At 34.6% G+C, this 58882-nt stretch overlaps 9 protein-coding genes across 12 annotated transcripts; 4 read left to right on the top strand and 5 right to left on the bottom strand.

Annotated features, from left to right (window-relative positions):
* Window positions 1-2051: 2051 nt before the first annotated feature.
* LOC123885442 (KH domain-containing protein At2g38610-like) lies at window positions 2052-6558 on the bottom strand. The gene is made up of 7 exons (XM_045934727.1): window positions 5938-6558; window positions 5753-5841; window positions 5250-5401; window positions 3749-3865; window positions 3497-3613; window positions 3197-3340; window positions 2052-2628 (listed from the first exon to the last, which is right to left on the bottom strand). Exons 1-7 carry the CDS (start codon window positions 6030-6032, stop codon window positions 2482-2484), a joined length of 861 nt encoding a protein of 286 aa, XP_045790683.1. The 5' UTR covers window positions 6033-6558; the 3' UTR covers window positions 2052-2481.
* A 3143-nt stretch (window positions 6559-9701) lies between these two features.
* LOC123885443 (NADH dehydrogenase [ubiquinone] 1 alpha subcomplex subunit 1) lies at window positions 9702-10759 on the top strand. 2 transcript variants are annotated; one of them, XM_045934730.1, is made up of 3 exons: window positions 9702-9875; window positions 9964-10069; window positions 10538-10759. In XM_045934730.1, the coding sequence occupies exons 1-2, from the start codon at window positions 9768-9770 to the stop codon at window positions 10045-10047; spliced, it is 192 nt and encodes a 63-aa protein (XP_045790686.1). In that variant the 5' UTR covers window positions 9702-9767; the 3' UTR covers window positions 10048-10069; window positions 10538-10759. The 2 variants fall into 2 exon arrangements, with proteins under 2 accessions (XP_045790686.1, XP_045790684.1); XM_045934728.1 differs by having other exon boundaries at window positions 9703-9875; window positions 9964-10065.
* Window positions 10760-12014: 1255 nt separating this feature from the next.
* LOC123885440 lies at window positions 12015-13961 on the bottom strand. The gene is made up of 2 exons (XM_045934725.1): window positions 13730-13961; window positions 12015-13620 (listed from the first exon to the last, which is right to left on the bottom strand). The coding sequence occupies exon 2, from the start codon at window positions 13285-13287 to the stop codon at window positions 12307-12309; it is 981 nt and encodes a 326-aa protein (XP_045790681.1). The 5' UTR covers window positions 13288-13620; window positions 13730-13961; the 3' UTR covers window positions 12015-12306.
* Window positions 13962-15411: 1450 nt separating this feature from the next.
* On the bottom strand, window positions 15412-17762 carry LOC123885439. Its single transcript, XM_045934724.1, has 5 exons — window positions 17255-17762; window positions 16948-17154; window positions 16687-16842; window positions 16148-16318; window positions 15412-16047 (listed from the first exon to the last, which is right to left on the bottom strand). The coding sequence occupies exons 1-5, from the start codon at window positions 17531-17533 to the stop codon at window positions 15676-15678; spliced, it is 1185 nt and encodes a 394-aa protein (XP_045790680.1). The 5' UTR covers window positions 17534-17762; the 3' UTR covers window positions 15412-15675.
* A 600-nt stretch (window positions 17763-18362) lies between these two features.
* LOC123886957 lies at window positions 18363-20981 on the bottom strand. Its single transcript, XM_045936221.1, is given in 10 exon segments — window positions 18363-19058; window positions 19159-19277; window positions 19484-19751; window positions 19825-19893; window positions 20000-20134; window positions 20260-20305; window positions 20409-20484; window positions 20598-20640; window positions 20733-20871; window positions 20968-20981. Coding segments are annotated over 10 exon segments (1605 nt in total).
* Window positions 20982-22947: 1966 nt separating this feature from the next.
* Window positions 22948-24251, top strand: LOC123885493 (unknown protein 1-like). Of its 2 annotated transcripts, none has more exons than XM_045934777.1 (2): window positions 22948-23106; window positions 23393-24251. In XM_045934777.1, exon 2 carries the CDS (start codon window positions 23401-23403, stop codon window positions 24004-24006), a length of 606 nt encoding a protein of 201 aa, XP_045790733.1. In that variant the 5' UTR covers window positions 22948-23106; window positions 23393-23400; the 3' UTR covers window positions 24007-24251. The 2 variants fall into 2 exon arrangements, with proteins under 2 accessions (XP_045790733.1, XP_045790732.1); XM_045934776.1 differs by having other exon boundaries at window positions 22953-23106; window positions 23388-24251.
* A 2445-nt stretch (window positions 24252-26696) lies between these two features.
* On the bottom strand, window positions 26697-28250 carry LOC123885494. The gene is made up of 2 exons (XM_045934778.1): window positions 27912-28250; window positions 26697-27478 (listed from the first exon to the last, which is right to left on the bottom strand). The coding sequence occupies exon 2, from the start codon at window positions 27449-27451 to the stop codon at window positions 26873-26875; it is 579 nt and encodes a 192-aa protein (XP_045790734.1). The 5' UTR covers window positions 27452-27478; window positions 27912-28250; the 3' UTR covers window positions 26697-26872.
* A 1284-nt stretch (window positions 28251-29534) lies between these two features.
* Window positions 29535-48549, top strand: LOC123883002. 2 transcript variants are annotated; one of them, XM_045931682.1, is made up of 15 exons: window positions 29535-29978; window positions 30086-30213; window positions 30324-30456; window positions 30586-30742; window positions 30822-30900; window positions 38812-38852; window positions 39263-39379; window positions 40873-40953; window positions 46056-46118; window positions 46191-46242; window positions 47095-47169; window positions 47260-47307; window positions 47534-47569; window positions 47659-47733; window positions 48155-48549. In XM_045931682.1, exons 1-15 carry the CDS (start codon window positions 29813-29815, stop codon window positions 48209-48211), a joined length of 1308 nt encoding a protein of 435 aa, XP_045787638.1. In that variant the 5' UTR covers window positions 29535-29812; the 3' UTR covers window positions 48212-48549. The 2 variants fall into 2 exon arrangements, with proteins under 2 accessions (XP_045787638.1, XP_045787639.1); XM_045931683.1 differs by lacking the exon at window positions 40873-40953 and having other exon boundaries at window positions 29603-29978.
* A 7810-nt stretch (window positions 48550-56359) lies between these two features.
* On the top strand, window positions 56360-57542 carry LOC123886956 (serine/threonine-protein phosphatase PP1-like). The gene is made up of 3 exons (XM_045936220.1): window positions 56360-56528; window positions 56716-57275; window positions 57381-57542. The coding sequence occupies exons 1-3, from the start codon at window positions 56360-56362 to the stop codon at window positions 57540-57542; spliced, it is 891 nt and encodes a 296-aa protein (XP_045792176.1).
* The last annotated feature ends 1340 nt before the right edge of the window (window positions 57543-58882 follow it).

Raw genomic sequence — 58882 nt, 5'->3', positions numbered from 1 at the left:
ACGTTTTGATGTGCTGGCCTTGATTCTCTCCCACTTCTTGCTCCACATCAGTTGCATTCTTTCCCTATAAATACACATCAGTTCTCACAATTATTTTTCACGTTAAAAAAACTGCTACTCACTCTTCTCTCTCACTCAATATTCTTACTTCTAAAATTATTTCCTTGTTGTTTCAGAGAAAGTGGTTTACCACTTCGAATTGATATTTGCATATCAATCTAGACTGGTTCGTAGTAACCATCGGAGGTGTTTTTCTGGCCGTTTTCTACAGTGCAGTAGTTAACGGTATTTCGCTTGAATTGGCTGTTTTATACTGGGGACTTCACGGTTGATAGTCTACCTTGCACAATTTGGGTAGTGCCGTGAAACGTCTTAAAGAGAGCGTATCGAACCGCGACTCGGCCGATAAATTCACAGTTGCTATTATTTTCAAAAACGATTTTCAAAACCGAAAATAACACCCCCTAACAAATTCGCCATAGTAAATGGTTTGTCTATGGAGCACAAACACGCCAAAGGCAATTCCAATCACCTTCCACCCTATGACACGAAAATACAGAGTTGTGCTTCATGTACCGCTTGTAACCAGACCGTAGTGAATAATTTCCATGTCACTCATCTTGCCATACAATCTGATCCTCATTCACTTCCTCCAACAATGGTACTTTCAAAATAGTATTTGTGACACCAGCTGGAAAAAGAGAAGATATGTTATGCGCATCTCATCGTTTTTCCTCTAGTAACAACAAATTATTAACATTGAGGTTATACATACTTTATTCTTGTGGTAAAATAATTTACAGGTTCATTGGTCTGTCTTTAACGTTTCAATATGGGTCCAATTGGTAATAATATGGTAGTATTATTTTTTGGTAACATAATATGGTAGCATAGCATGACATGAAAAGGAGAAAACTAAAGTTACTCCAAAAGAAAACGAAAAAGAGATATACGAAGGTTGATGAATAATCATCCATCAGTTGTTAACATAATAAAAAAGGAGTGTGTTCCATCATATACCACTTCTGCACTTCATTCCACTCAATTTTTAATAATCCAAGTGATCGAGTTGACCAGAAGAATGCGACTTCGCCGGCGTTTGCGGTGGTTGAGAGCGTTGAGACCCCTGTTGAAGCGGAGGGGGGTTGTGTACCTGCAGGCACTCCGACGCTCAAGTCAGTTTGTGTTTGTGAAGGTTTTCTTAGCTAAATAATGCGTACCTTGCAAATGAAGTGGAGTCACATATATATATAGCCCCCAGCGCAGGGCCAAGACCCTTGATGGCATTAATGGCCATCAAGTGGCTGCCGGAAAACGGCTTGGAGGCCTTGATGTGCAGTAAATGCCCATCATTCCAGTTTACGGCCGTTACGATACGTAAGAGTATCAGACCGTTGGAAGGTCGAGCACGTCTTGCGGGCTCTTCATGGTAGGCTTGCTCAAGACGTATTTGTTCGACACCCTCTGATGCTCGAGCGTCTATGCTCGGCCCAGAACACCAAGCAATAGAACTACATTTTGTACAACTTCATTCCATCATATTCTATCATTTTATGCAAACTCCATTCCATCACATTCTATCAATTCCATCACATTTTATCATTCCAAACATGGCAGAGGCGATGAAAATCCTACATGTGACACCCTTTAATGCTTAAGACTGATCTGACGGTCAAGAAAGGTTGTGAAAGTCACCGAGCCTTTGGTGCCACAAAGTCAGGCAATCCAGATCCCCCCACCTAGGTTCTGGCATTACTATGTGCTATATAGGAGTACTATGTTTAACAAATACACAGAGTTAAAAAAAGACAGAAAGTTGTTTTGATGGTATTCGACCACAGTGCATAACATGGTGCCCTATTATTCGCACAAAATTCTCCATCAATAAATATAAAATAAAAAACAAGTCCTAACTACGTCCATTTGATACGGCATAAATCTAACACAATTAGCTCCAGAAAATAACAAGTATTATGATCTATTCAAATGCCACATCACATGCACTGCATTATGCCTTTGGGGAAGGAACAGATATGCTTGTGACAAACAAGTAAAAAGAATCTTTACTTTAATAATAATAACCAGTGAGACTTGACATGTCACATGCCCACAAAACTTGGTCGACTTAGACCTTAAACTTCACCCATCACTTGTATATTACACGCTTCTACGCAAGTTATTGACACAAGAATAAATCCAATAGATGTATTAAGCTTATATTGAAAACACTGATCTGAACAAGCCTATTCTTAATACCCAACATAATTATTATTTTATCATTTCTTTTTAAAAATCTTTCCACCGTCGCTCCCTGTTGTTTAAGAAGAAAAATGTAGGATAAAAGGGAATGAAAAACCACCAGCCAGCAATAATTGTTAGCCTATTCTTTCATAGTTGCATTCATTGAGATGTACTGCAAGATATTCTCAGCAATCAATTGCTGGAAAACAAAATGCCAATCTACGACGACAAGGATGCCTTTCATCTACCAGTTTTTGCTCGCTTCATTCCACTAGAGTTAAATGGAGATACACTACCGCTTGGCCCAGGACTCTCTTCTCTCAAATTTGAATTCAGCAATGCCAACTCCCGCAACTGCTGCCTCTTGATGAAGTCCTCTGACTCATCCTGCATATCAGAAGTTGACATCCCAGAGAAAGTAAATATAAAAGACTTTTCACAACAAAATGATTGCGCCACGGAAGTCTCGGTGTTCTTGATTTCAACAATAACATGGTTGTGTTGTGTCAGGGAAGATATTGTTATACGGTACATACTATTAGTATATACTAGTGAGCTCAAGAAAATTGCACAAAAAAAATTAAATTAATATCTACTGCAAATTTGATGTGCTGGCTAAGGTGATTTTAACAAAATTTTCACAACCAAACCAAGGGAAAACGGACAACCTTTTATGAGAAAATAAAACGAGTAATATCCTCAAACCATTAATAGTCACTTAAAATATATGCTGGGAACTTTTGTTCCTAACTTCAATGAATCAAATGATATTACTCCAATCCAGAGAATAAAGCAATGAACATTTGTCTCTTCACATTTGCTTAGGAATTATAAAGCTTTTAAATATGTCCACACATTCCTGGATCAGTATCTCAATACGTCTTAAAACAAAGTGAAGCAGAATAATAGCCACCTCACACAACCTAACGCATAGAGAAGGAGTGAAGGAACTTACCACGGGTTTTAGCAATTCTTCTATAATTTCCTGAGCTTGCCTAAGCCTCATGTCAACAATATTAGCAGGTAAATCAGCCTCAATCAATATGTGGAGTGGCTCATTGAGATGCTCGTATCCTGGTCGTCCTCTCAATTTCTCTTCCTAAGGATCGAAAGGACAACAATCTCAGTTGTTAAACAAAAAATATAAATAATCAGATCAATAGAAAGAAGTATCACTTTATTACACATTTTGCGGTACTAAACCTGAAAAATTATATCGATAAAAAAATGGAAATCATATCAAGATCTATATTACCTTGTCTGGATCCTTTATTGATCCCTTTCCTCTAATAAACACCCTGCAACCTGTAGTAGCTTCTACCCGTTTCAAAGAATTGCCTCTAGGTCCCAGAAGTCTTCCAACAAAATTGAACTAATGCAATAAACAGCAATATAGTTAAATTAATTCTAGTTGATTGAACCTTTATTTTTAAAAAAGAAAATAGACAGTTGTCTGGATCAAGTAAATAATTTTTCCTTGTGAACTAGAATTGACATATGAGCTTACATTAGGGAATGTATCAACTGGAATTTCCAAGCGCAAAATCCTTTTAACAGTGTATGAGCTAGGACTTGCAGGCGCGCCTTGCCAGTCCATTGTCATTCCAGGCGTTCCACATAATCTCTGCTTTGCAAAATAAAGTAATGTTATCTTAGATGTATAAAAGCTCATAAAGTGTAAAAAAACATAAGCTGAAAAACAAAGATAACTAATCAAGTTAAGAAAAAAAAGGAAAAGAACTATGGAACAAACCAGTAAAGTTAAGAAGTTTGATATGAAGTGAGGCGAATAGATCAACATACTAATGGAACAAAGTTTTCTTCCTATCATATGGTTGCTTTGATGACTGACAAATTGGTTAGTCAAAACTCAAAACTACTATTACATGTACCCCGTCTTTGCATTTACAGTCCTTGCCCATTAGCAGTTTCTATTTTCTTTAGGATTCTTCCAAATCTTAAAAATTTTACTTCTCTCAAATTTCCCAAGATTATGAATCTTTTGAACCTTAATATCTTCTAGGTTTTCTTAACAACAATATCTCCTCTTCTACAACAGATAATAGGATTTAGACATAATATTCTACTATAGTCTTCTTTTTTTTGACTAAACTACTAGTGTTCTTAAATCTTATGCAAGTCCTATTTCCAATTTCTTGCTCAATTTCCAAACAAAAACAAAAAAATTTCTTGATAACTGCTTTGGCAATCCCACTGCCCCCTTTAAGGTGAAGCCCTCCATTTAGATGGAAGTATCTTCTAGGATAAATAGATAATATTTGTCATATGTTTGCAGAGAACGCAAATCTCTCTCTCTCTCTCTCTCTCTCTCTCTCTCTCTCTCTCTCTCATTTCTCCTAAGGTTAGCATTACGCATTCCCTGATTTTAGGACAAATTCTTACCTTTTGATTTATCCAAGGAATTGGCATTTCTCTAATTATAAATTTGTAACATCTAAATTGTGAACATTTTCCTGGCCATATATACTAACATTACTACCTACTACTGTGAGTGGAATACTTGAATGAAGCCTCAATGTAGTCCCTGAAGCATCATTCTCTCCAAAGTAAATAGAAATAATTAGTCCTAAAGCATACAAAATCCTTCAAATTAGACCCAAAGTATATGAAAATTTGTCCGCTCAGTCCCTAACTTCTTAACAGCAGTGACTAAACTGACAGATTCATATACTTTAGAGGATATATTGGAGAGAGAGTGATACTTCAGGGACTAGATTGAGAGTTTATTCTTGAACGCTTCTTACATCACAATCCAGTACAATAGGCAATAAATTGAAAACTTCTGACATCACAATCCAGACCATTAGACTAACTGTAGGTAAAAAAAATCTTAATATTGTCAAATTATAGCATACATTACATAGCAGTCACTTAGCAGTGGTTAACTAGATAAAGTAGCAAAAACACAAATGATACTAAAACTATGACAAGATTAAGTTGGGGGTATAAAGTTCAGATGTAAAGATAAACAATTGAGTAGAAGTCACCTCCTGTTGAAGACTATTCCATCCACCCAACCCTGTCCCAGTGACATTTGACATGAGGTTGGAAGAAGCCATAGGGCTGGGGCTTCTATGCCGCAGTCTGTCAAAGTCACCAAAACCTTGATTGGATAACATCCCAGAAACTCTTAATATTTCTGCACACAGAAAATTAGCGTGATGAGAAACCTGGATGTATTATTGACATTTTAGCTTAAAACCAACCGAAATAGTTGTAGTCTGACATTTTGAACAAAGTTGAGAGAATTTGAGTAAAGGTCCCTTTTCAAGGATCCTCTTCAAGATATATAATGCATTGAGATTGTTGTAACCCTAACCCCATAGATAGATGATGAAATTGTGAATTAACAGAAAAGTAGGAAGCATAGCATGATATTAAAAAATGTAGTTGATGTTAGGAAGGTACATTATGGAAAAGGAAGGAGGATCTTGAGATGCAAAAGTGAGGATGAAATGGATCGATGGTAGATCGAAAGAAAGAAAGAAACCTTGATTCAAGAGACGACTGGAGTTGGGAAGGACTTTGATGAAGGGTCCAAGTTTCTGATACTCGGCGAGCAACTCCGACAGATACTGACTGAAAACCAAAAAAAAAACAATATGAATGAAACAGAAAACAGAATTGGAAGAAGAAGAAGTAGTAAGTAAGTAAGTAAGTAAGTAAAGTAAGTACCTCATGTCCATGTCTGAAGATGGGTTGGGTCTAATCTGAGGAGAAGCAGCTCTAACGGGGGAGAAGTTTGGATTATACAGCCCTCCTCCTGACATGATTGATGATTGATTAATTCGACCGAGTCTACACTACCAACCTAGCTGCTAGCTAGGTTTAATTCTCTCTTATTGATTCCTTCTTCTTTTCTTCTACTACTACTACTACTACCGGTACTAGTACTAGTACTACCAACGAAATTAAAACGGTAATTATTTTTCATTTTTACATCATTAATCAACAACATAAATGGAATAAAATCCGTTTTTTTTTTTGTCAACAGGACAGGCTGCCTCCTTGTAAAAAAGTAATAGTAGTAAGTAGAAGACAATTATTGACTGACTGGATGAGAAACGGCAACTAAATTAAAGCGGTGAATTGCAGAGAGAAGATTATGACAGTGGGAGGGAGTAAAGAACAAGATTTGACCCAACCAACCACACAGGGCATCAAACTACTACTACTACCAGAGAGAGAGAGAGAGAGAGGGGGCAATTATTATTATTTTTAATTTTTTTAATTTTCTTGTTTTTGTATGGTGGGTGAGCGGCGTGACTGTCAGCGAACTTGGAGAGACTGTGAAGCAGCTGGAAACACGTGTCGTCCATGCACACAATCTACAACTTTTGCGCTAACTAATCATTACTCCTCCATCCCAAAATGAGTGACTCATCTTATTTTGACTTTATTTTTCTACTAATAAAAAACTATATGCACTATTTTCAAAATATCATATTTTTATAATTTTTACTATTATACAATTAAAAATATTAATCGTCAAAGTTATGCATTGACATGCGTGACGCAGTCAACTGGTCCACCGATTGTGGAACGGACGGAGTAGTCATTAGGTTATTCATTTTATTTTTTTAATTTAGTTTTATATAACCAAAATAACTAGACCCTTACCCGTGCGATGCACGGGTGTGATGCGATTGTTTTTATTTTACAATTACATAAAATTGAAACATTAAATATTATCAAAATAATAATAATAAAATAGAAAATCTGAGATTCAAAAGATTTATTTTTTAAGAAAAAGTGATGTGGCATTGTAAGTGAGTGGTTAAATGAAGAAATATTATTGGTTTAAGGATTATGGTTTACTTTACATGAGTAACAAAATAACTATCTAAAATTTATATATACAGGAGTAATATGATATATCTCCGCACAACATATAAATCTATTTAAAACACACAAAGGATTGGATGAAAAGAGATGTGGCAAAATCTAAGTCATACAATTGGCATATAAATAGTGACAAAATTAGAAAAACTCAAATAAAACAAATAAAATTAAAGGGTACATACCTTTTAAAAATATTCCAAAGGGACATATGTGAATAGCACCAACCTCACAGTTCAGTTATTTTGAGTAAGAGATGATGACCCAAAACCTAAAATAAAAAATTATAAAAATAAGTATATCAATAAAAAAAATGAATAAATAAAAAAGTAAAGGAAAGGAAAGTAAAACAACTATTACATAATTCAATTAAAAATAAAGTATATATTATTTAATTTGTAACATAATAGAATATGAATACACATATACAGTAGCACTTAACTAAACCTATAAATGGATGTGCAACACAAAAGTTGATTGTATAATCTGCAACGAACAAAAAAATGTCAAATTCTCTTAATTTTATTTGTTATGCAAAAAGTTAATTTTTGCAAAAAATAAAATAACTACAACAAATCATGGTTTTAGAAAATAACATAAGTATTTATACCTGATGCACAAAAGATGAAGAAGCAAGATAATGGAAAGAGAAATTGCACATATAAGATATGAAAAAAATCTATTCTCACGTTCAACCAAAAAAACAAATGGTAATATTGTTAAGCACATGATTGAGCATCAGGGGATGAAAATATTTGTTTCTAACATTCGTAACGGTTAGTTAGGAAAATATGAATAAGATACAAATTAAAACAATTGTATCATATATATTAAAATATTGGTAGAAGAGTCAAAGGTATGAAAATTGAATTGTGACTTAAGAGATGAAAAAATATTACCAGGAGTTACAAAGTTAATTAGTGTGTATTTTTGTATTCTCCTTATTATAATATAGTAAGCAAAAGTTATTATATTTGCCAAAAGAAGTAAAGGGTAAGTAAAGGCTTGAGTGGGTGTATATTAAAAAGCCATAAGTATATAAATGTAGAATATGAAAAGTATAGAGATGACAATAATAATAATAATAATAATAATAATAATAATAATAATAATAATAATAATATAAGTAGAAATGATGTGGTATTGTAGAGTGATTTAATTAGATTTAAATAGATGATGTGTCTAAATGAAACAATTTGATTGGTCTAAGTGGATTAGGGTTAGGAAAACTATTTAGGAATTATATATATAGATTACATCAAACGAACGATCTGCACCACTAATCCTTTTTGTATGACCAAACCGATCATTTTGAAAACTATATCCATAGACTTTGAAGAGACAATATTATTATGCATGATCATTTGAATTCTTTTATAAATTATTTATTATTTATAAAAAAAATGATTAGTTAGGTATTAGTGTGTTACAATTACAATTACAATTGCAGCAGGAGCAAGCAAGAATGAAGGATTTGTGTTTTTTAACAACAACAAGACAAAGCTAACGATCGAGAGCCCAATTGGAAACAAACGATTATGATGTTTGCCAGCGCGCTCTTAGCTGGACCCACACAACACAACCATTTACTCTTGCATCATGAATTTATCGAGTAACGGTCATTTTAGTCCCTGAAAGTGTCACTCGCTGTCAAGTAAATCTCTGAATGAACGAAAATTAAAAACAACTCCCTGGACATTGATTCTGTTAGTCAGTTTAGTCCAAAACGCTAAACATCTATTAATCATTTGTTTACTTTTTCAATGTCCATTTGGATTTTATTTTAATAAATATTAATTTTAAAAACAAAGACTTAAATGTAGTTTTGGCCCCCAAGTTTCAATTGCTTGATTTTGGACCCCTAAATAGGAACACAATGAGCCACTTCCCTCATGATCTCAACTACCTAGCTTACTATTTTCATCATATTCTTCTATATATAGGCCAAATATCCATAAACAAAGGAGAATCTACATACATACTTACTCTCTAACTTAGATCTAGAACACTATCTTGCTAAGCGCATACCCCCTCAAATTCTTGCAGGAACACAATCTCAGTTGATGAAGTTTCTCCGGATAAATTAAGTTTTGGTGAATCCACATAATAAATTTAGTTTTTCTTTACTTAAAAAACAAGAGAAATAACTCTATATATTTGTTTATTACAATTTTTCTTTATTGATAAACAAAAAAAAATATTATTGAAAATTCACACATACAAGTAAAGTGATCGGGTTTGTAATCCAATCACATTATCCATAATTATTGACATTTTTACCGATTAAAGTTAAAATTTGTCTGTTGCGATATTTTTTCAAAATAAATTTATTGTTTAAAGAAAGATGACTTTGTATTCCCAAAGTTTAAAAGAGTTAGAGAGGGAACAATCTATTCCTTATCTTATCAAAAAAATAAGAAGAGAGGGAACAATCTTTTGTGAAAAAGAAATGTGGGGTTTGAAGTAAAAATATTTTGGCAGTTGTGGGGGTATATGGAGTAAATACATTAGTATTATTTAGGGCGGATGAATAGTGTATAGGCCCAATGAATTGTTAGAGCTGGGCTTAAATGGAAAAGTAGTGAGCGGATTATATCTACTTTATTATTCATTCATTCATCGAAGAAGAAGAAGAAGATACATACGAAAGAAAGAAAGAAAGAAAGATGGCGTTGCATTGGTTGGAAGCTGTTCTTCCTCTCGGAATCATTGCCGGAATGCTCTGTGTTATGGGAAACGCTCAGTATTACATCCACAGAGCTGCTCACGGCCGAGTATGTTTTCATTTTTATCTCTCTTATTCTAAACTAATTTATTAATTAATTAATTATTAATCGAAGAGATCTTGATTTGTCGTCTCAGCCTAAGCATATCGGCAACGACTTGTGGGACGTCGCCATGGAACGAAGGGACAAGAAGCTCGTCGATCAAGCTGCTTCCAATTAATTAATCAATCAATCACAGGCAGGTATCCATCCCCCTTTCTCGATCTGATCTGCTCACACCCTAGCAGCTTTTAATTAGGGCGGATTCTAAGATTAATAAGATAGACATACTATTCTCCCTCTTTGCCTCACGGACGACGGGGCATAGATTCGAGATATGCAATTTTGGTTCCCTATTTTACCTCTTAATTTCACAAATTAATTACTCTAGGTTATAGATACACAAGTTAGAGAGGGATCCTTTCAAAATTTTCAGACATAGTGCCTCCTTATTTGCAAGACCTTTTCAATTTTTCTTTTGCTGTAATTGCTTGTTCAAAAGAATGAATTTGCAATTTTGATAACTAAAAGGACAATATTAGGATATTTTCTTCATGCTCATAGAAGCATGTCTCTTAGCTTTATTTTGCACTTGTGCTCCAGGTTTGAATTTTCTTTATGTATGAAATTATCAATAAATAAGATCATGATTTTTATATTTCCAAATGTAGGTTGTTTTATTGGCTTGCTTGTGAAGGGAATAAATTGCTTATATGATGCTCTCTTGCTGTTCCAAGGAAGCAGAGTAGATTGCTAAAATTAAATTTCCATGTGTTTTCTTGTATGAAATTTGATGTAAGCATTATAATATACATATTGTTTTCTTTGAGTTGAACATGGTGAAATAGACTCGTGATCTCTGTGATGCTTTATAATATTTGGTGCTTTTTAAATCTTTGAGCAATTTTATGGGTAGACATTAGTCGTGGTATTGACAGCTGACGGAATAACTATAATAAGCAGCTTGTAATCCCAATCCACACCTTCACCAAACACAGTAAATTGGAAAATAATGCCAATTGATAGTATATGTAAGCTGGGTATCATAGATATTGGAAGTTTGAGCAGAAGATAGGTATGATATTATTAAAGTTTAAAGCGACACAGCAAGAGAAAGTCTGTTTTTGTTAGGGATTATGAGGTGATAAGTTTTTACTCTAGTGATTTGGTCTAGTTTAGTTGCTCTGTTTGCATGATCCACCAGGGTGTCAATGTCCCTTGAAATCTTGGGGCATCAACGGACACCTTTTCATCCAGTATGATTTTGATTAGCATGTTAACCCCAGTCAAACTGATGCATGTATTTTAAAATTGCTGGGATAATAATAATTCAGTACATTTAACTGGTCCTTTATGATTCGGTTCCAAAAGCCATGGCATTATGTGCACAAAAAACTGTGATGTAGCTTGATACTATGCTGAGTCTTGTTCTATTAATTTGTTTGCTCTGTTAGTATATGGGGACACAAGTTTTCTCCTAAAAGAGAAGCCCTCACTTAAGAAACATCAATATAATAACGTGCCACACAGATGCACACAATTGTATTTAAAAGTATCTATTCCGGGAGTTGAATTGTGTAAATGTCAACATATATTCACAGGACTATGCTGTTGGTGCTTGGAAATGTACATATTTTCTTGACCATTGTTGCAAGCAAAAAGAACAACGACTAACAAAGGTTAATGAGGTGCTAACTCTCAACAATTGATTAGGAGCTACTACTACTTTGTCCAGTAATTCTTGAATACTTCTTTGTCTAATTCAATTATAGACTGTGTTGCTAGCATTATTCTTCAACTCTAAGCCATTTGCCTTCTCAAGTCAGAGTCAATTTTTAAGTTTCGACTTTCCTTTCTATCATCACGTATATACACGATTGCGCGCGCGCACACACATATTAAGGTAGGGCATTGTATCCAATTATTAGCAAGATAATGCCAACATAAGTAGATACAAGGCAGGCTAAATCATACACTGACTTTTTATCTTAAAATTATGTAATCAAAATCTTTGTTAACATAAATGAATAAATGATGATTGAAGGGAAACCTCAGATAGGGTGATGTTGGGAATAAGCATCTGTGCCTCACACAGTACAGACACACCATTAACCTGCAAGTTTATAGTTAACACCAAGCCTGAGGGAATTGTAAATTATAAACGTTAACTTTTATTCCTTATTATCAATGATACAATTGTATTCATCATAGTAATTCACAATAGAATAATAATTACTTCAGATGGACAGGTAACTCACACTATAACGAATCATAAAAACAACGGAGATAAATAAATAAATTTACAAAAAATTCCTATATAAACAAACCAGAAAAGAGGCTAACCAAACAAAGTGGTGACACCACCAAAAAATAGGCTGTGGTTGGCAGAATTTGTGAATACATTTACTTACTAAGGTTGCATATGAGAGTGTGAAGGAAGTCAAGGTGTATATTCATTTTCAATTGTGGGTAGTGTTCGAGTATGTGATGCAGTGGGTGCTTTGGTATTCCCAACAGAGGTCATTCGAAGGGCTTCTCCCGAATCAGCAGCTCTTTCCATTTCTTGTATTTTCTTGGTCTGCTTGCACCTCAGCACCCACAAAACGAGTAAAGACAACAATGTTAACGAGGCGAATCCACCCAAGAGGACAGATCCCACAATAATCCAAACTTTCTTCTTGTTACTTGACGACTTGCTCTCCTTTTGAGGACTTGGCAATGGAGAAATAGTAATAGGAGGAGGAGGAAGAGTAGAGTGGATTACTATAGAGAAATGACCCTGTTGGAAGGTAGAACATGTGTTCCCCCCTGTTACATTGGTGAAATGAGATGAACCAAATAAATCAAAGCAAACACATTTTGGAAGGGTACCGGGAGGAGGAGATTTGACATCCCGGAACCTGACTATTATGGGGTCACCAGAAGCATTTAGACTGAGATGTGATAAATTTGTAGCAGATAAATCAGAACCATTATAAGCAACAAGTCCAAGGAGAGGAGCCACATAAGTATGATTAGGAGGTAAAGGATAGTAGTTGGAGGACCAATTATTATTATTACCTAAATTTTGATAGACCAAAACCAGCCTTTTGACATAGGGTGTTTGGACGAGTCCTTTGGGAATTTGAAACTCGTTGTAGTTTGGAACGCCGTATCTCGTAAGACTGCCACTCCTTAATCTCAAAGCAGCAAGGGTAACACCGGTGAAATTGGAAGGGAGTTGAGTAGTTGCATTGTAAATGGTACCAGTTTTAGGTTTGACCAAAGCCCTGTAGGCATATTCCTGGAGAATTGAATCAAGGGAGTTGGCTTTGGCAGTTGAGTCATGATCATGATCACCCATGACAACTACTTGACGTCCAGTGAGTGATGATAGAATAAGAACAAGAAGAAGCATCACCAAACTCAGAATCCACATCATCCGACCAAAATTGTTGTTAGTAAGTAAACAATAACAACGGGCAGTAGGACTAGGAGGAAAGTAAAGAAATTGTATTGTGTTTTTTTTTCCTATAAATAAATAAATAAATAAATAAATAAATAGATAAAGAAAGAAAGAAAGAAAGAAAGAATAATATTCTGTGTGTCTGTCTGGTGGGGAGATAAAGCAAGCAGGCAGCTTTGATGGTTTTATTAACCGTTGCAACTCTTGCTGGAGAAGGAGGGAATATACATTTGATTCTCCCTCTCAGATTCAATCAGTAGCAGCAGCAGCAGCAATGAATCATCAAGAACAAACAAAGATCCAGTCCCACTGTTAAGGTAAATAAATAGAAACAATGAATGAATTAATAGAATACAAGTGAAACCAAGTACCAAACAACCTTGAAATTCCTAAAAATAAGGAGTTGAAGCTCAATTACTCATCATCACTTAATTTGAAGCTTCTTCACCAACCAAAACCAACTCAATCTTCATCAGGTCCACCTCACCTCACCTTGGCTGAGAACCACAACCATCAAAGGAAAGAAAGAATGAATGAGCACAATCACAAAAAGCACAAACCACCACTGTCACACACTCACTCTCTCTCTCTACCCACACGGCCCACATCACATCCTTCGTGTGTGTCAAAAATGCAACTAATTAATTGCTTACCCTTTATTTTTATTTATTTTTTAACCAAACTTGCCTTTTTTTTTTTTTTTTTTTGGTATAGAACTTGCCTTTTATTTTATTCAGGCTTAAACACAAACAATTTTGAGAGAAAGTTTTGTATGGAACAAACAATTTGATGACACCATTTAGACACACATACTTTAAGAAAAGATTTTAAAAAATATATAATTTGAGCGAAGATCATTTTAATCCCTCACAAATTTCGAACGAGTTTCTTTCTAATAAAAATAAAACTCAAATTAGTTCTTGACAATTTTTTATTGTGGACAATCTATTCGTTACAACAGAAAAATTAATTTGACCTTAATATAAAAATATCGGTGACTAATTTAGATTTTATTTTTATTAGGGAACCCCATTTTAAATTTGTAAAGGAAAAAATTGGTCTTCTCTCTTATAATTTATTTATGTAATTATACTAATGATTCCACCTATAATTATTCAATTTTTGGTTCCTATTAAATTATTATTATTGTTGTTTAACTTTTTCCTTTTTTCTCTATTCAATTCTGTGAAGTGTTGTGGTTGGTGGCGCTTCATGACGGGTGTGGGGTGGTTCATATACATGGTGGCTTTCAAGTGAGTTTAGGTGCTTCAGGCTCAGCGGCTTGTGATTTATTTGGAGCCAATATTGAAGGTAGATCCTTGTAATTAAATATTTAAAGACATGTCAATATATATATATATATATATATATATATATATATATATATATATATATATATATATATACACACATGTAGGAGGAGTACTTTTTTTCATTCTTGAAAAATTTAGCTTTTGTTATTTCAAGTGCTGAAAAATATAATGTAGTCATGAGTAAGTAAAGAACAAAGATAGATACTCTCACAACTCTTTTGTATTGTATACTAGTATAAATACTATTCACAAGGTAGGTAATGTTTTCCATAATAGAGAGTATGGAGAGGTGTAGAGAAATTGGGAAGGAGAGAATTCAAGTTGTTTCATAAGCTTGTTTCTATTCTTAAAACTTATTCTTACAAAACCGACTTTTATGATGAAGATTGCCTCTACTTTATAAACATATACTCAGGACATCTCACAACTAATGTGTGACTTCTTAACATCTATGACATTAGACTTTTGTATTAAATGTTTTTGCCCATTTTGATTTGATTTCTGATATTAATGTTTTGGATTTCCTGATGAACAAGTAATCAGGATTTTTTTATCGACAATAATTAAGGGTATAGCAAGCATATAGCAGATATGAAGAATTTGACAATTAATTAATTAACAAATATATATATATATATATATATATATATATATATATATATATATATATATATATATATATAGGTGGATGACATGTCAGATATTTACAAAATTAGAGCACCAAAATCTTGAATTTAAAAACTGAAATCCTAAATTTCTGAACTAGATAAAATTAGGGGGTAAAAAATAAAATAAAGCCATATAATAAAGAAGAAATTGACAATTAATTAACAAATATATATATAGTTGGGAACAGAACAATGATGACTAATTCTCAGCCCATGCTATGCAGCCTATTTTCCCCTTAATTTGGTATTCATATATAACAGAGAAAATGTATACTATTTTGCAATGCATGCATTGATTATGTATGTAATGATTTCAGGATCAAGAATATTGTAATTGAGAAACCCGTCTAATTAGGCTAAGCTATAGTAACGAAAAGGATGGATCATTTTGCATGCTGATCATTAGACTCTGAGGGCGGGATACTAGGAGCAGGAGGAGCTTCATCTTGTGATGATTCATTCTGATCCTGTTGTTGTGGCACAGAAAATATTGATTTTGAGTTCATGGATCGACCTGATAATTGTGAGCGCGGGGACAGCATCAAGGGAATCATATTTCCATTTTGAGTGGTGTCTATGGGTGCATAAATATCATCCTCTTCTTCCATGCCTTCGTCGAAATGCACCACATCCTGCATTGTCAGCTGATGGTATTCCACAATTTCCCGTAGAAAACGGTTTTCACGAGAATACACCTCATTCTCACTTGCCAATCGAGCCTTCTCCGCAAGAAGTGTCTCCAATTGAAGCCGGATCTGCATGCGTACATGTACATGATCCATCAAAATTCCTTTATTTAGTAGCTACTAGCTAGTACATTATTATATTAACAGTAAATTTATAGAACATATATACCAGATCATCATCTGCACGGTTCTGTCCCTTCTCGCGACCCTCCTTGTCACGGAGTAGTTTATTTTCTTCTTCTAGTTGAGCACACCGTGCTTTAGCAAAAGCCAAATCTGCTTTCACCGTTTTTAGCTCTCGCAGAAGTAACTTTGCTTTCGCAGCTGTTGCCATTGCCACCTGTCATGTCACCCAACCAAAGTGTTTCTCATGTTACAAACAATTAAATACAAAATTAATCTGTTAATTTGTGTTATATATCGTAGACATTGCACTGAATTGCATCATTTATGTATATGATCAATTCATCATTTGAATTCCATCATTTATGACTTGACTGCTAAACCAAACAAATTAATGACAGTACTCTCCTAAATTCTAATTGGTTACCCACCCCAATCTAAGTATATTTAGCAAGTTCAATATCTTCTTATGTGTGCGTGTAAGTAATAAGGTATTTCAATAGAATATATACTAGTGTTTGGATTTGTGAACCAATCTCGCAAACACACAACGCAATTGAATTACATAGTTAGTTGGCACCTTACGTCGCGAGATGCCTTCAGTTGTGTCTCGTGGATATATTGAGAATCGGCGGGCCCAGCTGGCTGGGTCTGGGCGGATTGTTGTTGCCATGGATTCCACATTAATTGATTTGCATCTTCACATCCTTTTAGCTTACTCTCTCCAATTGTTCTACCTTCCTGAAGAAATTAATTAATTATTTAATTAAGACAACAAATGGCATGCATGGAATGCAGCATTGAACATAGGAATTAGGAAATATATTCATTCATGAATTAATTCACCTGAGCTCGAGCACCAGGGATGAAGGCCGTATTGAAAGACTGTGATCTGAGTTTTTGGGCGGGCATGATGTCATTATCATGAGATTGTGCAGATGGATTGTCGTCCTCCAAAATTTCTTTAGCTTTCTGTGCGAGGACGCCCCAGAAACCAGACTTGGAAGCATCGGGGGAAGCATCCCCAGAAGCATCTCCATAAGAATCAAGGCTCTGCATGCAAACTTGGTGCATAAGTTATGATGATAATTGTATTATTTTATTTTATTTTAAAATAGAATAGAAAGAAAGAAAAAAAGAAAGAAAGAAGAACCTTGGATCTGTGATGATGATCATGTTGAAGAGATAAAGAAGAATTGGCGGCGAAAGCCAAGGAATGAGAGGGATCACGACGAGTAGCAGAGGCTTTGATGGCCTGAGCAGCGAGGGAATTATTAGATGATGATGAAGTGAATGAATTCAAAAGTGGAGGAGCGGTATTAGAACCATCTTGTTCATCTGAATTATCTAATAATTCCTGCCCACCATTAGTATTAATCTCTTCCTTGAAGGTGGAACTCCTTGATATAACCTGCCTTCTCCTATATGCCATTATTATTGTTGTCTCTATCACAAACACCAACTCTCTCCCATTTCAACTCTTTTCTTTTTTCTCATCAAATTAAATACCTAAACCAAGATTTAACGCACAAGTGGGTGGTGCTTAGGATTCGTAGCCATTAGTAATCATTAATCAATCCCCTTAATTTTGTTCTCCCTTAAATAATTAAATTGCCATTGTTTAACTTTTCTTTATTAAAAAAAAAAAAAAACCTTAGCATATGCTTTCTCCAATTGAAGTGAATGCTTATATAGTTATATTATATATAACATACCCATAAAAAAGCAGGTATAATAAAGAATTAATACATTAAATAAATTAAAGAATTCGATGTATTATTGTATCTGTCTTTTACTAATAGTAGCATGTTTTAACTTTTAAGTATTGCCCCCTTTTTTCTTTTTTTTGAGTGATTCTCGTTCAAAACCTATTATTACATTAATAATTGGCAACATCTTATGTGACTAGGGAAAATTTGGTGCCATAAACATGTCAACTTGTGAGTCCTTTTTAGGATCAAGTTCAAATTTTCAGTTACTCAATTTTGAACTCTACTTATTGCCAATATGGCAATATTCATAATCAAAACTACTCTCGTTCATTAGAAGTTAGATCAATGATAATAATTTTCTTGACAAGTTTTTTTTTTTTTTTTTTTTTTTTTTTAAAAAAAAATATAGCACAAGTTTCTACTAATCAATATATTGAAACTAAAAGTAAGGGCATGAAAATCCAATATTTATTGTGACTTCTAAAGGGTAGTTTACAAATAAATAACAAATATGATGCATGGTTACAAATCAAAACTCCTTAAATCCTACTATGAGAGCTTGTATTGTTCTGAGGAGGAGTCAATCTGGTCAAGACGTGTCTTCAAATATGGAAGATTGAAAACATCATTATTATTAGTTATGTTATCTTGGTTTGATTGTAAAATTTTCATGGCTTTAAATGAGCAACTAGTTTGTGCTTGTGGATTTTCACGTTCACCCATTACACACTCTGAAAATGATTTTTGCTTATCTTGATCATGATTAAAATATGAAACATCATTATTACTTACTAAGAGCCAGGGTCGTCGGGGTTGAAAATTGTATTTGTTTTCTAACCTTGATTCCATCACATGATTCATTCGACATCCATCTTGAATCGACAGTTCTTGATTAACTAACTTGGAATTGTCCAATATCATGGCCGTCCTAGTAGACTTGTTGCCGGTTTCTTTAGACCACAAGGACCCTCCCGTGTGGCTTCCATGAGTAGTTTCAGCTTTCAATAACACTTCAACCTTTTCTCCATCACCATCATCAATCTTCAGATTATTTTTCCCCCTAGAGCTTCTCATTTTATTCAAGGGATTTTGAGATATTAACATAGAGGCAGGTACAAAAGCAGATGATGCAGTACGAATTTCACATCCAAGTAGTTTCCTTTTAGCTATATTTTGGGCAATAGGTCCTAAATCTTTAACAAACAACATCAAGCTCTCTTTGTAGCCAATATCTTGTTGATTAATCTATACAGTAAAAAACACAATATATTATTTTGATGATCATCAATGCGAACCAGTAAAATTGCATCGCCCGAACAAGACAATGGGAGCAAAAAAGACTCACATGCTCAAGTAGTTTTACTTTATCATATATTGTTGGAAGTATTGGCACATCTTTAAAATGTCTATAAGTAGAATGCCTATCAAATTCAATCGATTTACATCTGCGATTATCTTCAATACCTGGTAAAGTCATGACAATTTCACATTTTCTTAATTAACATTCTATAGCAATAACAAGCTTTGGATGAAAAATTTTTAGAGCATGTTTTTCAAGATTGGCTTTATGTCAGTCAGAAGAAGTGGAAGATTGGCTTGTAGAATATCAAACTATGAAAACACACATCAAAGCTAATAAAACACACACCAAATATCATGTTTCCTCTTACCTGTATGAACCTCTACATCTCTAGTATGATTATGCGTAGAGGTGTCAGAACAACCATGAAAATTTGTTTTAATGCTTTTCCGGCTTGTTGTACCTTGAGAAGAACATGATACATTATTGGATTTAATGTGTGCTGAATCGCTAAGATCTCTTTGGTTTCTTCGACCCACTTGCAGCTGCTTTGTTTCCGAGAACTCTATTTCAAACTTGTCCGGATCGATTCTTAATACATCAAAAACTTTCTTAGCTAACTCACTTATAACCCGAGCCTGGAAATTAAGAGAAATTAAATACTAGTATTTGTTAATGAAAATTGGCGCGGAAATGTTCAGAAGCATTTACCTGCCTGAAATATATGGTACCTGAAGAATTAAAATTCATGGCATTGTTGAATATTAAAAAAACATCATGCTGCATAATGGTTCAAATTAATACCATGTATTAGATGACTAACATTAAAGCATAATAACACTTTATACATAAAGACATGTTATGATTGCATAATAATAATCATAACAAGGAGAGACAATCACATGAACTAGCATTGAAAAACCTCAAATTGTTCTAGACTCTTATACATCCCCTCGTGTAGTTTAGCCCTCATTGTGCCAAAATCCATCGGCTCCTTGATGATTGCATAATAATCCTCAACCTTTCCAAAAAAATCCATAAAAATAAAAAGTGAGTAGTAATAATAATAATAATAATAATAAGGCAAATTTCATGAATCCACAAGATACTACTATTAATTAGTACTACTTAGGAAGGACCTCGAACCTCATTTGGATTGACTGGTTCAGCAAATATCTCATAGGTGTCTCTCCTGTGTCATAAAGTATACATTTACAGTTAATTTAAATCACATGACACAATTATTAGTATTATTTTTTAGTTGTGACGTGAAAAATTTAAAGCTAATTTAAGACCTTTGTAAAGTGTCGAGGACAAGTTCAAGTATTTGTTTCACTGGCAAAAGAGTTGATGCTGATTTTGATGGCTGATCTGATGATACATGCAATCAAGGGCAGTAAATTAATTAAATGAATTATAACATTTGAATATCTTTTTTCACAATACAATGTAGATCAGAAACTCGGAGAGTGTTTTTCACTAACCACTAACATCATTCTTTCTAATATCTTCTTCACGTTTCACACCCTGCACATTAATATCTTCTTCATGTAAAGTAATTATTATTATTATTAAGCAAAACCAACCAAAGATAAGGAAGGAATGTAGACAAAATGAACCTTATTTGGTGAAGCTGTGAGATGATGTTGAAGTGGTCTTAACTTTGTTCTCTTTTTGTCCCTAGTACGAAGTGTAGGACCCTGCATCATGCATGATATACGTGGACTTCTCCTTTGTCCCTCCTCTTTTTGCAATTTCCTGCCACACCAAAATCAATTTTTATCAAACACAAGTGAGAAACAAGATGCAATTGTACATCTCAACTAACTAACTAACTAACTAATTCAAACACACCTCAACCTAGTCATTGTACATCGGCATGCAATTGACTTCAAAAAAATAAAAATGGATCAATGCTTTTTAAATGTATAGAAGATGACATCTGAAAGGTAAGATATGATGTTTACTGCATTTGAGAGATATCAAAATGCTTAATCAGTAATTGAGGTATAAGAACTGCAAAGATAGAGAGTTATGTGAATTAATTAGTAATAATATGATCATGATCTTGCAATAATGCTTATGGGGCACCATATCAAGTATTCTTCTTTTTCCTTTTAAATTTTTGTTTCAAGTAATAATATGATCTTGCAATAATGCTTATGGGGCACCATATCAAATATTATATTTCTTCTTTTTCATTTCCAACATAAAAATATTCTTTTAGTGAAAACGATTTTAACTTTCTTGGCTAAGAATTTTCAACAATAATCAAACTCGGATACCAATTGTTAGTTGGTTTAATGGTGATTGGAGTTGAACTTGTTAGGAAGGACCACAGTTCGATCTCCCGCAATTATGATCGGGAGTAGACTGAAACGACTTGATGCCAGAACTGACCCCCGAACCAGATTAAACTGGTGGTGAAAGCAAAAAAAAAAATGTTAATTGAACTTGGATTCTTCCGAATAGTTCATACTAAGGGGAAACTCATTAACCACTTGAGTTCAGTTTTTTTTTTTTTTTTTACAATGAACATAACTTTGTAAATAAATGTTAGTTTTTCTATATTTTGTTTGAAAATATTAACTTTTAGTGGGATTAAGAGAGACATATAAAGCTATATATGGGAGGAATGGAGAGAAAAGAGAAAAAGATGATCCAATTTCAATTTCTATATTCAATCTCGTCCGTACCTCTTGGCAACCACACATTAGATGCTAATTTGGCACAATGATGTGGCAAAATACCACATGTGAGCGACCCAATCATCCATATTCCATTCAAGCCTTGCAAATTCTTTGTGATTTGGATATCCAGGGATCAAAAGTCAAGAATATGATATTACAGGAGTAAAAGGAAAGAATTTTGTATTTTTTAATGTGACTCTACATTCTCCATTTTTTTCTTTGTTAAACAAGACAACTTTTATAATTCGTCTTTGACTTTTTATAAGACTTTACAACAAAAATCATAGATGTTAAGAAAACACAGTTGTAAGGAATAACATAAAAAAAAAAAATTTAATTTATATGTACCGTTGTAGTAAAATTATTTTGCACATGCATCCAAAATATACCGACACATCATGTATGATAATTAAAAACACATGATATGTCACATTCATTAAATGATGTGACAACGTGTCATTGGTGTATGTGTAAAAAAAATTTACACCGACAGTACACAACACTTAACTCTAAAGAAAAACTTAGTTTTTTTACTTTTACATATTTAACTCTAAGATTATTAATATAATAAGAGAGAGTAACATGATTGATGTTTTCCAATAGTACTTGTTTTGACAAATTCCAATAGTGGAAACAATGCAAATAATTAGTTAATAATTAGTTAATGTGGAATATTTGGTAACAAAAATGGCATAGGTTCAAGAAGATTAAAAGTATAGATTAAAAATTGTGATAGAAAATTTTCTGGAATAAAAGGTATGAATTTTTTTTAGGGACTAAAAATGAAATTCTGAAAAATTATAAGGATCATTTATTTATTTAATTATTTTTTTATTTACTAAACTTTCTATAATTTTTTATTGTTTTTTTTTTGTTTATATTTTTATGCGTAGATTTTTATATAGTCTTTTTTGTATAACTTTTTTTTTTTGTTTGTAAAATTACAAAATTTAATTTTGAATTCGTTCGTAAAATTACAATGATGGATACAAAATTGGGTAGTAATCAAGTTTATTATATTAGAAGTAGATATAAGTCTAATATCTATAGGTTGTTTGTTAATTTTAATTAAGATCGGAGGGAGTAAGATATTATTTTCCTTCATTTCTAAGATATTATTTTCCTTAATATATCCTTAAAAAAAAAAAACACATTTTCCTTGTAAAAAACATTAGTGACATTCACAGACAGTAGTTGCAAGGACAGACAACAAATGAAAGCAAAGCTTCGTGCTTCGCGGCGGCGACTGTTTCAGCAGTAACTGACTCTCTCTCTCTCCTCCTCAACCCAACCAACCAACCAGGTACTCGCTCCCCTCTTCTCTTTTCTCTTCTGTTATTCAGACAAATTTCAAAATCCAATTATTTATTTATTTAATGGTAGCTTCCACTTTGCTTTTGGCTCCGATCTCTCTCTGTGTTTTTCACAGTTATCATTTTCGTTCAATTTCAGAATGTTATATTTATTTGTGTTTTGAGAGATAAGGTCAAAATAGGGTTTCATTCTATATTGCATTGTATTGTCATTTGTATGGTATTTATTTGGGGGTAACTAAACCCTAGTTTTACAAATGTTTTTGTGTAGTGTAGCTAAACATATGGATTTGTGCGAATCTCCCAAGACTAAGGAAAAAGATTCCGCAGTTCCTGTTACTCCTCAGGTTGTCAAAGAGAATGCTGATTTTGAATTTCAATCCCCACTCACACTGTCGTCGACAGTAGTGGTCAGGAAACAACTACTTAATGGGGACGACAATCACAATCACAATCACAATCGCAGCCCTCGAACACCTAAGGATGTTGTTTTCGACCCATTTGCGCCTCCTACTAAGGATGCACATCACACTCCCAGCAAGTATCTTGACGAATTCAGGACCTCTGTTGTCCGCAGACTTTGTTTTCGTTCCTCTGCTCACAATGCTGATTCTCTTTCAGACCAACATATCTTTGAATCCATATATAACAATCTCTTACAATTCATTCTTTTCAAGCAAATGGAGGAGGAGGAGGAGGAGGAGCTTCTTCCTCCAATGTCAAATCTACAACGCTATGATTCTGATGACGATGATGAATGTAAATCACCTCCTTCCATGCTCCGTTTCACAGGAATTGCTCATACTTGTCCTCCCGCACCTCGCAAACTCAAACCCGCCAATCAACCCAAGATCATTCAACTGGAGTTATGCAAGAAGCTTGAATTCTGACTCACTCAAACATCTGGACTAGTTCAATTTCATTTAATTTTACGCTGCTGATTCTGAAATTTTGTGTCATCCTTATATATCTGATTAATTTGTAGCTCAGCTTAGCTTGTTATTTAATATATAATTTTACAAGGAACAACTGCATCTGACAAAGCTCATATAGATAGATCATAGACGTAGCAGCAGCATGAGCATCAATATTGTGAATTAGTTTGTGCTAATTAAATCATTTCTTTATTTACTCACTCTATTTCGATTTTTTGCCACATCTTTTCAATATCATATACATTGACCACTAGGGTCCAGACAAATCCAATTGATTTTAATCGTGAGATTTATTTTGACCCTCCTTAACAGAGATCTCCTCATCCCTCGTGTCAAAATATCCCATGATTGTATTTAGGAGAGAAATAGGTGATTAAATGAAATCATTGTGACGAGAGATAATGATTGGTTTAGAGAGAGAGAAACAAAGTTAGTACCAAAGTTAGAGGATCGAAAGGTAGACAATCCATGTCCGTTCCCTCCACGATATAGGTAATTTTATTCGAGATGTTGATATTTCTCTCAATATAGATTCAAATTTTGGTTTGTCACCTTACAAAAGTCTAGCCTCTTTTTTTATAGACAAGACAACAGTGACCCGAGGAAATAGAAAAGGCCAAAATTGTTATAATTATATTTTGCTTCTGCGAGAAACATCTTTTAGCATTCTTGAAAAGCCATACATTCACACAGGTAAGAGAAAGTGAATACATAAACCCCCACACAGGAAATGTAACGACAAAAGAGTAACACATAAGACACTCCATTCATGTCATCAAGAAGCTATTTTTATATAGGGATGTACGTGCACGCGACTGCCCGTGTTCTTCTGTGACTGTGGGGGGAGGTGCGAGGGCATCGACTGGGGGCGATGATGATAGTTGTCTCTGCAGCATTTTTTATGGTTACCAGACTGAAGAAGATGAAATGCCGAAGCAAGGTTGTGAGTTTGTGAGGCGTATTGAGTAACTGGTTTTTGTTTTGAAGCGTTTATTGAAGAAAACAAAAGGTTGGTTAGAGTCGTCTCTTCCAAAGTTTTAAGTTTAAAATGCACAAACCCAGGTTCTTCGTCAAATCCGTCATATCACCAATTTTTCTTCACACCGGTTTGATGACATGATAAAATCATCTTGGCCACTCGAGCAAGTTATACCACCAGTTTTTTATAGTTTGCTCAGGTGATCTTCCTTTACCTATTTTTTTCTTTTGGACCAAATCCCTTATCTACTTTAAATTTGTGTTAATCATGAATTTTATTTTTAAAGCAAGGCAAAACAGATTACACAAGTGAATCCCAATCATCAGGCGGCTTCCTAAAGCAAGGCTTAACAATTAATTTCACTCTAAACTCAGAATTACACAGTTTTAACACAAAAGTACTTTTATGTTGCAAAAATCACTGTAAACACATTGAACCCCCAGCATTAATGGAGATCAAAATCATAATAATGCTCTAAATTGAAATTTTTCTACACTGCACAACAGTGGTTTTGGTTTGATTTTCTGTTACACATGTTTCTCTATTTGTATTGCTTGATCTTTTTGAAAATCACACATGCTTTCAAATTTGTGATTTAAGCTTTAGAGTAAAGTGTAAACTCTTTAGGTTATGCTTGATGAATGGATGTAGATCACAATGATGTGATTGAACAATTGTAAAAATCGCGTGTGTTTCATGAACAACATATTTTTCCATTTCACCCAACAACCACCTCTTTAATTATAAAAAATGTGTGACTTTAATCGGTGCAGAACGCAAAAATGCATTCCTCTTTCTCCTTTTTCTTCCTCACCAAAACCCTTATTTTCCATAGCAGCTAATTAAGATGAGGAGCATTTTCAATCTTCAAATTGTTGACAGATATTAATACAAAACATCGGAAATGGAACATTTACATGCATAAAAGTAAAAGCAACTTTGTTTGCAAGATTACAAATACAATTTTCGCAAGAAAAAATAATAGAAAAATAACTTATAATAAACGATTATCTTCCTCTGGTGCTAAATATTAGTTGAGAGACATAGAAGAGCTAAGACCATTGGATTCAAACTAATGTTCTTCAGTTTAGATTTGAAAAACAAAATGCTGAGTTTGAGACTAAAGGTATTCATACCCTTTTCCTCACACACATAATTGCTGTAGTTGTTGGTTTCCCCAAGCACCGCCCCTCTCTTTCGGAATGATGACATTAGCCTAAAAGTCTTCTTTGTCACCAAAGACATTTTTCTCCACACCTGATCTCTAGGTCATACTGGTAAGTTATTGGTTCCAACTAAATTTGACCCAACACTACCCGACTCAACGATGTATTGGCCCGTCATGGACTGACACGAAAGCGCTTAGCCAACCCAAATTGACAAGTCTACACTAGACTAATGTGCTTAAGTGGGACAAAAAAAAGTAGCATTGAGATGCTTCTTTCTGTATCATTATATATCTGAGCATTCATATGTTTCTTCTGCGATCTGTAATTATATTAGTCCATGACTTTACACACACACACACACACACACACACACACACAAATAAACTACCGTAATTTCATAAGCAATTATACATGGATAGTAGAAAGAAACGCAGGTTTACTACAAGAGTCAAGAAATATAAGCATTATGGTTAAGAAACTAAAATGGAGATGAATCAGATGATAATAACAAATAAATTTCCAGAAGCAGCTTACAGGGGAGAAGAAAGAGTTGGAAACAAATTGCAATTACCAATGGAACAAAGTAAACTATGAAAAAGATTAGTTAAAAAATAGTACTTAACTATTTTACTAATGCAGAGCATAGGCAAACTCCTAAACTGCAAATGAATAGTCAAAGTTTTGTTTTGTATTGGCACTCTTGGTTTCCAACTGTTTTATTTGAAGTATTAACTGCAAAATCACAGGATGTGGTGGAAACCACATGGACTTTGATAAAGCCTAAGATACTGACTTTGCCAGAAATTATCAAGAAAGTGTTTAGGGGCAATGAACCAGATGTGATATCAGAGTAAAGCTGGGAATTGGACAGCAAACGGTCGGCCATAACGGTGAGGGTGAGGTTGAATCCCTTGGTTTCACCGGAAGAAATCTCTCCAGCAATGATAGGGACTTCACCTATCAGCTGCCCTCTGTAATTGAGGTGCGCAGTAGTGTTTGAGTATTTGAACCCCACCTTATTAGGATTCTTGACTGAGACATCCACATCCAGGGTTATGTTCAAATCTACCCTCAATTTTGCTATATCCAAGTTCAGATCGAAATCTTGTATCTTTAATGAGTCGACAGTGGTAACGGGATGCTTGGCTTTGAACACCGTCAATGCCAGAATGACTATCAGCAATACAATTGCAATGAGAACACTTGTCACTGTCAGGCATACTTTTGTCCCTTTACTAGATCCTACTTTCATCCTGTTTTTTCCTTCCTATCAATTCTCCTACATTGTTGTCATCAGGCAAATGCGTAATTTTAGTTAGAAATAAATACATACATTCGTTCATGAATAATATGCCATAGTATTGATATCACATTTGCACCAAGCATCACACTTTTATTTTTTGATACATAGATGAAATGACAAACCATTGAAAATTCACACACACAAAGTGGAAAGACCGGGGTTTGAACCCCGATTATGGTGTCTGACCTAGCAATTTCGGCATTTTTGCCAATTGAGCTAGGATTTGTGGACAGTCAGACGCATTTTATAATTGTATGCATATCCCTATATAGTAATATATCAAATAAATAAGTGTCTTAGTTTGTAAACATAAAAGTTTATTTTTTTTTATATTGATCCTGGAAACAGCGATAAGGAGGGCAATGATTATAGGAAAGAGGTGAATTAAAAGCATACAGAAAGATTGTACCTGGGATGGATGAGGGTTGGTCGAAATCTCAGCATACACCAGAATTTGGATCTGAAATCCCTCTAAACTATTATCTTGCAAACCCTAAACGCACCTTCTATTTCAGATGCTTCCGCAGTTATGAATATTTTGATTTGATGATAGATAGATAGATAGATAGATAGATAGAGACAGTGAAGTTCTATTTATATTTATATTTATATGGAGTCTTTATTTATGAACAATAATATAATAATTAATAACATCAAATAAAGGGACTTGTTCAATTCAATGGTTTAAGGAAGGAATGGGTTACGGTCTCTTCAAGCGACACCAGCCCAGTTTACTTTTGTTTTGCATTTTCTCTGCGCTCAAGTATTAAAACAGGGGAGAATCCCTATTTAAATTTTAATAAATATTTAGTAGCCACAATGTTAACAAAAGTACATGTATTTTTTTTTATAAACATTACAATTTTATGTTAGTTTTTTCTTCTTTGTTACGATTTGAACCATGAACCTCCCACTCCTTAACTTTTACTAAATTTATTTATCATTGTTGGTTTACTAAAATTTAGAATTTTTTAACATTGGATAAATTAAATGTAAATTTTTAAATAAATATTAGGACTAAATTTATTTATCATTCTTGTTGATTTACTAAAATTTAGAATTTTTTTAACATTGGATAAATTAAATGTGAATTTTTTTAAAAGCTAAAAGTTCAGTTAAAAGTAATAGAAATTCGGACATAGAAATCAAATTTTAAATTCATCTTTTGCTGAATTTTTTTTATAATGTTATAAACATTCCTGCAAAAAATTCATTCAAATATACGTGTTGATAAATAAATGAGAGAATTGGGAAAAAGGATTGTCTCCAATACATGAGAGAATCCAGTGAATTATTTACCTTTGATTGTGATTTTTAATAATTAAAAATTTTGTACCAAAGAAAATGGATGGTTGTGATTCCACATGACATAAAATGTTACTAGAGACAACCCTCACCCCTAAAATTGTATGCATGATAATTTTGTAGTACTAAATGTAGTACTAAATAAACAATAAATTTAAGCTAAATTGCACTTTTAGACTCTTAATTTTCACAAATTTATAACTTTGGCCCCTTAACTTTCAAAATAGTACTTTTGACCCAAACTTTTACAAACTTGCAATTTTGGCAACATAACTTTAGTTTCTTTGGCAAAAGGATGAACCCCCATTGATTTTGACTAAGTTAACACACATGCGACAAATAATTCACATACCATGTCAGCATGTCTTGCCACACAGACAATGACTCACATGCCACGTCAACATGACTGACCACATTTGCCGACGTGATATTCGATTTATTCTTTGTATTTTAAGACATGTCGATGTGACATGTGAACATGTGCGTTGACTTAGTGAGAGGCAAAAATAGCAAATTTGTGAAAGTTAGAGAATCAAAAATGCTCTCTTGAAAGTTAAAGAGCCAAAATTGTAATTTTGTGAAAAAATAATACTTAACCTTCATTATATTCTCTCATCATCCACCTAATGACCTTTTCATTAATTTTAAAAAATAAAATAAAAAACCAAAAAATTAGGAAAAATAGGGTAAGTTTTCAATGTAAATTATAAAAAGAAATTCATTTTTTATAGATAAATTGAAAAAAATTTCATATATTTAGAGTATATTTACTTATCATTTTTCAATGTATCTCCGAAAAGTCAATTTTTTTTTTTTTGTAGTATTAGCACTACAGGAGAGAAATCTAATTCTCTGGCGTGGCAGAGATTGTAAACAGACAGAATATTCGACAGGAATCAATTGAATTGAATTGAATTGAATTGGACTTGGATCGAATAGAATAGAAGTAGAAGTAGAAGAAAGGGGGTGATCAGATTTATTTTTAGATCTGATAATCCGATTCCGATGGCTTCTACAGAGGGTTTGGTGCCCATAACTAGAGCCTTTCTGTCTTCTTACTACGACAAACATCCCTTTACTCCTCTTTCTCCTCATGTCTCCCTTCTTTCTTCTCAGCTTCGTACTATGGCTACTGATTTGCTCACCAACCATCCTCCTACTACCCATCCTGGTTTCGTTTCTTCCTTCTTTCATTTTTTATTTTGTGTGCGTATTATTATTTATTATTATTTATTTCATATAATACTTACTTACTATGTCAAATTCATCTGATTCCAGAAGAAACTACATTAATAAACGAAGCCAACACTCAACCTCCTCATAAGATTGATGAAAACATGTGGAAGAATCGAGAACATATTGAAGAAACTATTTTTTTACTTGAAGGATCTAATTGGCCAGAGGGGGTAATGTATATTTTTAATCCATTTTCCCGATCATTAATCTAACTTTCACTCTAGATTACTTTTTGTATATAACAAAACAAAAATTGCTCACATTTTTTTGTCCGATGCAGCTGAAGCAGCAGTCCGCAACTGACAATGTTGAATTTTCTATTGTGCTTGGGAAGCTGCAAGATAAACTTCGTCATACTTTGAAGAGTTTGGAATCATTCCAAATAAAAAATGCTGATCATGTATTTAACACAGGTACTTTGACTTTCATGACTTATTTTTATTGTCCAGATTCAGTAGTAGTATGTTGTTTTTTAATTGGACTACTTGGTTCACTCAATCTTTTTCTTCTTTCATCTCTAACTCAACAAATTGTATATGTAGTTATGACATATCTGCCTCAAGATTTTCGAGGAACTCTTCTCAGACAACAACGGGAACGCTCAGAGAGGAATAAGCAAGCAGAGGTGGATGCTTTGGTAAATTCTGGTGGTAGCATACGTGATCGATATGCTCTTCTGTGGAAACAACAGATGGACAGGTGAGGCTTCAATCTTGTCTAGTTGCCTGTGTGCATCGATAATAAATAACAAATATACTAAACCACATATGGCTCATAGGAGAAGGCAATTAGCTCAGCTTGGCTCTGCAACAGGAGTCTATAAAACCCTCGTCAAGTACCTAGTTGGAGTTCCCGAGGTATGGTTATCTTCAATGTTCAATACATGGTTGTGTTGTGCTGGCCTCTTTTTTTCCTTTTCTTTTTCCCTCTTTTGTTTCTTGTTGTTTGGAATCTGTTCTCTCATACTGTCTACTTAAATCAGCATTTTTTTTTTGATGCAACTACTTAAATCAGCATAGGTAACTTGTTTTGGCTAGGGGTGTGCAAAAAATCCAAGTAACCTTAACCAAATCATTAACCAAACCATATCCAAAATTAATAACCAAATCCATTTTAAAAAAAAACCAAACCAATCCAATACAAAAAAACCAATTCTAAACCCTATCCAATTTTTTATAATTGGTTTAAAATTGGTTTTTAAATTGAGGCCCAATAAGGAAAAAGCCCAATAGTTTTTTTTAAAAAAAAAAAAAAAATTTCCAAATTCAATTAATTATATAATTTAATAAATAAATAATTAATAAGGTGGTGGAGGAATTGGTCAACGCGGCGGTCAACGCCGGACCACCGGCGGCCGGCACGGCGGAGCTCCGGCGGTGGACGGTGGCGACCGGCGATTTTCCGGCGGCGACCGGCGGCCGACGCGGTGGTTGACGGCGGCGCTCCGGCGGCGGGCGCGGTGGTTGGCGGCGGCGCTCCGGCGGCCGACCACCGTCAACCACCCTTTAATATTTAATTATTTTTTATTTAACAAAATTTATTTATTTTAAAAATAATTATAAAAAACAGATTTTTGATGATTTTTTTTTAAAAAAAAATCTATATTTTAATTATTTTGGGCTTAAAAAAATCTGTTTTTTTGGGCTTAGTTTGAAATTTGTTGGGCTTAGAAAAAAAACTCTTATGAATTCATTATAAACCAATAATTCATAAAATTAAAGAAAAATTATGTTTTTTCTATAAACAATAATTATTAAATATGTTCTTTTAATCAATTAAACAAAAAAAAATATTGGCTTAATTATTGTAAAAAAAAAAGTTTAAATATATAGGAATTAAAAGTTATAATAATGCATTTTTAAAAAAAAATAAAAAATAAAATAAAATTTAAGATGAATCGGTTATAAATAAGTAACCTATTTTTTATTATAAACCGGTTATAAATTGGTTCCGAACCAATTATAAACCATATCCAAATTAGTTTTGCAAAATAACCAATTTTTCATTAAAATGGTTTTGGATATAAACCAAAACCATAAATATGGTTTGGTGTGGTGTGGTTTTTAAACCATGCACACCCCTAGTTTTGGCTTATAATAGCTTGATTTCAATGTTCCCAATGTAATGGAGCTAGCATAATTCTTTACGTATTTTTATGCAAAATGTATCAGTTTACATGAAGGTATGTCTTGGAATTTGTATAAATAATATAAATAGGGTAAATAATTATTGAAATAACAGTGATTAGCATATTTTCAATTCTTGTAATTATGACATTATAAATATATAATAAAGCTTCTTCTATGTAATTTAGACACCCAAATTTAATCTTGTCTTTTGTTTTGTCTTTTCTCAACACTATATTTAGAGCTTCACGAGAGACAATGATATTCAACATATGTCTGGTGTGGAACCACTTTCAATTGGTGAAATTTTCTTTTGGAAATTATGTTTATCTCTTGTTGTCTTCGTTGCAATGTCATCCTTTTAGTAGCTTCACATGCCCTGATAACTATTTATGCATGGAAATTCCTCAAATGAATAATACATATATAGAGTCCCAGTGTTGAGTCCCCAACATAAAATAGCATAATCCCATATATAGAGTCACTAACTGTAAGATAATGTGAACTTAGTTACAACTCCTCATATGTACATTCCTAAAACACGTTTTCCCCCTCAAGCTGGTGAATAGGTATTTGTTGAAATATTTCCTATTTAGTACTATTTATTTTCTTATTTAAGAGACATTATACTTATTTAAGAGTCATTATATTACTCCTAAAATAAAGGAGCTGAATTTGTATTTTCTCTCCTATAAAAGGAGCTCTTTCCTTCATAATAAATAATTACAGTCAGTTATCACTTATCACCCATATGCTTTTCTACATGGTATCATGAGCTCTATTAGGGCTAGGGTGATACTGTAAAAAAAAAAAAAAAAAAAAAAAAAAAAAACTGACGACCCATTCTTAATCCGACCCGACCGATCCAAACTATGGTGGATCCTACACAAACACCACCTCCTCCCGGAGGTCGTGGAGGCGGCGGCGGCACCAACATCAATTCCGGCAGCTCCAACAACAATTCCGGCAGAGGAAGTGGATTTGTCATTCCAGAAATGCCCAGTTTCATGGCAAACAACAATTTTAACGGTGGGATTGGTTATGGCAGAGGAGATCCCAACAACAACTTTTTTGGGTTTGGTTATGGCTACCCATTTGATGGTGGTTACAGTAACTCAGGAGGTGGAGGTCAAAATAACTCTCTTCAGGTTAATGTTCAGAAACTGGATGGCTCAAACTACCCTGAATGGTCCCAAACTGTTCGACTTATTCTAGAGGGCAAAGGCAAGTTGGGTTTTCTTACAGGTGATGTTCCGATGCCTGCAACAACACATCCTAATTACAGGTTCTGGAAATCTGAAAACTCTTCTATTATTGCCTGGCTTATTAATAATATGGAGATAGGTATGAGAAAAACATACATGTATCTGCCTACAGCAAAAGATGTTTGGGATGCTGTAAAACTGTCTTACTCTGATATTAAAAGTTTCTCTCAAATTTATGATCTAAAATCAAAGTTATGGAATTTAAAGCAGAATGACATGGATGTCACTACCTACTATAATGAATTGATGGCCCTTTGGCAAGAGTTGGATCAGTGCTATGATTATAACTGGAGGTGTACTGAAGACAGTGTTCAGTTTATTAAGACGCAGGAGAATGACCGTGTCTTTATTTTTCTTGCTGGTCTCAACAAGGAACTTGATGAAGTAAGAGGTAGAATTCTTGGAAATAATCCGCTGCCAACCATCCGAGAAACTTTTTCAGAAATCAGAAGGGAGGAGGCTAGACAAAAAGTGATGATGGGAAAGCCAAACTCAGCAACTGATGGTTCTGCCCTTGTCATAAACAACTTCAATAAAGACAGCAAGAAATATGGTAAGAAAAATGGTAAACTCTGGTGTGATCACTGTAAATTCTGGTGCTATCACACACAAGAGACTTGTTGGGAACTTCATGGAAAGCCTCCTAATTGGAAAAAGAAGGGTGAGGGTCGTGCACTTCAAGCAACTTCTGATCAAGAGCCGCAGTCTTCCGTAAATGCATTTCCATTCACTAAGGAACAACTAGACCAAATGTACAAACTCCTCGAGTCTCAAACACCTTCGTGCTCCATAGCCCAGAAAGGTAACTTTCCAAAATCAGCCCATCTTAGTGTCATTCCTAATCGTACATGGATCGTTGATTCTGGAGCCACCGATCATATGACCGGTGAATCCAGTTTATTTTCTTCATATAAACCATGTGCAGGAAATTTCAAAATTAAAATAGCAGATGGTTCTCTTTCAGCCGTTGCAGGAAAAGGTTCTATTGTTTTGTCTCCCTTACTAACCATCCAAGATGTGTTACATGTCCCAAATTTGTCTTGCAACTTATTGTCTGTCAGTAAGCTAACCGCAAATAAAAACTGTCAAGCTCATTTCTTTGATACTCATTGTGTTTTTCAGGATTTGATCTCGGGGAGGATGATTGGCACTGCTGAGGAAAGTGGTGGACTCTACTACTTGGAAGATGAACCAAAAACCAGACATCAATTTGGACCAATAAGTTTTTCTCCTGTTAAATCTTTTTTTGTTTCAAATAATAAGGATGACATTATGTTGTGGCATTTAAGATTAGGCCACCCTAGTTTTAAGTATTTAAGTTCATTGTTTCCTAAACTTTTTGTTGAACAAGACATTTCGTCACTTCAATGTGAGGTTTGTGAGTTTGCTAAACATCATCGAAGTGTTTTTCCAATTCAATCTTATAAACCTTCAAAACCCTTTTCAATGATTCATAGTGATGTTTGGGGGCCTAATCGAACAAGTACTTTATCCAACAAAAAATGGTTTATCACTTTCACAGATGATCATACTAGACTTTGTTGGGTATACTTGTTGAAAGAAAAATCTGAGGTAGGTCAAATAATTAAAAACTTTTGTAAATTGGTGCAGACGCAGTTTAACACCCAAATACAAGTGTTTAGAACTGACAATGGTACTGAATTTTTTAATAAAATTGTTGGAAATTTTTTTCTTGAAAATGGAATTGAGCATCAAAGTTCATGTGTTAACTCACCCCAACAAAATGGGATTGCAGAAAGGAAAAACCGGCACCTTCTTGAAGTTGCACGAGCACTACTATTCTCTACCAATGTCCCTAAATATTTATGGGGTGAAGCTGTCTTGACAGCTGCACATTTAATAAACCGTATGCCATCCCGTGTTTTGAAATTTCAAACTCCTTTGCAAAGTTTCTTGAAATATTTTCCAATTGCTTCAGTTCTATCTGATTTACCACTTAAAATATTTGGATGCACGGCTTTTGTTCACGAACACAAGCATCTTGGTAAACTTGAACCCCGTGCAATCAAATGTGTTTTTATTGGTTATTCATCTTCTCAAAAAGGTTATAAATGTTTTGATCCTAATACAAAGAAAATATTTGTAACAATGGACGTTACTTTTTTTGAAAACAAACCTTTTTTTGGTAATGATCATCTTCAAGGGGGGAAAACAAATGAAGATTCTCCTGAATTGTTTGAAAACTTAATTATCTCAGAAGATGTGTATATATCACATAATTCTGTTCCATGTACATCTGCACCTAAAGAAAATGCCTTGGAAAAATTAGATGAACCTACTCCTTCCATGAGTAAGGATCGATCAGAATCCGAGGCAACAAATCAAAACAAAGATCAAACAAATGTTTTTTCTGAAATTAATCAAAATGCACCAAATAAAGATCCTTATAATGAAACAGAAAAAAGATTTGAGGAAGGAAATCCAATTTGGAAAGGCAAATTTTATGTCAGAAGAAACAATGATCAAGTAGTAGAAGACCTTGTTCCTCAACTCAGCCAAGAATCTGAACCGAGTGAAAGTCAACCGACTCAGACAGGTAAATCTCTCCTTGATCCTAATTCTTTATATACCGATCTTGATGTCCCCATAGAACTTAGGAAACAATATACTGATCTTAATGTTCCCATAGCCCATAGGAAGCCAGGTAGACCATGTACTAGGCACCCCTTGTCTAACTTTGTATCATATTCAAACTTGTCTCCCTCTTTTGCTGCATTTACTTCTAATCTATCTAGTGTCAAAATTCCTAAGAATGTACAGGAGGCTCTAGAAATTCCAAAGTGGAAGGAAGCTGTTTTTGAGGAGATGAAAGCTCTTGAAAAGAATAAAACTTGGAGTGCCACAACTCTGCCGGCAGGTAAAAGAACTGTGGGATGTAAGTGGGTGTTCACAATAAAATACAATTCTGATGGATCAATCGGAAGGTACAAAGCTCGATTGGTTGCAAAAGGATTCACTCAGACCTATGGCATAGATTACTCAGAGACCTTTGCCCCTGTTGCAAAACTTAACACAATCAGAATACTCTTATCCCTTGCTGCTAACTTAGACTGGCCTCTCCATCAGCTAGATGTCAAAAATGCTTTTCTAAATGGTGATTTAGAAGAAGAAGTATATATGGATTGTCCTCCAGGTTTTGAAGAAACCTTTGGGTCACAGGTGTGTAAACTAAAGAAGTCCTTGTACGGGTTGAAACAATCTCCGAGAGCTTGGTTTGAAAAGTTTACTCAGTCTGTGAAGAAACAGGAATATACTCAAGGACAAGCAGATCATACTTTATTCATAAAGTCAGGTCAAAATGGAATGATAACTGTTTTGATAGTCTATGTTGATGATATTATTCTTACAGGTAATGATGAGATAGAAATGGAGAGATTAAAAAGAAACTTAGCAGCAGATTTTGAAATCAAAGACTTGGGTCCCCTCAAGTATTTCCTTGGCATGGAAGTAGCAAGGTCAAAGAAAGGAATTGTTGTTTCTCAGAGAAAATATGTTCTTGATCTCCTACAAGAGACAGGTATGAGTGGTTGTAAGCCTGCTGACACACCGATGGACCAAAGTGTCAAACTTTGGGAGAAAGGGGACACACCAGTTGACACTGGAAGATATCAGAGGTTGGTTGGAAAATTAATATATTTGGCTCATACTCGTCCTGACATTGCTTTCTCTGTTAGTGTTGTGAGTCAATTCATGCATGCACCATATGAAGAACACCTTGAAGCAGTGCACAAAATCTTGAGATACTTAAAAGCAACTCCTGGAAAAGGGTTATTCTTCAAGAAGACCAATGATAAAAATGTGGCAATATTCACTGATGCAGATTGGGCAGGGTCCATTATTGATAGAAAATCAACTTCAGGTTATTGCACATATGTGTGGGGGAATCTAGTGACTTGGAGAAGCAAAAAACAAGGAGTAGTTGCAAGAAGTAGTGCTGAAGCTGAGTTTAGAGCAATGGCCCAAGGAATTTGTGAAGGTATGTGGATTCTCAGAGTCCTAAAAGAACTGAAGATAGAGGTAGAACTCCCATTGAAATTGTACTGTGACAACAAGGCAGCTATAAGCATTGCTCATAATCCGGTTCAACATGATCGTACAAAACATATCGAGATCGACCGTCATTTCATCAAAGAAAAGATAGACTCTGGTACTCTCTGCTTGCCATTTATCCCTTCCAATCAACAGACTGCTGATATATTGACCAAAAGCTTGGGAAGAACAACATTTGAATACTTGATCAGCAAGTTGGGCATGATTGACATCTATGCACCAACTTGAGGGGGGGTGTTGAAATATTTCCTATTTAGTACTATTTATTTTCTTATTTAAGAGACATTATACTTATTTAAGAGTCATTATATTACTCCTAAAATAAAGGAGCTGAATTTGTATTTTCTCTCCTATAAAAGGAGCTCTTTCCTTCATAATAAATAATTACAGTCAGTTATCACTTATCACCCATATGCTTTTCTACAGTATTCTCCATTCTTATCTTAACTTACCCCTGTTTTACTCAACAACTTTTAGTTGTTTATTGAACTGAGCTGAAAGCATGCATGGATTTGAACAAGCACTGCAAGGGTATCAAATTTTTGCTTTAAAGTGTAAGTCCAAGCCTATCAGGAATAAGAATCCACAATTGCATGCATGATCTATTTTCTAATAACCAACTAGTATACATGTACCAAGCTTAGTGTGTCAACCAACATGGCATGACACAAATGTAGATACTCGGGTCCCTTAAACATTTGATCATGGGTTATACTCCTGTCCTGTCAGTATGAAGGAAAAATATGTTTGGAGAGGTGAGCACCTTAAATCGATCTCAGTTACCTTGATGGATTATTTTCCACAGTTACAAACAGAGGATACCTGGTTTATACAAAAAAAGCTTAGTACATTAGAATATATGTTCTTAGAATTTTGTGTTGGGCTTAACTCAATCTTACGAAACCGGCTTGTAAGGTGAGGATTATTACCCCCACTTATTAACATATTCAAGCCATCTCTCATCCAATGTGGGACTCTTAACATAAATATTGCAACTAAGCTAACTATACTATGCATATTGTAAATTATGGTAATTAGAATGTATTTGGATTCTTGTAATAATCTCATAATGTCTATATAACAAAGCTTCTTATGTGTAATTTAGATTCATAGATTTAATCACATCTCTTTCGATTCCTCCTTCCTTGGTAGCAGGTTTAAGTTGGTTCATGACTATTATCACCAATGTGATACTTATGACTAATTTGGACAGAAGTTGTTATTTAGATTATTTTGTTTTCTAGTTGTGTTTGTTTTGACTCATGATTTGTTGATATTCTAAAATACTATTCTATTTGAGTTATAGGTACTGCTTGATTTTACAAGGCAGATTAATGATGATGACGGGTACAAAGTTAACTCTTATTCAATGTTGTTCAGGCTTTCTTCTTTGTATCTGCACATTATATATATATGGGGAGGAGTCAAATTACATTGGTGTAACATTTGAGTAATGTTACAGACCGCTCAATAACGCTTTAACAAACACAAAATTTACAAAATTTACCATTGGATTGAAAGTTTATATCATATTAGATTTTTTTAAATATTTACATGAATGATCTATTCGATATAAACTTTCAATCCAATGGTGAATTTTGTAAAATTTGTATTCAGTTCAAGCATTATTGTGCGGTGTAACATTACTCAAATGTTACACCCGTGTAATTTGATCCCTCCCCCCTGATATATGTATATGTGTGTGTGTGGGTCTGTGTGTGAATAACAATCACATGATAACTCTTATCTACTGGCAGGCCCATGGAGGAGCAGCGTCATCGCTATGGACCACCGTTATACAGCCTCACCTCAATGATTCTTTCTGTCCGATTCTTCCTTTCATTATCATGGGCACGATATGGGTCTAAGAAATTGTGAGATACCTTCCATCTTTGGTATTTTAATGCTGGACTTTATGTTCTGATTGTGATGCTCTCAGTTCTATTGGTTTACTTGAATCTGAGTATTTCTCAATAACATTTGATGGACTTTATTATGATTATGGCCTATTTTGATGTGAATGTAGATTATTTGGACCTATATGTTAGCCAGCTTGGTTTATACCAGCTGCGCCTGTTTAGTTTTCAGGTTCAGATTCTATTATGGCCTATTTTTGGAATAGAACGTGACAGTTGTAGCAGACTGTCAGTTACAGACTCGAGCATATTTGTAGTAGGAGAAGCCATTAGAATAGGCCATGATTCACCAGGATCCTCTTCTACCTCAGGCTTGGAAATGAATGCTAAACAATATATGATCATATGGCATTTCAATGACAATTTATTTTTAGAAACATTTTATAGCTTCCTTAATTTAAAAAAGAAAAATAAGCCGTACCCTCTCCCTGTCCAAAACCCTCAATCTAAACATAACCTTAGGCTTTATTTGGGAGTTAGGAGGGAAAGGGAGGGGAGGGATTTGGAGGGAATGGAAAGATAAAGGAATCCCCACTTTTTTCGGAAGAGTGTTTTTGAAAGAAATGATATGAAAATACTTATGAGTAATATTTGTTTTGTTTTTTGATTATTATAAAGGGAATACATGTATATGAAAATTTATTCAAAATCCTCCAAAGTCTTCCCCCAATGCACTTTTTGAGTTCCACCGTATTAGAGGATTTTAGTCCAATGAAGAAAATAAAATCTCATGCAAGGTGGGAGGACTACTCACCCTTCCCTTTACTACTTCCTTTGTCCTCAAAATCTCCCCTCCCTTTCCCACCAAACTCCCAAACACAGCCTTGGACAATAAATCTTTTAGTTATTGATAAATAGTACTTTTTTGTTGGTGATCAGCTATAAATAATTGACGCATGCCATGTCTACAACCTACAGCTGCAAACATCAATGGAGTAACTACTTGCTAGTTTTGGCTGTGGTTACCTCTTGGATTTTGCCCATTATTAGTGAATATATGTTGAGTGGATTTATTGTTTGTTTATATAATCAACTAGTTGAATGTAACAACATCTACTAATTGATTGGGTTCGAGCTGTTAGGTTCAGTATATGTTCTGTTTATGGTTAGAAATTAGAATATTTTAGGGGCTAGGAAATATCATATAGAACTGATAGAGAAAGGGTCAAGTTTTTGAAGATGTTTGTTGTTATCTTTTATTTGTCTTTTGGGTTCAGTGATGTTTCATATTTTCATTGTGTTTGAAAGTTACTTCATGATGGTACAGAACTGTGCATATTACTTCCCTTTGTGTCTGCTCACAGCCTGTAGAGGAATTCTGTTAGTATTTAAAATAATTGAGGGACTTTGTTAGTTTGATTCTATAACAGCTGTGGCGTTCTTATATTCATTTACAATGTAGGGCACTTTTTAACCCTCTGTCTTCTCACTTTGTACGCATAATTTGTTAGAAAAAGGGAACAGTTAGCTGTCTTGGAGCAAGCTGTTGATGTCTATACCATGGAGTTTGAGAGGTTCATCTCATTTATTAGGTATAATAATGCTCGAGTTGATGTTGCTCATTCTTTAATTTCCTTTTATTAATAGTTAATACATTAAATTCATGATCACTTTAAATCTGTTTTTTTTTACAGAATATGGTTTTCATGCAAAATTTATGGAAATCATTTACAAACACATATAACGTTAGAATGTAATTTTCATACTATAGAGAGAAATAAATTTAAACCATGCAACCATACTCGAGAGAAAAGCAGTCCACAGTCGCATGATCGAGTGCAAAAGCAGTATTGTGCTATTGTAGTTACAACTTGAGAACTTGCATCGCATGGCCGAGCAGTTACTTCAACTCAAATTGGTGCATACGACATGTATGATTGTATGCTCCAATTTGACGGAGAGTGTTAGAAGGGAAATATGCTTAACCATCTATTGTTAGATCCAGTGGTCAGGATTTACCCTTTTCACCCTCATGACTGTCTCACTTAATACAAATCCCACATACAAAGTTTATCAACTGTGATCATGAAATGAGAGAAAAGATAATCTTAGTGATGCAAGTACAACCATGAATAGATAGTAAAGGTTGTTCTAATTCAATCTAATTATGAGGATTAACTGTATGGTCAGGTTAACCCTTTTCATGGAAACATTGATAGAGACCAAGTATGAGTTATATAGAAAAAGGGCTATTTTTGTAATAAAGAGTATAGTGAGGTTTTATGAGTAATTAGTGAGTGAGATAGGGTGCTGAGTTGGCAAGTTTGTTATGCCTCTTAGTAGTATATATAGTGAGGTAAGGGGAAGAGAGGAGGATTCGGTATCTTTTCAGTTAGGAACCGAAAGGTTTTGGGCAGAGAGAGAACCATCTCTTCTCGGAGGAGCTTAGCTCTGGGATTATAGGGATTTAATCTCTGTAATATTTTCCTTTTGATCATTAATAATACTATTCTATTTTCTCTGAAATTTGGTTCTAACAAATGGTCCGACCTACCGGATCCGACAAGGAGCCAGTGATGGAGGACGTTTGGGCTATGAAGAAGCAATTACCAGATTTCATGGGAACCGATCCTGTTGGCTGGATCGCTGCGGCCGAATGGTTCTTTGAGAAGAATGAAGTCCCATCTCGCGATAAGCTTCAGTGGGCTTTTATGAGCATGGAGGATGAACAAGCGATGATGTGGTTTTATTATTGGTGTGAAGAGAACCCAGATGCAGATTGGTAAACATTTTCCATGGCTATGATGAGACAATTTGGAGCACAGGTGGAGTACTTGACAGAAAAACACGTTGAGCCAAAGTTGAAGGTGATCGAGACATTCACTAATGACCGAGAAGAAGTTTGCATCAAAGAAATTGATCGTGAATCTGAAACGATCGTAATCGCAAAGGCCGAAAGGTTGGAAACATCTGAGACGCAAAGAAGTGAGAAGGAGCGAAAGATGAATGATTCACAATCTTCCCTCAAGCTGAAAGATCGAACTCTGTTGAAGGAGAAACCGTCGAAGGAACCAACTACGACGTCTCAATCAAACATCATGCTACCTCCATCGAAACCGCCGGCCGCCATTCTACCGGCGTCGACATTACTACGGCGAGCCCCACTGCCACCGGAGCCACCAGATGTTGGTGCACGAGTTAGGACTGTTCTACCATCATCACCGCTACTGAAACCACCAGACGTCAGTCGATCGGCAACGACACTACCACGTTGGGTCCCCCCGCCAAAGCCACCTGATACTTGTCCTGCCCAGTCACCGACGGCCAACATCGGAGCAGTAGGGAGCGATTCCATGCCAATTGAGTCACGTGATGTGCACGGGGATCAGATTCAGTTCATTGCTGATGAAGGATGGAAGGGTCTGGAGGATATAGGGGTAAAATGGTCATTTGATGATAAAGTGAGGTTAAAATGCAAAATTGATGAGCTAGGTATCAATTTAAACTTGATGGGCCAGATGGATAAATTTCTGCCGTCTATTTTACTTTTACACAGTAATAGCTTATTACACGTGTTTTCATCATATCACCACACATTACCTTTTCTCTCTCGAGTCACTCAATAGAAACCCATTATCATCAGTTATGGGTCATGCTTACACAATGCAATGTAAGTTGGGTCAATGCTGTAACCTAATGGGTCAGACCCAAGAGGATTTTTGTTGTTTGATGGAAGTAGTAATATGGGCTGTAATAGATTTACTGGGCTTTAATAGTAATTGGGCCATATGGAAGGGTGATGGGAATTTGAAGCTTAGAGGGAAGGATTACATTTCAGCTTTACATTATGGAAAAAAGGTGTGTTCATCTAGAGAACAATTATCCAAAACAAATGCCGAAGAAACTTCTTTATTATTCAAGTTCATGCCAAAGGTTAGGAACCTTGATCATTTTTCAAAACCTCAATTAGCAGCTGATAAGCAATATTACAATTTTGTAATAAATCACACCAATGGTCCATGTGAACTTTCAACTAACTCTTTGATGATTCCAATGGATGATCATGATGCTCTTGTAATTTGTGAGGAAGGAGTTGAAAGGTCCTCAAACACTGAAATATTGTTGAGAGGTGAGAATGTTCTTATATTCATTAACAAGGAGAGTAGAGAACAGATCATGAAAAACCGATTTTTTTTCCAAGCATCTCTTGCATCAAAAAATGGAAGAATGGAAATTATGAAGTTTGACTTAGACTGGCATGTGGTTATTATGTTAAGTTTTGCAATTGGTTTGGCTTGTGATGCTAAAAATGTTGAGATGGAGGCAGATCCAACAATTAATGCACTTTTAAGCTTGCATTCACGTATTCAAGACTTGGCAGTAAAGGTATTAACACTCCTTGTCTTTCACTTTGGTAATTGTTATTTGATCGTTCAAGGGGAATGTAGTTTTATTCCCACCAGTATGGAATCAATAGAGGTACTTTATGTGACAGCAACAAGCCTGAGAGATGGTTTGGAGGCTTCTTTCTCTTATTCACATAAGTTGGCAAATGAAATTATGTTAAGTTGTAGAAAGGGGATTGCCACACTGAATAATCAAAACAGAAAAAGGGAAGTCACAACACTGATGTCTACTCTTCAATTTGAGAATTTTACAATGAATGGTATAGTAAATGATGGTGTGGGCATGTTCTTGGGAATTACAGAGGAAACAATATTTGATATATTGGAAGTTGGAAATGAGTTTGTTCTTATTTCAATATTCAATGTATTTGATACATGGAGTGATGTTTTAGTGACTGCTTTACTTGAGATGCATATGAAACAGGGGCATGTTTCTTGTGCACGTGGGGTTGTTGTATGGAAGGCATCGATAGGAATGTATGCAAAGAAGGGAGAATGTGAATATGCTTTTGAAATTATATCCTTATACTCATCGGTGTTGACCAGACAATGGGATCCGGGGAAATTCAATGTGTTGATGTTAGTGGCTGCTTATGAAATTTGCTGGAGAATTGTGTATGCTAGACGAAAGTTTTTTGAAATTCTATCTGATGCTACAAACCACAAGCTAGAGGTTATCACACAACCATGGCTAATCTTCATGCAGTGGTTATTTTTTAGATTTATGAGCCAAACTCAAATCTATCATCACCATAGAAATTGCAATAAAGAAAAAGATTTGTGGTCCTCCAAAATTCTGGTGCAGATGGTCTTCAACTTCAGCTCTGTGAACAGGCTAGTTCCAAGTTGGTTCTTAAGAAAACTACTATCTCTTCCAACAATAGGAAAGAAAGTCATACTGCTAATGAAGTCTGTAAATGAAGTCATGTGGAGAATAGCACAATTTGTAGTTGATAGAGGCAAAGTTTTATTGGAAACAAATCCCAACCTTGAGGACAAGGTTGTTTTGAAGGGGTGGGTATTGATAGAGACCAAGTATGAGTTATATAGAAAAAGGGCTATTTTTGTAATAAAGAGTATAGTGAGGTTTTATGAGTAATTAGTGAGTGAGATAGGGTGCTGAGTTGGCAAGTTTGTTATGCCTCTTAGTAGTATATATAGTGAGGTAAGGGGAAGAGAGGAGGATTCGGTATCTTTTCAGTTAGGAACCGAAAGGTTTTGGGCAGAGAGAGAACCATCTCTTCTCGGAGGAGCTTAGCTCTGGGATTATAGGGATTTAATCTCTGTAATATTTTCCTTTTGATCATTAATAATACTATTCTATTTTCTCTGAAATTTGGTTCTAACAAACATGCTCTCACTTAATACACTTTCTAGTGTCTCTAATTATTTGATATTATCTTGACGGAAATGTTTGCTACATTAGAAGATTTAGACACTTATAAGTATGCACTCTAATCTAATTGTGGATATTTACTTTTATTTTAAATATCATATTATATGAAGACTTAAACTTCGTGTCGATGAAAATGTTTATGTTCTCACCTGAGTCACTTCTATTACAAAGTTTTATTTCTTGTTGAATAACTTGCTATTTTTGAATTGATGCAATGAAACATCAATTAGTTTTTGATTTGTTATATAATAGTAGCAATACAATAAAAAAGATCACGTGTTGGGACATTTTCCATCCAAATTTTGAGATCAACACAAGTGATGAAAATAGCTAGATATTTACTGAAGATACATATAAAACTTTCAGGAGAGACTAATGTGTTACCAAACAAGAATTCAAATCTTAACAACCAGACTAAGTTTTTCCACGTATGGCCAAAAATCGGTAATAATTCGAGATCCACACTCTTCGATGTCATCCAACTTCGGAAAAAAGATATTTGCAGTCTCTAATCTTTGGTCGTCCTTTTAGGTTTGGACACATATTAAGAAATAATAAATTTAGACCTTTTCAGTCTTCACAGTTTACCCTTAATCTATTAAGTAAAAGTAAAATTCATTTAATGCATGCTTTTTGTTTTTGTAAGGGTAGAAAAGAAAACACATCATTAATTGCATCTTGAGTTTATAAAAGAACCAAAGTTGTGACAAAAATAAAAAGCTTAAATAATAAATAATTGGATTGATGAATGTTTCAGTTTGTAAATGTTATCAAAATGAGTGAAGTATGCTAATTTTAAACCTAGTGTGAACGGAAATCTGTTCTTGTTTACACTTGTATTACTAGAGAGTTTTATTTCTTGTTGAATAACTTTGCTAGTAATTTTGATCAGTGGGGTCTTTGCAAACTCGCCTTTCTTCATTCCAGCAGATGTTGCTGGTGCAATGGAAGTAAGGTAAATATCAAATCTTGCTTTCTTGTCTGATTTTCTCTATTTCAAGCCAATATTCAGATTCATCCTTTTCAGGAAAAATGACGACTACAAAGAGATAAGTGTTCCAGCTGGAAAAACTTTCGAGGTATATTTACAAGTCTTGTGAAATTTATTAACCTGTTTTTTTACAAGACTGACAAATCATTGTTGTTTAATTGATAAATTTTGCTTCCTGTTGTACATAACATGCCACAAATTTTCCCTATTGTATGCTCAATCTAGAGTTAATGTTATCGCATTTGTAATTTCCTCTGCGAGTCAGCTGTATTTGTGGAAATTGCCTTTGAAAACAATGATCAAAACTGTAGAGGTTCTGCCTATGGCACATGAGGCGCAAGATTGCAGGGTATGAGGCGCAGAAGCAGGATTGCTTGCTGCCATTGGCGCACCATGCGCCAGTTCCTGCGTCCCAATGCGCAGTTCGCAGTATATATGCTACTGTGTTCATTTTGCAGATAGTGAGGGAGCGGATGAGAGAGAACATGAGGGTTTTGGAAAGGGGTTTTTCACCAACATCAAGGCTAGGGATAAGAGGGTTTCTCTTGGGTAATCTCTAGGGTTGGGAACTCATTCTTTCATCTTGTAAACACTTATTGATTGAATCTCTTGGTCACGGGGAGAGATTCGGGAAAAAGGTAGATTTAGGAAAAACTCTAAATCTTGTAACTTTTGTGGTGAATCTCATTGTAATCAAGTTTTCTATTGATAGTGGAACGGAGAGCTCTCTCTCTCCCCCAGAGTAGGTTGGTTTTAACCGAACTGGGTAAACAATTTCATTGTGTTCTTTATCGCTTTTTTGGTAGTTTTAGCTTTTGTGTTTAATTGCTCAATCATTTTGATTTGGTTGCTTATTCGTTTCCTCCACACACTAAAGGATTTATTGGTGTGATTATCTTCGGATTCACAACAAGAATTTATGATAATCTTTGAATCTCAGGTTATACTCTCAGTGGACTCAGTAAACTCGTATATTGCATGGGATTTTTCTTTAGTACAAGGCAAGATAAATATGGTATTGCTGCTACAGTTCTTTGTTTGTGCTACATTGTCATAATATTCCCAAGACATCCTTCTATATAGTAAACTTTTTGTTTATTGTCAGGATATTGGATTTAGTTTGGAGTTTGCAAATCCTACTGGGGAAAAGATTGTAAGTTTGATTGTCATTTCCGTATTGTACTCTAATTGGTTACTTTAGATTATCACTATCAGAAGCCTTGTTAATCTTCATGTCATCACCCATTCTTATATTCAATCTCTTAGGCTCGTACCCAGCCTATGTTCTCCATTATTCAGTTCTGTATTGTATTGCATTGTATTCTATTAACTCTGTTTTGCCATTTTTCATTCTCATGGTGGCTGATTGGTTGACACAGCTGATGTTGCCTTACCGCCGATACGAGTCTGACCAAGTGAGTCTGTCATGTTTGTTGCAACTTATATGTTTCACAGCATTTGATGTGTAAATACTCGTCTTAAATTTTATGCAATGTAATTTTAGGGGAACTTCTGCACATTAATGGCCGGAAGCTATAAACTGATGTGGGACAACACACATTCAACTTTTTTTAGAAAGGTGTGTAGCATGTTTAACTTGTTCAGTCAGATGCGAAGTTTCTCATTATCCCACTTGGACTGGTTTCTGAATACAAATTATTGGGCATATGTATATATTGATGAATTTACATTGGGAATGATTAGATACTTCAATCTTAACAGCATGTGTTCCTGCGAGGCTTGACTAGCCTTCACTATATCGTAATTTGCTCATTGTTATTGCATTTCTTCACTGACCACGTTAACACTTCAAATGAGATGACACAGCAGTCTTCTTCGTGGCATCTTTTCCCATTTGCATTTTTTGTTTTGGAGTTTTGTGCTTTGTTAACTCATTTCTTCCTATTAGCATAGATCATTGCTCACAGACTCAGCATGCTGTAAAGAATAAATGGTAGGATTTTCTGATGCGTTAATGTATATTTGTATGTGGACTGTAGGTGCTACGGTATAAGGTAGATTGTATACCTCCTGTTCCCGAACCTGCGCAAGATTGATGCGAAAGTGCTGTAAAAGGCCTCAGGATACAGATTGATATGCTAGTAATTTTAATATTTGTTGAAAACAGAAGTTCCAATTAATCATGCCAAGATTGAGATGCCATGATTGAGATGTGTTCAATTGATTTCTGTGGAGGGAGATGTAAAGGTGCTGGGATCATAATTAACCTTTTGTATAAAATTGTCAAACGTTGGGTTTTATAAGACTGTTGTAATGTCAAAGAATTGATCTGGTAGTAGTTGTTGTGAATTGTGATACAATTGTACTTACAGCCAAACATGTGGCAATTATGTTTTCGGTTTTCTTATATGAGTTATTATGAGGAGTTGACAAAGTAAGGGAACCATATCATGCGGTTATTAGAGATTTTCTTTTCTCGCTCCCGAGAGTCTTATGCGCCCCCTGGCCTTCCAATTTTACACCACTCGCTGAGTGTAAAATCTCAAAAACTTGAAAAACTGGGAAAAAAAAGTTCGCATCATAGGATGCGAATCTTATGAAAATCAATTTTTTTTTCTCTTCACCCTTCGCTCATCTTCCATGAAACAATTTTGAATGAAACACCGTTTGCAAGTTAAGGTGCGAACCCTTCCTTCACCCCCATCCCATGAATTCTACGGTGTGTGATATTTGTTTTTTGAATGGCGGTGTGTGTGATTGATCAACACTATTGGATAATCATGGAGCAAATCAAAAGATCATGCACATAAATGCATTATCATGAGATCATACACAAAAATACAATTGTGATCACATCTTGGTTTTTTTTTTACGCACATCTTTGGTTCTTATTAGGAATATAATAATTAGTATATTTTAGTCATTTCCTTATAAGAATATATTAGTTAAAATGCAAGCTTCGGTTGGAACTTAAATACTTCGGCACTAACTTCTCGGTTAGAGGGCTTTAGCCTTTTTGGAATGTACTGTATTTACTATCTAATGCATGCTCCATCGAGTAGAGTACGTGAGAGAAGGGCTCTTTGAGGGGAAGAAGACGGTGTTATAGAGAATACCTTTTTGTCGAAATAACCAAGGGGATGTTGGCAAATGAGATTTTCGGCAGAAAGGAACTCTCAAAGCATGGGGTTTCGCCAGGCGAAGCTCCTATCCCCAAACAAAGAAAGAAAGGCTGTTAGGAAAGCGTTTATGGAGCAGGAACCTATTTTTAGAGGTCAACCCGCTTTCTTTCTCTGATCCCCAATATGAGTGAGACCAAGATGGCTGACTGGAGTCCTTACTCTTCTTTATCCAGTTAAAGATTAATTTTTTGAGTTAGATCGAATGGAATATTTTCAAGAAGAGCGCTCCGAGCATTCCGCTCTACAGATATCTTGAATACTTCCAATAGCTGCAACAAAGAGGGCGGAAAGAAGAAGAGCTCAAGACCACCACAACATTCGATTCACTACCTCTCTCTAGATCAATTCCTATTATTTCTCACCCGAAGGAACTCAACTACCTTTCGAGAAAACCGAGACGAGAATCACGAGCTACCTTCCCTTCTGCCCTTTGTCCCGAGGGACTCACTGGAATAGTCCCGACAAATTCAGGGCTAGACATTGCTAGAACGTCGTGAGACAGTTCGGTTCCTATCTACCGTTAGTGTTGAAGGGAGAACTGCGAGGAGCCAACCTATGCGCCGGAGAAAGCCAGGTGCCGTAGGCAAGCACTATTCTTTTCGGCCCGGAGCATAGATTCCCCATAACAAATAGGCTAACTCTATCTCATCAAACACACACACACACACACATATATATATATATATATATATATAGTTGGGGGTTGATCGCTAGTCTTTTAATCCACAAAAACCTCATAGTTGAGGGTAGTAATAAATGTGTAGAAGAAAGAGTATATTGATAAAGATATATTTTTTTCTTTCCAAAATCAAAAGAGAGATTGGTCCAAAAAAAGTAAGGATTTCGAGCTAGCTTGACCCTGAGGTCCATATCGGTAATAGAAAGACTTGCCAGGATCCGTTAGGGTGAGGAAAAAAGAGGTGGCTAAGTAAACAATCCCATCTTCCAAGAGTAGTTGCTAGTTCTCGACTCCGCTATGAATCTTATTGAATCAACTCCTGATGCCGGAACCGGACGCAAAACTCCCCTTTTGGCTTTCTTCCGCTAGGAAATTAGACTCTGACTGAGTGTGAATGACCGACTTGGCATTCTCTGCCGGCCTCCTTGCTACGTTGAGAGGGGCTGGGTTTCGAACTCCGATCATCCCACTTATCCATCTTATGGGTGGACTTTCTAGTCACTAGACTACTTGACAAAAAAAATATATTAGTTAAAATGCAAGCTGAGTAATATAAAAAAAGTGCAAACTGTGTTTTCGTTCACACTCAAACTAGCGAATTGTGTTTGAGTTCGCATTCTAGACAGTGAACTGTATTTTTTTCATAATTTTTTTATTCATGGGGTGTGAAGGGTTTCATAATAACCAATTTTGAGTAAAAAAAAAACTGTCACTCGTTATCTAGGATGCGAACATTGCATCGTAAAAAGCAAAGAATTATTTTGGTAATTTCATAGGGCGCGTGAGAAAATTTGGGGAAGTAAAAGTCCGGGCTTAAATTAAATTTAAGTTGTTCAACAAAAACTGTTTTGAGAGTAATTTAGACAAAAAAAAGTCCAGCCCAAAAGAGGATATCCATATCCATCCCCTTTACATAGATTTCTCAAAGATTCTCTCCATTAGAGATAATATTATTTGAGTTAATATCATTTATTAATTAATATAAATTTAATAAAGTACATTGGTTGAAGGTTTTTTTTTATAGATGAAGTGGTAATTCACTGACATCCGGCCTAATAATTTTGACATTTTTGCCAGTTGAGCTAGGACTTACGAGACATTGGATGTAACAAATCTATGCTTAAATTTCATGAATAACTTGACTGTTGAATGAGAAATAATGGACATTGGATGCGAGCTAGTTACCAAATCATGCATATTGTACCACATCGCTTATGTGAGAAATGAGAATGAGAGGCTATAGTCTATATAAGCTGTTGAAGAGGAAGTGAATACTATTTGGACTAAAGTGCACTTAGACCATCTCCGATGGTGTAGTACCTATTAGGTACTCATGGTACTTATTATGTACTACCATTGGAGCACAACACATTTTAGTACCTAATAGGTACCACTTCTAATATAAGAACTCTCTCTCTCTTCTTTTTATGGGACCCACTTTATTTAATATATTCAAAATAATTTAATTTGGCAATATTATTTTAAATTAAATTTCAAATTTTAATGATGTGGAGTTATTGATGGGACCCATTTTAGAACTTTTTATGAAATGCTCCATTGGAGGGGTTGAGTATCTATTAGGTACTATTATTAAAAAAATAATAAATTGATGATGTGTCTATGTGAGACCATTTAAATACTCAAAAATGAAGTGCTCTATTGTGGATGCTCTTAGTTCACATTAAAATCTCAAGTATATAAGCCTATTAATGAGGCCAAGTCTAACATGAGCAAGTGATTCATGCACCGTGCATAAGTCTCGGATAACATTATAAACCGCTAATTTTGATGGATCTCAATAATCTATCAAATGATTTTCAATTTTTTTAAAAATTTCTACGGATGATCTATATGATGTAATCTTTCAATCTAACAGTCGATTTTGTAAAATTCGTATTCGTTATAATGTTATTCGAGACTTGTGCATCATGGTGCACTATGGTTCATGTTAGAAAAAACCCTATTGAATTTTGCCTATATGAATGAAGTTTTAAAATTTTGGACCCCTAAAATTCTGAGCCCTGCGGTGCAGCTCATTCTGCACTTGCCATGTCCGTCAAGAGTTACTTCACCACTCTTAACTCTTTTGTACATCGTCATCTGGAACCACACGAGTGATTTGCGTTGCAGGTACAATAATTATCTCATCACCGTCATCACTAATCTCATCATCAATGGTTTGTCACTACCAGCTCATCCACATGTAAATTACCATGTCTCATTTCATTTGTAACGTTTTGCAGAGGCATGCTAAAAGCATTCTTACCATAAGTAATCTTCCCACACTATAGGTAGATATAATGAGTGTCAGTCCTATTAATTATAATATGCAAATTTTATCCCATCTCAAATATTTTTTTATTGTATTTAAAAACTTAGAATGAGCTTTAATTAATAGTTTTTTTTTTCCAATTTATTTATTTATTTTTTTTTTTTTATGTTTTGTAGAACACGTATATCACCCTAACAAGTCAATATATTATTCATATATGAACAATTAATCACAAATAAATATTACAATTATAAATATTGTATACCGAACAACACTCTTTCAATAACGAAATTTTTTATAACGGATTAATTGAGGGGCGATGAAGCAGAAGAGACAAAGAAAGAGGGAGAAGAAATTGAGGAGGAAGATGGCGAAGGTCTGAAGGTGGAGGAGCATGTGGTAGGAAACTACGAGTGCCTTGAAATTGTCTTATCTCGACATGAAGAGAAGAGAATTCAACGACCATGGAGGAAAAGGGTGATAGTTGGGTAGAAGAATAATCTGATATAAGGAATTGGAGACTAGATTGAGACAAATGTGGATGAGGAAAGGAGCTAGTGATCAACATCATTGATCTTCCTGGTTACTTTCTCCCATGAGGATGACCACTATGTTGGTTCATCTATGATCACTACCTTATTGTGATGGAATGGAGTCCAAATTTTCATTCGACAAGAGATGCCATTAAGAAAGTAGTGGTGTGGGTGGGTGTGTATACTGGCTACCGGCCGATTGAATACTACGATGCGGAAGTTTTACATTTCATAGACAACAAAATTGACAAGATTGTTAGATTGGATAAAAGCACGTTGATAGAAGAAAGAGGAAAATATGCTCGATTATGTATGGAAGTAGACTTGTCGAAAACTAAGTTGATTGTGTTTCCTATAAAAAATAGGAAATGCAATGTTGAGTACGAGGGCCTTCATTTGTTGTGCACTACATGCGGCCGCTTTGGTCATTACAAAGAAGGTTGCTTGGGCAAGATCAAAGCCCGATCAGATCACGAGTTCACTAAATATGTGGAAGAAGGAAACTTATAAAAAAATGCACTTAAATATTTTGGATCGATGAAGATGTTTTGAGCCCACCTTGAAGCTCAATTCACATGATAAAAAACATCCATGGACTGATTTGTGGTCTAATAATATTGGACTAAATAGAAAACAATTAAGTACAATTTTCTTTATTTTTATTGTAATTTTCGTTTTTGGTATTAGGAGGGTTTTTATATGACCTTTAACTTCATTCTAGCCTTTCTAAATGCTTTCTAGTGGTGCACTAAGTCATTATAGTGGCTAGTGGCACGGAAATTTATAAGAATGTTAGTGAGAATTTTCTAAGGCCTATGATGAATGTATGATAGTGAACAAAAAATCATACTATGTAAGGATAGACTATAAATAAGGCTCTCATGTACTTCTCAAAACACAACTTGAAGATTAATATAATTTGAGAGTTTCTCTTGTGAGAACTTTTTCTTCACACTTTATTTGATAACTTTGGTTCTACCGGCAGATCGCGGTTAGGGTCAAGTTCCTATACCCTTTTTTCAAGACGATCCTAAGCGGTCTCTTATCCGTTGGTATCAGAGCTTCGACCTTGAAATTAGGTTTAATCTATCATCTATTTTTTTCTTGTTAAAAAAAGTGTTTAAAAAAATGGAGGAAGAAATGCATGTCTAGATTAAACATTTGGAGACGTTATTTCATTGAGAATTTCAAAAACTTCATGAAAGGTTTGATAACATAGAGAGGAAATATAGAAGAAATTATGAAAAAAGAGATAGAGAAAAGGAGAGAGAAGATAAAAGAATGAAAAGTGAGGAACAAATGAAAAAACATATTGCAAAAGAGAGAATTTTCTTTACTAATCCATTGGTTATTTATGCAGGTTTGGATTTGAGGACAAATCCTTTTGAAGAGGGAGAGAATGATTAGATCACGAGTTCACTAAACATGTGGAATGAAACTTATAAAAAAATGCACTAAAATATTTTGGATGAAGATGTTTTGAGTCTATGTTGCATGGGTACTCCATTTTAGATTGAGTACCGGTACCAGGTACCGGTACGCGTATGGTACTCCTCCGGTACGCACCGACGCTGTACCTAGTTTTTTCTTGCAATGTGTACGCGCGTGGTACACTTGTGGTACATGCGTGGTACACCAATCCAAAAAACAAAAACACGTTTTTTTTTCTTCTCCTTTTTCTTTTATTAGTTTTTTTATAGGAAGATTTAAGTTTTTTTATTTGTTTATAATATTAAAGTAGCAACTACAGCTAAAAATCAATAACAAAGTATCCGCCGGAATTATTCACTCATTCATTGAAAAGGAATATGCTCAATTCAAAGAGAGATGAAAATCTAGTTGTTATTCATACCAATCTTCGTCTTCTCTCGAGAAAGAGAAATATAGTAATATTTATAATGAAAGTGCAACAAAAATGTGGGATATTCGTAGAGATGAATGAGATTTATTTAATACTTAGTTGATATTCTTGAAATTGCTAGTCTTTCTCGCGGTGAACCTAACTAGAGGTCGCTCGTTTTAGTGATGACGGAGTGGGAAACAATTGACTCTTTTTGAGCTAATTGCTTTTTAATTTCATATTTTGATATTTCGATTTAAATTACTTTAAAAGTATGGTGTGATATTTTTTATGTTTAATTATTTGTTTTTACAATATAATTCTATTATTTAATATGTATAATTATATATTAAAAAAAATTATAGAGACGTACCTGTACCTTAGTTTTTCTAAAAATGACGTACCCCGTACCGGTACCCGTACCCGATACCGGTACCGTACCCGCACCCGGGCAACATACACCTTGAAGTCCAATTCACATGATAAGAAACATCTATGTGCCGATTTGTGGTCTAATAATATTGGACTAATAGAAAACAATTAAGTCCAATTTTTTTTTTATTTATTGTAATTTTCGTTTTTGGTATTAGGAGGATTTTTAGATGACCTTCTAGCCTTTCTAAATGCTTCCTAGTGGTGCACTAAGTCATTATAGTGGCTAGTGAGAATTTATAAACATGTTAGTAGGAATTTTCTAAGGCCTATGATGAATATATGATAGTGTAAAATAAATCCTACTATGTAAGGATCAACTATAAATAAAGCGTTCATGTACTTCTCAAAACGCAACTTGAAGATTAATATAATTTGAGAGTTTATCTTGTGAGAACTTTTTCTTCGTTCTTGTGATAAGAACCTTGTTCTTGAGATAAAAACTTTATAGTGTTGGTTCTACTGGCAGGTCGCGGTTAGGATCGTACTTTATTTAATAACTTTGGTTCTACCGACAGGTCGCGGTTAGGGTCAAGTTGTTATACCTGTTTTTCAAGACAATTCTAAACTGTCTCTTATATAACTATGGTGGGATGGGGATAAGTGAAGGAGGAGGAGGAGGGAACGATGTCTTATCCGTTAATTTTGACAAAAGTATTTTTCTTTTGTATACATTGCATGGGTCCAAGATTTTTCTTTACGGCTGAGATATGATTTAGTGAATGAGACTTATTCATTTTATATTGAATAATATTTTTAATATTAGATAGATTCAAACATCTTCCTAATTTGATGCGTAGTTTAGTTTTTGATATATGCAATGCAACAATTGATAACTCAAATGCACAATCCAATTTTCAACAATGAGATGAGTTTTATTTTATCTTGTTGGTACTGAACTAGTAATTAATTAATCACACATGAAAGTTATTCCTAATTTTAGTGATGGGAAGATTACCTCTTCTCCTTTCCTTCCATTCGTTGGTAGCTATTAGTTCCTCAACTTCTCAACCATAGAAATATAAGTCAAATTGATATAACAAAAATCAGCTTCTCTATTTTCCAAATATATCCTAAAATTAGCGATGTGTTTGGTATATTTCATTTTTCTATATCACGTTGAACCCGTAACCATACCATCTTTTTTGACCCTCCCCCTACTTAGCATGCATTCTGTTTGTCGCCTCTTCATTATCGATTCCATGAGTTTAGTTTAGTAAGAGTAATCATATCATATATGATAGAACAAAAATTTATTATTTGATCGAAAGAGAGAAAATTTAGATTGTAGTTGAGTAATCGGGGAATGGAAGGATTGGATGGAATAATAGAGAGGCTTTTGGAAGCAAAGAATAATAGGGGCAAGCGGATTCAACTAGGGGAGTCAGAAATTCGCAATCTTTGCATCAAAGCAAAAGAAGTTTTCCTCAACCAGCCAAACCTACTTGAATTAGAGGCTCCAATTAACATTTGTGGTATTTCCCCATTATTTGTCTAATTGGAAGATGATGCTATCTAATAATGAACCTATAATATTATGCTTTTTTTATCTTTATAAACACAAAACATACACGTGCGCTCGCACACACACTTTGTTCAAAATTTTGATTTGGAATTGCTTATTATTGCTTGATTGATTACATGCATGATGGGTTGTTTCAGGCGATATACACGGGCAATATCCTGACCTATTGCGTCTATTTGAGTATGGTGGGTTTCCTCCAGATTCGAATTACCTATTTCTCGGGGATTATGTTGATAGAGGAAAACAAAGTATAGAAACAATATGCCTCCTACTATCATATAAGATCAAATTTCCAGAGAACTTTTTCCTTCTTAGAGGAAACCACGAATGTGCATCTATTAATAGAATTTATGGATTTTATGATGAGTGCAAGCGAAGATTCAGTGTTCGCTTATGGAAGGTATTTACAGATTGCTTCAATTGTTTGCCTGTATCTGCAGTGATTGATGATAAAATTCTATGCATGCACGGTGGCCTTTCTCCCGATATGGAGAGCTTGAATCAAATCAAAGCTATAGAAAGGCCATTGGATGTTCCAGATCAAGGCCTCTTATGTGACCTCCTTTGGGCTGATCCAGACACAGAAATTAAAGGGTGGGGAGAGAATGATCGCGGTGTTTCCTACACATTTGGACCGGACAAGGTAGACGAGTTCTTGAAGAAACATGATCTTGATCTTATATGTCGGGCTCATCAGGTTAATTATTGTTACTCACCACTACGTACACAACTCTCCATTTAACTATCATTCATTCATGCATTCTTCAATCAACTAAATGTACGTGTAAACTCACTTCTGTAGGTTGTTGAAGATGGCTACCAATTTTTCGCAGACAGACAACTAGTTACAATATTTTCAGCACCAAATTATTGTGGAGAGTTTAATAATGCAGGTGCACTTATGTGTGTCGATGAAACTTTACTTTGTTCATTCCAAATTCTCAAACCCATGAGAGGAAAGTAACGTAGAAAATTCGTTTCATTTGCAAGCACACAAAGTGGAACTTGAACTTTTTCTCCAAACAATATAATAAACGAATGAAATGCAAATCTTTCTTGCACGTGATAGAACTCAAATTTCTTTCCCAAATCCAAAAACTTGTTCTCTGCATTCTTTTATGGTAGATTTATTTCTGACTGATATGGCAAAGTGGACTACCAAAGTTTTAGCGACCACTTCCGACTTCATCAGTAGCAGATGTAATGTACCTAGGATTAAAAGAGAGGACGAAGAAACAATTAGATTTATGCAGAAAGTCAGGAAGATGTATATATTTCTACTTAGGCAATATTACTTCTTGTTTTAGAACATAATTAACTAATACTAATCTTTGTTGTATGGCTATTATTTTGTATCTATCATGCCTTCTCTCTTATATAATATAGGGTATGTTTGTATTGGTGGTATTGGATGGAATGGAATGGAGTGAGTTGGAATAATATATGATTCCATTGTTCGGATTTCAAAAATTAAGATGGAATGAAATGGAACATGATGGAATGTATTCCATCCTATTCCATTATATCCTCCAATTTTTGTTCCATCCAATTTGGGAGGTATGTGATGGAACCACTCCCTCAAACTTAAAAATGACTTTTTTGCCCTCTTCTTTTAATATCACATCACTACCGATGAGTAGCATTTTTTCTCCATTTTTGCCTTTGTCTTCTTCTCTTCTTCACAACCCTATGTAAATGAATCTTCTCTCTACCATTTTATTTTGGTCGCTTTATACACAATTAAATCTTTGTTTAGAAAATCACAAGAAAACCTGCGAGTTTTAATCAATAATAAAGTCTGCATCTCTTGATAAAACAACACAAATCAAGTATATAATTCATAGTTCACGCCCAAGTAGAATGGTAAATTAAGCACGGACCAGGTCACTTGATTTACTGGTTAGAACATAATATTAACCCACACCATGGCAAAAGCAAATACTTTATTTATTTTTTTTGTAAGAAAGCAAAGACTTTATGAAGTTTGCGATCGAAATACCACGAGTTTAATAATATTGCATCAAATTTATTTATTTAATTATAATGATGTTTTTTTATAAAATAATAAAAAAAAACTATTTTTTCTTTGACAAAAAAAAACTGTTATTTTTCAGTGAAAGCAAATGTTTTAAGTGAAAGTAATTACATTCGCCAAATTCTCACATCATGCACTACAATCAATGTGCTCTAGTAGTAGCAGTAGTAGTACCATGCGACAAAAAATGAATGAAGATGATTATAATCATTATATGTTAAGAATCATGATCCTACGTAAATAATCCTTGATCCTCTCTAGCTTGTTTG

The sequence above is a fragment of the Trifolium pratense genome, linkage group LG5 (assembly GCF_020283565.1).
Source record: "Trifolium pratense cultivar HEN17-A07 linkage group LG5, ARS_RC_1.1, whole genome shotgun sequence".
NCBI classification, from domain to species: domain Eukaryota; kingdom Viridiplantae; phylum Streptophyta; class Magnoliopsida; order Fabales; family Fabaceae; genus Trifolium; species Trifolium pratense.
This window is presented reverse-complemented; position numbering and strand designations above follow the sequence as displayed.

Bases quoted from the DNA above. Each gene is read 5' to 3' on its own strand.
- LOC123885439 (XM_045934724.1), bottom strand. From the start codon at position 17,533: ATGGCATATAGGAGAAGGCAGGTTATATCAAGGAGTTCCACCTTCAAG. The intron at 17,155-17,254 runs GTTCTTCTTTCT...GTTTGCATGCAG, and splicing joins ATCATCATCACAGATCCAAG to AGCCTTGATTCTTATGGAGA. The intron at 16,319-16,686 runs GTAAGGTGCCAA...GTGACATGACAG, and splicing joins AACTGAAGGCATCTCGCGAC to GTGGCAATGGCAACAGCTGC.
- LOC123885494 (XM_045934778.1), bottom strand. From the start codon at position 27,451: ATGAAAGTAGGATCTAGTAAAGGGACAAAAGTATGCCTGACAGTGACA.
- LOC123885493 (XM_045934777.1), top strand. From the start codon at position 23,401: ATGGATTTGTGCGAATCTCCCAAGACTAAGGAAAAAGATTCCGCAGTT.
- LOC123885443 (XM_045934730.1), top strand. From the start codon at position 9,768: ATGGCGTTGCATTGGTTGGAAGCTGTTCTTCCTCTCGGAATCATTGCC. The intron at 9,876-9,963 runs GTATGTTTTCAT...TTGTCGTCTCAG, and splicing joins ACAGAGCTGCTCACGGCCGA to CCTAAGCATATCGGCAACGA.
- LOC123886956 (XM_045936220.1), top strand. From the start codon at position 56,360: ATGGAAGGATTGGATGGAATAATAGAGAGGCTTTTGGAAGCAAAGAAT. The intron at 56,529-56,715 runs GTATTTCCCCAT...GGGTTGTTTCAG, and splicing joins GGCTCCAATTAACATTTGTG to GCGATATACACGGGCAATAT. The intron at 57,276-57,380 runs GTTAATTATTGT...TCACTTCTGTAG, and splicing joins TTATATGTCGGGCTCATCAG to GTTGTTGAAGATGGCTACCA.
- LOC123883002 (XM_045931682.1), top strand. From the start codon at position 29,813: ATGGCTTCTACAGAGGGTTTGGTGCCCATAACTAGAGCCTTTCTGTCT. The intron at 30,743-30,821 runs GTGAGGCTTCAA...TATGGCTCATAG, and splicing joins TGGAAACAACAGATGGACAG to GAGAAGGCAATTAGCTCAGC. The intron at 47,734-48,154 runs GTGTGTAGCATG...TGTGGACTGTAG, and splicing joins ATTCAACTTTTTTTAGAAAG to GTGCTACGGTATAAGGTAGA.
- LOC123885440 (XM_045934725.1), bottom strand. From the start codon at position 13,287: ATGATGTGGATTCTGAGTTTGGTGATGCTTCTTCTTGTTCTTATTCTA.
- LOC123885442 (XM_045934727.1), bottom strand. From the start codon at position 6,032: ATGTCAGGAGGAGGGCTGTATAATCCAAACTTCTCCCCCGTTAGAGCT. The intron at 5,842-5,937 runs GTACTTACTTTA...TTTGGTTTTCAG, and splicing joins TCTTCAGACATGGACATGAG to TCAGTATCTGTCGGAGTTGC. The intron at 3,614-3,748 runs GTAAGCTCATAT...TTATTGCATTAG, and splicing joins CAGTTGATACATTCCCTAAT to TTCAATTTTGTTGGAAGACT.